The sequence below is a fragment of the Amblyraja radiata genome, chromosome 18 (assembly GCF_010909765.2).
Source record: "Amblyraja radiata isolate CabotCenter1 chromosome 18, sAmbRad1.1.pri, whole genome shotgun sequence".
NCBI lineage: Eukaryota > Metazoa > Chordata > Chondrichthyes > Rajiformes > Rajidae > Amblyraja > Amblyraja radiata.
Genome location: NC_045973.1, coordinates 41,414,438 through 41,480,592, shown reverse-complemented (window position 1 = coordinate 41,480,592; position 66,155 = coordinate 41,414,438). Strand labels below are relative to the sequence as shown.

At 43.0% G+C, this 66,155-nt stretch overlaps 1 protein-coding gene and 2 long non-coding RNA genes across 5 annotated transcripts; 2 read left to right on the top strand and 1 right to left on the bottom strand.

The window, feature by feature from the left end:
• Positions 1-1,115: 1,115 nt before the first annotated feature.
• LOC116983551 lies at positions 1,116-9,615 on the top strand. Its single transcript, XR_004414739.1, has 3 exons — positions 1,116-1,260; positions 6,667-6,671; positions 9,605-9,615. It is a non-coding gene; the product is annotated as an uncharacterized LOC116983551 (long non-coding RNA).
• Positions 9,616-28,981: 19,366 nt separating this feature from the next.
• LOC116983447 lies at positions 28,982-40,993 on the bottom strand. 3 transcript variants are annotated; one of them, XR_004414692.1, is made up of 4 exons: positions 40,935-40,993; positions 35,249-35,338; positions 34,548-34,621; positions 28,982-30,045 (listed from the first exon to the last, which is right to left on the bottom strand). It is a non-coding gene; the product is annotated as an uncharacterized LOC116983447 (long non-coding RNA). The 3 variants fall into 3 exon arrangements; XR_004414693.1 differs by having other exon boundaries at positions 35,249-35,352; positions 40,935-40,987; XR_004414691.1 differs by lacking the exon at positions 28,982-30,045 and having other exon boundaries at positions 34,422-34,621.
• A 335-nt stretch (positions 40,994-41,328) lies between these two features.
• On the top strand, positions 41,329-64,558 carry isy1 (ISY1 splicing factor homolog). Its single transcript, XM_033037225.1, has 11 exons — positions 41,329-41,458; positions 42,997-43,019; positions 43,485-43,536; positions 44,766-44,831; positions 47,621-47,663; positions 47,761-47,873; positions 47,950-48,067; positions 49,695-49,817; positions 58,033-58,148; positions 63,746-63,832; positions 64,153-64,558. The coding sequence occupies exons 1-11, from the start codon at positions 41,456-41,458 to the stop codon at positions 64,258-64,260; spliced, it is 852 nt and encodes a 283-aa protein (XP_032893116.1). The 5' UTR covers positions 41,329-41,455; the 3' UTR covers positions 64,261-64,558.
• The last annotated feature ends 1,597 nt before the right edge of the window (positions 64,559-66,155 follow it).

Here is a 66,155-nt window from a genome sequence, read left to right as displayed (position 1 = left end):
CCTCTGTCTCTGGTGCTGTGAGGTGGCGGCTCTGCCAACTGCTTGAACAATTTCCTGTGAAGGACCTTGTCATGAACATTAACCTAAGGTATGTTACCATTAGTCTAGGTAAGTGTGCACTGGTGTGAGTGATATCGAGTTTCTGATAAAGGACCTGAATAGTCCTCTTACCATGCTGTTGTGTTGGGTATCCATGGCGAATATGAACTTGTTGGAACCAGAAAACTAAACTTCAAGGTGGTGAAGGCCATTGGAGGTTAAAATATGTAAATGGGAATGATTTGGATCATGCGTTCTGTGGAGAAAGAGCAGACTGGTTGGTTAAACCATGACGGTTCCATGGCAAGTAGAAGTGGATTGGGCGCGGGGGGGAGGGGGGAATTGAGGGCCTAGAGGGTATGGCGTGAAGATCTGGTAATGTTCAGTGACTGGAAGAAATGGGCAGTGGTAGGGGTCATGGACAAGAGGTATGAGCAAGTGTTTGCAAACTGACTTTTGGCCGACAGGCAATTCGCAACACTGCTGTCACGATGATGATATGCCAATATCATGACCTTTGTATCAGCTAACCTGTAAGCCTAGGCAGGAAGCCTTGGCTGAGTGAGATAATAAACACGGAGTCCCAGGAATGCAACCTGTAAATATTGTGTCAGTTGTTATTCCACATCTGAGGCCATGATGTAACATTGACTACGAGGATATTTCGGACATTTTGGATTCTGAATCCGTAGCTACGAGCTGGAAAAAGGTTTTTACTTTAAATGGCAGTCGCTGGAGCCGATTTCTTAGCATTTCGTGGAGTTCCACACTTCGATCCGACGGGTGTTGCAAGTACCGTCAGCGTGAAGAGGAATGCTTGGCTGGAGGAATTTGAAGCTTACGCTGACAGCCGAGGGCTCTTCCTTGAGGAGAGTACGCCAGGGTAGAAAGCGCAGCGGAGAGCATTGCTTCTTTTCACCGCGGGGCCAGCAGTTCGAGAAATGTTTAAAACACTCCCTGATACCGGAATGAAGAAAGCCATTGATGCTTTAAACAGTCATTATGTGGTGGTGCCGAATGCTACATTTCAACGCCATTTACGCCGTAAGACAATGCAGGCAGAGGGCGAGACTTGCTCGATTTGTGACGAGACTCCGACTCGTCACAAATTGTGTCTAAGATGCAAATATGTGGCTGCTGATGTGGAAAACCAGATATTGGATCAGATTGTCCAGCATTGCAGGTCAGACAAGCTCAGGAGAAGGCTGCTAGAAAAAGGGGGTGAGTGACCTTAATGATGCTTGGTCGATTGCAGCAGCACTGGAAGCTGTTGAGGGACAATTTCACAGCATGAAATTGAAAGATTTCAAGACTGGGCAAGTTAACCAGCTGTCCTACGGTAGACCAAGAAGTATGCCTGAACGTGAGATCGAGTGTTACAGGTGTGGCAACAAGGGTCACATAGCTAAAGATGCATGTTGTCCAGCAAAAGGTAGAACATGTAGGAAATGTGGAGATAAAGATCATTTTGCAAAGAAACGTAAAAGTAAGGCCAGGGACAAGACAAGTGATTACAACAAGAAAGGGAAGTCCAGTGAATAGAAAGACAGACCGTGGCAGAAAAAGAAGGGTCATGTCCGTCATGGAGAAGGTGATTTCGGAAGTGATGAAGACAGTAATGAAGCTGGTGAGCATGCTGTTAAAAAGAATTATCAGTTTGCATTGAATGATAGCCATCACAAGAAAGTTGCAGTGACCATCGGAGGTGTTACGGTGCCAGTGATTGTAGATTCTGGTAGCGGCAGCAATGTTATTGACAGATCACTTTGGGAATGCTTGAAACAACAGAAAATCAAGTGCACGTCAAGGAGGTGTAGTAGGAAGTTATATCCATACACCGCAACTAAATCATTGCAGACCATTGGATGTTTCGCGGCTAAAGTAGAAGTCGGAGATAGAGAAACTGAAGCAGAATTCATTGTGATAGAGGAGAAGGGAGAACCTCTGCTGAGTAGAAACACAGCTCGGGAGCTGGGAGTGCTTCACATCGGAGTGCATGTCAATTCAGTGCAGTCATATGATGACATGAGGCTGGAATTTCATTCCGTATTCCAAGGGGTTCGAAAATTGAAAGGCCGGCAAATGAAGTTAGCCATTGATAAAAATGTCAAACCGATAGCTCAACTGGTGTGGAGAACACCATTTGGACTTCATGGAAAAGTAGAAGCTAAAATCAAGGAGTTGATTGATCAGTACATTATTGAACCAGTTGAACGTTCGACACCATGGGTGAGTCCAGTTGTGATTGTGCCGAAACCCAATTATGCTATTAGACTGTGCGTTGACATGAGGAGAGCTAATGAGGCAATAATCAGAGAAAGACACCCAATTCCTATGGCTGATGAGGTGCTACAAGAGTTATCAACCAGTAAAGTGTTTTTCAAAATTGATCTCAAGTGGGGATATCATCAGTTGGAATTACATCCAGAGTCAAGAGAGGTGACAACATTCGTCACTCAATGCGGATTGTGCCAGTACAAAAGACTGATGTTTGGAATCAATGCTGCTCCTGAGATCTTTCAGTACGAAATCCAGAGTGATTCAAGGTGTACCTGGAGTAGCAAACATATCAGATGACATCATTGTCCATGCATCAATTTGTGAAGAGCATGACAGGAGGTTGAAGCTAGTGTTGACTAAACTTCAAGAAGCAGGTCTCACTGTGAATGAAGATAAGTGCATGTTTGGCGTCTGAGTTGGATTTCATGGGACACAGACTCACAAGTGAAGGGATGACCCCAGCCAAAGCTAAAGTGAAAGCTGTTGCAGATGTACATGAACCTCAGAATGCAACTGAGATGAGGAGTTTTCTAGGACTGGTCAATTATTGTGCAAAATTCATTCCAAATGTTGCTACACTGGCAGATCCACTGAGAAAGTTGACCAGGAAAGATGTACCGTTCCAGTTTGGTAGTGAACAGAGACAGGCGTTCAAATCACTGAAACAGAGTCTAATGAGTGCAGAAGCCCATGGATATTATGATCCAGCTGCACCAATAAATGTCATAGCAGATGCCAGTCCAGTCGGCTTAGGAGGAGTGCTGGTACAGAGACATGCAGATGGACCCAGAATCATAGCATTTGCCAGTAGATCGTTAACCAGTGTGGAGAGAAGGTATTCTCAAGCAAAGAAAGAAGCACTGGGACTAGTGGGCCTGTGAAAGGTTCCATGCATACTTGTACGGTATTGAATTTGAACTTGTTACCGGTCACAAGCTGCTGGAAATGATCTATTCGATAAGATCTAAGCCATGTGCCAGAATAAAATGTTGGGTGCTGAGACTCCAACAGTACAAGTACAAAGTCCACATTGCTGGGAAAGCAAACATCACGGACCCGCTGTCGAGACTTGAAGGATGAACAGCTGGGAGCAGCATCCACACTAGAAATGGAAGCAGAGAACTGTGCGATTCGGACAGGAAATCAGAACATGATCCTGAACTCAAAGATATCAGAGCATATCCACAGTGGGCAATGGGATCAATTACCTTACAAAGCATATGTTTCCATAAAAGATGAATTTTGTGTAATTGGTCAGTGTGTGCTGAGAGGTAGCAGATTGGTGATTCCGCAGGCACTACGACCAAGGAGTGTGTCATTAGCTCATGAAGGACATTTAGGCATCGTCGGTACTGAACAGAATTAGCGGAGCAAAAGTGTGGTGGCCATGTGAGAAAGATGCCAAAAAATTTGTTAAGACTTGTCACGGATGCCAAATCACAAGCAGGAGCAACCCACCAGAACCAACTAGAAGTACAAAGTTGCCAACAGGACCATGGGTTGACATAGCTGTTGACTTTCTTGGACCACTTCCAACAGGTTTGGTAGTGGTAGGCTACTATAGTAGGTACTATGAGTATGTAGTGATGAAGTCAAATACAGCAAAAAAGACTACAGGCATTAGCAGAGATCTTCACCAGACACGGGTTACCTGTTACATTGTATTCCGACAATGGGCTAGTTTGTTTCTGAGACGTTTCCTAAATACATGGGAATTACAGGTATCCATCATCACCAGGTGGCTCTGAAATGGCCACAAGCTAATGGAGGTAGAGACAAAACCAGTCTATAGAGAAGGTACGAATAGCCCGTGCCGAAGGGAAAAGCTGGAAAGAGGTACTGTTAGCATACGTAGCTGTATATCGGGCGATCACTCACTCAACGACAGGGAAATGTCCAGCAGAAGCTTTGTTTGGAAGGTAAATTCGCACTAAAATACCCAAAGTGAGAGATCATGGAAGACCAGGAGCTGAGAGACTGATGCCGAAAAGAAAGGTGCGGCAAAATGGTATGCCGACTTGAAACGAGGAGCCAGGCACTCTGAAATAAGTTCTCCCAATTTTGTTAGTCCTGCTGTAGTTTGGGAGCAACAGCAGCAGGAGATTAGCAAGAGATACGACTGATTGGGTCTAGCCCAAGTGGGAGGAGAGAAGTGAAAACAGTTAAAGTAGAGGCCAAGGACAGACAGACTTTACTCAGAACTGCTGTAGTTTTGGGAGCAACAGCAGCAGGAGTTAAGCAAGAGATACGACTGATTGGCTCTAGCCCAAGTGGGAGGAGAGAAGTGAAAACAGTTAAAGTGGAGGCCAAGGACAAGCAGACTTTACTCAGAACTGCTGTGGTTTTGGGAGCAACAGCAGCAGGAGGTTTGCAAGAGATACGACTGATTGGCTCTAGCCCAAGTGGGAGGAGAGAAGTGAGTCGGTGCCAGGAAAACAGTTGAAAACTGAGGAATTTGGTTTGTAAATTGGTAAATCAGGCAATTTATCAGTCAATTTAAGCAAGACGGCTCTTAGCGAGCGGCAGTGAGTGAGCGGCCCTGTGAGAAAAGTGAGAGTCTTTGGCTCGAGAGTCTTTGGTGAGGAGGCTGAGGAGACCACGCAATACGCTTGAGAGGTAGAGACGAAAGGAGATGTCAGGCAAGCTGATTCAGTGCGATGCTTGCAGTATGTGGGAGGTCAAGGACACCGCTGGTGCCTCTGGCTGCTACAAATGCGAGAAGTGCATCCAGGTAGAGCTCCTGAAGGGCCGTGTTGGGGAACTTGAGAAGCAAGTGGATGACCTCCGGTTCGTCCGAGAAACTGAGTCGTTCCTCGACAAGTCCTACAGTACGATTGTTACAGCTAAGGTACTGGAAGAGAGAAGGTGGGAGACAGTGAGAACGGGAGGGAAGCATGGAATGCCAACTTCCCCGGGTGTTGTACCTCTTGTGAACAGGTTCACCCACTTAGAAGCTGTCGGGACAGAAGAGGTGTTTACACTGGGCGGCGGACTGGCTTGTGATGCGAATAGGGCTGTTGAGCCAAAACCAAAAAGGCCTAAGGCAGGCAACGCCATTGTAGTGGGAGACTCCATTGTGAGAGGTACGGACAGGGGTTTCTGCGGCAACAGACGGGATGCGAGGATGGTGTGCTACCTTCCTGGTGCCAGGATCCAGGATGTCACGGACAGAGTGCAGAAAATCCTCAAGGGCGAAGGTGAACATCCGGAAGTGGTAGTGCATGTCGGCACAAACGATGTCGGAAAGAAGGGGATGAATATTCTGCAGCGTGACTTTAGAGAGCTCGGAAAAATGCTGAAAAGCAGGACCTCCAGGGTTGTTATCTCCGGTTTGCTTCCAGTTCCTCGTGCTGGCGAGAGCAGGAACAGGGAGATACGGGACCTGAACGTGTGGCTGAGGAACTGGTGCACGGGGCAGGGATTTAGATTCTTAGATCACTGGGATCTGTTTTGGGGTAAGGGGGAACTGTACAAAAGGGACGGATTGCATCTTAACAGGTGTGGGACCAGCATTCTGGTAGGCAGGTTTGCCACTGCTACACGGGTGGTTTTAAACTGAATAAGGGGTGTGGGGTGTCGAATGGGATAGTGGAGGATGGAGTTAAAGGGAAAGGGTTTCTTAAATGTGTGAGCGTAGAGACAGAGGGGTGTAAAATGAGGGTAGAAGCAATAGGTAGCAAGGTGAAAAGTAAAAGTGGCAGGCAGACAAAACCAGGGCAAAAATCAAAAAGGGCCACTTTTCAACATAATTGTATAAGGGGTAAGAGTGTTGTAAAAACAAGCCTGAAGGCTTTGTGTCTCAATGCAAGGAGCATTCGTAATAAGGTGGATGAGTTGAATGTGCAGATAGCTATTAATGACTATGATATAGTTGGGATCACGGAGACATGGCTCCAGGGTGACCAAGGCTGGGAGCTGAACATCCAGGGATATTCAATATTCAGGAGGGATAGAGAGAAAGGAAAAGGAGGTGGGGTAGCGTTGCTGATTAGAGAGGAGATTAACGCAATGGAAAGGAAGGACATTAGTTTGGAGGATGTGGAATTGGTATGGGTAGAGCTGCGAAACACTAAGGGGCAGAAAACGCTGGTGGGTGTTGTGTACAGGCCACCTAACAGTAGTAGTGAAGTTGGAGATGGTATCAAACAGGAAATTAGAAATGCGTGCGACAAAGGCAAAACCGTTATAATGGGTGACTTCAATCTACATATAGATTGGGTGAATCAAATTGGCAGGGGTGCTGAGGAAGAGGATTTCTTGGAATGTATGCGGGATAGTTATCTAAATCAACATGTAGAGGAACCAACGAGAGAGCAGGCTATTTTAGACTGGGTATTGAGTAATGAGGAAGGGTTAGTTAGCAGTCTTGTTGTACGTGCCCCCTTGGGCAAGAGTGACCATAATATGGTTGAGTTCTTCATTAGGATAGAGAGTGACATTGTTAATTCAGAAACAATGGTTCTGAACTTAAAGAAAGGTAACTTTGAGGGTATGAGACGTGAATTGGCCAAGATTGACTGGCAATTAATTCTAAAAGGGTTGACGGTGGATATGCAATGGAAGACATTTAAAGACTGCATGGATGAACTACAAAAATTGTTCATCCCAGTTTGGCAAAAGAATAAATCAGGGAAGGTAATACATCTGTGGATAACAAGGGAAATCAGGGATAGTATCAAAGCGAAGGATGATGCGTACAAATTTGCCAGAAAAAGCAGCATACTGGGAGAAATTCAGAGACCAGCAGAGGAGGACAAAGGGCTTAATTAGGAAAGGAAAAATAGATTATGAAAGAAAACTGGCAGGGAACATAAAAACTGACTGCAAAAGTTTTTATAGATATGTGAAAAGAAAGAGATTAGTTAAAACAAATGTAGGTCCCTTGCAGTCAGAAACAGGTGAGTTGATCATGGGGAACAAGGATATGGCGGACCAATTGAATAACTACTTTGGTTCCGTCTTCACTAAGGAAGACATAAATAATCGGCCGGAAATAGCAGGGGACCGCGGGACAAAGGAGTTGGAGGAATTGAGTGAAATCCAGGTTAGCCGGGAAGTGGTGTTGGGTAAATTGAATGGATTAAAGGCCGATAAATCCCCAGGGCCAGATAGGCTGCATCCCAGAGTACTTAAGGAAGTAGCTCCAGAAATAGTGGATGCATTGGTAATAATCTTTCAAAACTCTTTAGATTCTGGAGTAGTTCCTGAGGATTGGCGGGTAGCAAACATAACCCCACTTTTTAAGAAGGGAGGGAGAGAGAAAACGGGGAATTACAGACCAGTTAGTCTAACATCGGTAGTGGGGAAACTACTAGAGTCAGTTATTAAAGATGGGATAGCAGCACATTTGGAAAGTGGTGAAATCATTGGACAAAGTCAGCATGGATTTACAAAAGGTAAATCATGTCTGACGAATCTTATAGACTTTTTCGAGGATGTAACTAGTAGCGTGGATAGGGGAGAACCAGTGGATGTGGTGTATCTGGACTTCCAGAAGGCTTTCGACAAGGTCCCACATAAGAGATTAGTATACAAACTTAAAGCACACGGCATTGGGGGTTCAGTATTGATGTGGATAGAGAACTGGCTGGCAAACAGGAAGCAAAGAGTAGGAGTAAACGGGTCCTTTTCACAATGGCAGGCAGTGACTAGTGGGGTACCGCAAGGCTCAGTGCTGGGACCCCAGCTATTTACAATATATATTAATGATCTGGATGAGGGAATTGAAGGCAATATCTCCAAGTTTGCGGATGACACTAAGCTGGGGGGCAGTGTTAGCTGTGAGGGGATGCTAGGAGACTGCAAGGTGACTTGGATAGGCTGGGTGAGTGGGCAAATGTTTGGCAGATGCAGTATAATGTGGATAAATGTGAGGTTATCCATTTTGGTGGCAAAAACAGGAAAGCAGATTATTATCTAAATCGTAGCCGACTAGGAAAAGGGGAGATGCAGCGAGACCTGGGTGTCATGGTACACCAGTCATTGAAAGTAGGCATGCAGGTGCAGCAGGCAGTGAAGAAAGCGAATGGTATGTTAGCTTTCATAGCAAAAGGATTTGAGTATAGGAGCAGGGAGGTTCTACTGCAGTTGTACAGGGTCTTGGTGAGACCTCACCTGGAGTATTGTGTACAGTTTTGGTCTCCAAATCTGAGGAAGGACATTATTGCCATAGAGGGAGTGCAGAGAAGGTTCACCAGACTGATTCCTGGGATGTCAGGACTGTCTTATGAAGAAAGACTGGATAGACTTGATTTATACGCTCTAGAATTTAGGAGATTGAGAGGGGATCTTATAGAAACTTATAAAATTCTTAAGGGGTTGGATAGGCTAGATGCAGGAAGGTTGCTCCCGATGTTGGGGAAGTCCAGGACAAGGGGTCACAGCTTAAGGATAAGGGGGAAATCCTTTAAAACCGAGATGAGAAGAACTTTTTTCACACAGAGAGTGGTGAATCTCTGGAACTCTCTGCCACAGAGGGTAGTCGAGGCCAGTTCATTGGCTATATTTAAGAGGGAGTTAGATGTGGCCCTTGTGGCTAAGGGGATCAGAGGGTATGGAGAGAAGGCAGGTACGGGATACTGAGTTGGATGATCAGCCATGATCATATTGAATGGCGGTGCAGGCTCGAAGGGCCGAATGGCCTACTCCTGCACCTAATTTCTATGTTTCTGTCTCCTCCCCTTCCTCAGCCCTCCTGCTGTCTCCTCCCATCCCCCAGCCTTCGGGCTCCTCCTCCTTTTTCCTTTCTTCTCCCCGCCCCCTCGGGGGGATCAGTCTGAAGAAGGGTTTCGGCCCGAAACGGTGCCTTTTTCCTTCACTCCATAGATGCTGCTGCACCCGCTGAGTTTCTCCAGCTTTTTTGTGTACCTTCGATTTTCCAGCATCTGCAGTTCCTTCTTAAACACTCTGAAATAATTCCTGGGGATAATGTGCTTGTGAGGTGAGATGATGGCAGTAAGATAGACACTCCTTACCATTGCCAGCCATACAATGTTGTATCGAGGAGCAGGAGAACGTGACAATCAAGTCTCCAGAAGGTGTTATCGGAACACAAGAGTCTCCAGAAGAATTATTGGAACACAAATGAAAACACAAATATGTTTTGTAAGAGTTTAATTGGAAAGTATATTAGAAAGAACACAATTTTAAAGTTTAATTCGGGAAAAGGAGGGATGTCATGATGATGATATGCTATTATGACATTTGTATCAGCTGACCTGGAGGTCAGATCGCATGTGCATTGTGTAAGCCAAGGCAGGAGACCACGGCTGAGTGAGTTAATAAGCATGAAGCCCAAAGAATGTAACCCCTAAATATTGTGTCAGTATCGTTGTTATTCCACATCTGAGACCAAGATGTGACAACTGCCACCGTTGTTCGTATATTCAATAGTAATGTAGTGGTTGATCCTGAGTGAGCACATCTTGCAGAGAGTGTTAGTAAAGGTGATAGAAAAATTACGGCGGGAATGGTCTGAAGGAATTTACCGGGCTATTCTTGCAATGCGGGTGTTCTGTCAAGAGATGCCAGTCTGCTAATCTTTCGGCCTTTTTTGGAATTCATGCATTTAAGATCCGTTGGGATAGATGCTGAAATTACTTTCTCACTGGTGAAAACAAGAGAAGCAAGGAGAGCCCCGGAAATATTGGGAGGCGAGTCGAGGGGTTAATTTACAACATGCACACTATCGTAGTTCCTCGGCCAATTTCAGCGCGGGAGTCGAGGAAATACTGGACACACTAAAGACACCGGAAGCATTTTCGAGGAACAGCCCATAGAATGCACGGGTATGTTAAGGTCGACTTATCTGCGTCGGGCAATATTAACGGGATCGTAGTGTCAACTGTGAAGTATCTCAACTAACTAAAGATCACGGAGCTTTTTCCAATTCTGGCAATGTGACAATGGAAGAAGTAGCAACAGAAAGAGAGCATTTGAATAAGCTAGAGGATAGTCAAGCTGAAGGCAGCCACCCGGCCAGCAGAGCGCTAGTGTCTTCGGTTTTAACTGCGCACAAAATCAGAGGAAATAACACATAGTCGCAGTTAGAGCGGAATAAAATGGAAACCGACACCATTTGGATGTCTGAATTCAAAATTATAAGTGGAACTAAAACCCGCATCTCAACAACTAATACTTCAAGTGATTCACAACGAAATAAATGGTCGTGGAAACTGCCCCGCAGACGCCAAACGGGACGTTTCATTCAATGTCACATAAGTTGCTGTTGGTATTCATTTCACTAACGGTTTCACATTTAAAGCTCCAATATAAAAACATTCCTATACATGCTGAAATGTTTTAAATGCCTGCATTCGTTATGTGCAAATGGTGAACAACAATTCTTCATCATTGGGAAGAGATTGTCATTTCGTCAAAAACATGTTTAATTTATCCTAGTGACGAAATGAGGAATTTTAAATGTAACTAGAGGAGAAGCAAAATCAAGACGCTGCATTTTCATCTTAAGTGTTTCATTCACTAATTCACTATAGGTTACATCTCAACCACACTCAATGGTACTTTATTGTCGCGTGTACCCAAGTATATTGATTTCATTTGCATACAGTTCAGTGACAATCCTATTATACATTACTCACAACCATACTGTATAGGGGGTTGCACGGAAGGTCACTGGGTCATAGGGCTCAATCCAACTGGAAGACATCCGTCACTTCCGGTATATGTTATCAATGCTAGAAACGCGTACTTTCCTACCTGTTAAAAACCGCCAAAATGTTGATTTTTTTGCTCTGAAAAAAATTGTGGGAGTCGGGGTACGTGTGAGAGACGTGTACCCAACTTCAGAATTCCAAAGGTGAAGCGAAATTGAGGTATAGAGAAGCGAGAACTGAAGGGACTACAGCAGCTAAAGTGCTTGGTAAACATTGAAAATATTGGGAATTATCGCGTTTGCTCACTGCACTTCATCAAGTAAGGCATTATTTGTGTTTTTTCTTGATTCCTTTGGTATCTAAAAATTCTCAGAAGTGATAAATCTGGCTGCACATTTTTCTTCAGGTGCGTTTTCATTTTGTATGTAAAAACTCAAGAGAACCATGGGCGATTAAAAAAAATTACAGCCAGATTTATCACTTCTGAAACTTTTTAGATGCCAAAGGAATCAAGAAAAAACACAAATAATACCTTACTTGATGAAATGCAGTGAGCAAACGGCCAATGTTCGCCAAGCACCCTGGCTGTTGTTGTCCCCTTCAGCTCTCGTTTCTATCTACCGTTATTTATCCTTACTTTTGGTATTCTGAAGTAGGCTAAATGTCTCTCACGCTTATCCCGATTTCCATAATTATTTACAGCGCAAAAATTGACAATTTCAGCGGGTTTTAACGGGCCCGCTACGCTGGAAACGATGGTAAATGCCTACCTGCAGTACATCGCGTGTACTCCATTTGGAGTAGCGTAGCAACAGTACGGGTCATGGGTCGTGACCCGACTGCCGTGAAACCTCCCTATAAGAGTGAAAGATAATGGACCACACCGAGTCGGGAACAGGACTCCCTCTCCTCCGACTGCCTGAAGAATGGTCTCAACCCGAAACGTCATCCATTCCATGTCTCCAGAGATGCTGCCTGTCCTGCTGAGTTACTCCAGATTTTTGTGTCTGGTCTTCGAAGTAAACCAGGATCTGCAGTTCTTTCCTATACACGAGTCGTCATGTTGTAGGTGTCATCTTGTACCTTTCAAATACGAAATTTAAAAGGCATGTTAGTGTTTGAACATTGGCGCACCGGTCATGTTTGCAAGGGCTGTCCTGGCTAGGCGATGTGTCGATGTCCTCCACCGCTGCTCTGCTGTTCTCTGCCGCTGCAGCTCGTGTCCATTCCAGGCGCGGCACCCGAACTAATGGAGCCCCAGGCTCAACCACTCCCCGTGGTCCTCCTCCACATCGGTCTGTGAACGCGCCGTCATTCGCCTTCATTCATAGTAAAATAGGTGCAGGAGTAGGCCATTTGGCCCTTCGAGCCAGCACCGCCATTCAATATGATCATAGCTGATCATACAAAATCAGTACCCTTCCCTGATTTACCCCCATATCCATTGATTCCTTTAGCCCAAAGAGCTAAATCTAACTCTCTTGAAAACATCCAGTGAATTGACCTCCCACTGCCTTCCGTGGCAGAGAATACCACAGATTTTATACCACCCTAACTCTGGATGAAGACGTTTTTCCTCATCTCGGTCCTAAATGGCTTAACACTTATACTTAAACTGTGACCCCTTGTTCTGGACACCCCCAACATCGGGGAACATTTTCCTGCATCTAGCCTCTCCAATCCTTTAAGAATTTTATGTTTCTATCCCCTGGCATCCTTCTAAATTCCAGCGAATACAAGCCCAGTCGACCCATTCTTTCATCATATGACAGTCATGCCATCCCAGGAATTAATCTGGTGAAATTACGCTGCACTCCCTCAACAACAAGAATGTTCTTCCTCAAATTAGGAGACCAAAGCTGCACACAATGTTCCAGGTGTGGTCTCACTAGGGCCCAGTACAACTGCAGTAAGACCCCCTTGCTCCTATACTCAAATCCTCTCGATGAAGGCCAACATGCCATTTGCTTTCTTCACTGCCTGTTGTACCTGCATGCTTACTTTCAGTGACTGATGCACAAGGACACCCAGGTCTCGTTGCACCTCCTCTTTTCCAAATCTGACACCATCGAGATACCGCAGACCGTTTCCTCCGCAACTACCTGGTTAACTCATCCCTTCCCACCCAAACCACGCCCTCCCCAGGTACCTTCCCCTGCAACCGCAGAAGATGCAACACCTGTCCTCCTCCCTTGAATGTCCAGGGACCCCGACAGTCCTTTCAGGTTAGGCAGAGGTTCACATCAGTGACGTGCGGTGAAGTCAATGGCTGGGGAGGCACTGGCTAGTATCAGTGGCACGGCCCTCCCTGTATTGATCACCGCGTCTTCCCGAGAGAGAGGGGTGGAGCCGTAGCTGGGAGGGAGGGAGGGATAGAGAAGAGAAGGGAGGGAGAGAGGAGAGAGAAGGGAGAGAGAAGGGAGGGAGAGAGAGAGAGAGAGAAGGGAGGGAGAGAGAGAGAAGGGAGGGGGAGAGAGAGAGAATGGGGGGAGAGAGAGAGAAGAGAGAGGAACGATGGCACGTTATAACCCGCCGCCGTCCCATTCTGACCGCCGCCGAACCCCCCACCCTTGCACCCTTCTTCACGGCGGCCCAGTGATATCTCGGCTCTGACAATACGAGGGATCTAACAACACTAAGAGCAGCCCCGGGCCACCGCTCTCCCCAACTAGAATCTGAACTTGAAAAATTGAGAAATTGATGACTTTATTATTGTGATAAGTATAGATCTATTTTTATAAAATCGGGTCTATGCCACCGCTGCTGAAGGTAGCTAACGTGGAGAGTGAGGTAGCGTCAATTACGCGGTGATCAATAATTGACGCTCGCTCTTCCTCCACTGGGCTCAAGACACGCCCCCTTGTGAGGCAGTCGTGATCACTGCCTCCCCTGGAGCTTTTCCATATGTGAGACCAGCGAACACAAATTTAATATCTTTATATGTGAAATACATTACCTGGACTATGGAAGGTAAGGACATGTAATGAAGTGGTTTACACACATTACTTTGGTGACATACATAGAGATAGTAACAGGCACACGCTTATTCCCTGCGTTCCGTGCAGTTTCCGAGAGGTTGCGCAATCAGAAGGGAGGCTCAGCTCGCCGCTGCCTCACCTCTCATCTCTCCATGTATTTGCAGCGGAGCTGGGAAGATTTTGGGATTTTTACTATAAAAAATGATTAGATTCATAGAAATGACATTTATAACAGATCAGTGGAAAAATCTTTATATTTATTTTATTTTATTATTATTTTCTTTACTTTTCTTAACAGCTATTTTCATTGGGAGAATGACAGGTGAGGCTCTGCCTCCCCTGACCGCACGTCCCTGGTTCACATGCACTCTTATACATCGACAAGACCAAACGCAGGCTGGGCGCTGGTTTCGCGGTACACCTTCGCTCAGCCCGCGTGAACCAATCTGGTTTCCAGATTGCTGGACACTTTAATTCTCTAACTTCAGGTAGCCCCAGCATTTCCTCTCTCTCTCTGTATCCCTCCCCCACCCAAGTTGCATTAGCTTCTCATTTTCACCCTACAAACAGCTTACAATGGCCTGTGACTTTTTTTGCATATCTTTCATTCATTGTTCTTTATCTCTCCACATCACATCTATGTCTCTCTTTTCCCTTATCCCTAACCAGTCTGAAGAAGAGTCTCGACCTGACACATCACCCATTCCTTCTATCCAGAGATGTTGTCTGACCCGCTGAGTTACTCCAGCTTTTAGTGTCTATCTTCGGTTTGAACCAGCATCTGCAGTTCCTTCTTACACCATTCAGATAATAATCTGCCACCTTATTCTTGCCACAAAAGTGGATAACCTCACATTTATCCACATTATACTGCATCTGCCCACTCACCCAACCTATCCAAGTCACCCTGCAGCCTCATCGCATCCTCCTCGCAGCTCACACTGCCACCCAGCTGTGTCATCCGCAAACTTGGAGATGTTACATTTACAGTGCCCTCCATAATGTCTCTGTACTCCCCAATTTCAGATTTGTGATAGAAAAAATCATATGTGGTTAAAGTGGAATTGTCAGATTGCGGATGACACTAAGCTGGGGGGCAGTGTTAGCTGTGAGGGGGATGCTAGGAGACTGCAAGGTGACTTGGATAGGCTGGGTGAGTGGGCAAATGTTTGGCAGATGCAGTATAATGTGGATAAATGTGAGGTTATCCATTTTGGTGGCAAAAACAGGAAAGCAGACTATTATCTAAATCGTGGCCGACTAGGAAAAGGGGAGATGCAGCGAGACCTGGGTGTCATGGTACACCAGTCATTGAAAGTAGGCATGCAGGTGCAGCAGGCAGTGAAGAAAGCGAATGGTATGTTAGCTTTCATAGCAAAAGGATTTGAGTATAGGAGCAGGGAGGTTCTACTGCAGTTGTACAGGGTCTTGGTGAGACCTCACCTGGAGTATTGCGTACAGTTTTGGTCTCCAAATCTGAGGAAGGACATTATTGCCATAGAGGGAGTGCAGAGAAGGTTCACCAGACTGATTCCTGGGATGTCAGGACTGTCTTATGAAGAAAGACTGGATAGACTTGATTTATACTCTCTAGAATTTAGGAGATTGAGAGGGAATCTATTAGAAACTTACAAAATTCTTAAGGGGTTGGATAGGCTAGATGCAGGAAGGTTGCTCCCGATGTTGGGGAAGTCCAGGACAAGGGGTCACAGCTTAAGGATAAGTGGGAAATCCTTTAAAACCGAGATGAGAAGAACTTTTTTCACACAGAGAGTGGTGAATCTCTGGAATTCTCTGCCACAGAGGGTAGTCGAGGCCAGTTCATTGGCTATATTTAAGAGGGAGTTAGATGTGGCCCTTGTGGCTAAGGGGATCAGAGGGTATGGAGAGAAGGCAGGTACGGGATACTGAGTTGGATGATCAGCCATGATCATATTGAATGGCGGTGCAGGCTCGAAGGGCCGAATGGCCTACTCCTGCACCTAATTTCTATGTTTCTGTCTCCTCCCCTTCCTCAGCCCTCCTGCTGTCTCCTCCCATCCCCCAGCCTTCGGGCTCCTCCTCCTTTTTCCTTTCTTCTCCCCGCCCCCTCGGGGGGATCAGTCTGAAGAAGGGTTTCGGCCCGAAACGGTGCCTTTTTCCTTCACTCCATAGATGCTGCTGCACCCGCTGAGTTTCTCCAGCTTTTTTGTGTACCTTCGATTTTCCAGCATCTGCAGTTCCTTCTTAAACACTCTGAAATAATTCCTGGGGATAATGTGCTTGTGAGGTGAGATGATGGCAGTAAGATAGACACTCCTTACCATTGCCAGCCATACAATGTTGTATCGAGGAGCAGGAGAACGTGACAATCAAGTCTCCAGAAGGTGTTATCGGAACACAAGAGTCTCCAGAAGAATTATTGGAACACAAATGAAAACACAAATATGTTTTGTAAGAGTTTAATTGGAAAGTATATTAGAAAGAACACAATTTTAAAGTTTAATTCGGGAAAAGGAGGGATGTCATGATGATGATATGCTATTATGACATTTGTATCAGCTGACCTGGAGGTCAGATCGCATGTGCATTGTGTAAGCCAAGGCAGGAGACCACGGCTGAGTGAGTTAATAAGCATGAAGCCCAAAGAATGTAACCCCTAAATATTGTGTCAGTATCGTTGTTATTCCACATCTGAGACCAAGATGTGACAACTGCCACCGTTGTTCGTATATTCAATAGTAATGTAGTGGTTGGTCCTGAGTGAGCACATCTTGCAGAGAGTGTTAGTAAAGGTGATAGAAAAATTACGGCGGGAATGGTCTGAAGGAATTTACCGGGCTATTCTTGCAATGCGGGTGTTCTGTCAAGAGATGCCAGTCTGCTAATCTTTCGGCCTTTTTTGGAATTCATGCATTTAAGATCTGTTGGGATAGATGCTGAAATTACTTTCTCACTGGTGAAAACAAGAGAAGCAAGGAGAGCCCCGGAAATATTGGGAGGCGAGTCGAGGGGTTAATTTACAACATGCACACTATCGTAGTTCCTCGGCCAATTTCAGCGCGGGAGTCGAGGAAATACTGGACACACTAAAGACACCGGAAGCATTTTCGAGGAACAGCCCATAGAATGCACGGGTATGTTAAGGTCGACTTATCTGCGTCGGGCAATATTAACGGGATCGTAGTGTCAACTGTGAAGTATCTCAACTAACTAAAGATCACGGAGCTTTTTCCAATTCTGGCAATGTGACAATGGAAGAAGTAGCAACAGAAAGAGAGCATTTGAATAAGCTAGAGGATAGTCAAGCTGAAGGCAGCCACCCGGCCAGCAGAGCGCTAGTGTCTTCGGTTTTAACTGCGCACAAAATCAGAGGAAATAACACATAGTCGCAGTTAGAGCGGAATAAAATGGAAACCGACACCATTTGGATGTCTGAATTCAAAATTATAACTAAAACCCGCAACTCAACAACTAATACTTCAAGTGATTCACAACGAAAGAAATGGTCGTGGAAACTGCCCCGCAGACGCCAAACGGGACGTTTCATTCAATGTCACATAAGTTGCTGTTGGTATTCATTTCACTAACGGTTTCACATTTTAAGCTCCAATATAAAAACATTCCTATACATGCTGAAATGTTTTAAATGCCTGCATTTGTTATGTGCAAATGGTGAACAACAATTCTTCATCATTGGGAAGAGATTGTCATTTCGTCAAAAACATGTTTAATTTATCCTAGTGACGAAATGAGGAATTTAAAATGTAACTAGAGGAGAAGCAAAATCAAGACGCTGCATTTTCATCTTAAGTGTTTCATTCACTAATTCACTATAGGTTACATCTCAACCACACTCAATGGTACTTTATTGTCGCGTGTACCCAAGTATATTGATTTCATTTGCATACAGTTCAGTGACAATCCTATTATACATTACTCACAACCATACTGTATAGGGGGGTTGCACGGAAGGTCACTGGGTCATAGGGCTCGACGCACGGAGCCGCTAAATCCAACTGGAAGACATCCGTCACTTCCGGTATATGTTATCAATGCTAGAAACGCGTACTTTCCTACCTGTTAAAAACCGCCAAAATGTTGATTTTTTTGCTCTGAAAAAAATTGTGGGAGTCGGGGTACGTGTGAGAGACGTGTACCCAACTTCAGAATTCCAAAGGTGAAGCGAAATTGAGGTATAGAGAAGCGAGAACTGAAGGGACTACAGCAGCTAAAGTGCTTGGTAAACATTGAAAATATTGGGAATTATCGCGTTTGCTCACTGCATTTCATCAAGTAAGGCATTATTTGTGTTTTTCTTGATTCCTTTGGTATCTAAAAATTCTCAGAAGTGATAAATCTGGCTGCACATTTTTCTTCAGGTGCGTTTTCATTTTATATGTAAAAACTCACGAGAACCATGGACGATTTAAAAAAATTACAGCCAGATTTATCACTTCTGAAACTTTTTAGATGCCAAAGGAATCAAGAAAAAACACAAATAATACCTTACTTGATGAAATGCAGTGAGCAAACGGCCAATGTTCGCCAAGCACCCTGGCTGTTGTTGTCCCCTTCAGCTCTCGTTTCTATCTACCGTTATTTATCCTTACTTTTGGAATTCTGAAGTAGGCTAAATGTCTCTCACGCTTATCCCGATTTCCATAATTATTTACAGCGCAAAAATTGACAATTTCAGCGGGTTTTAACGGGCCCGCTACGCTGGAAACAATGGTAAATGCCTACCTGCAGTACATCGCGTGTACTCCATTTGGAGTAGCGTAGCAACAGTACGGGTCATGGGTCGTGACCCGACTGCCGTGAAACCTCCCTATAAGAGTGAAAGATAATAGACCACACCGAGTCGGGAACAGGACTCCCTCTCCTCCGACTGCCTGAAGAATGGTCTCAACCCGAAACGTCATCCATTCCATGTCTCCAGAGATGCTGCCTGTCCTGCTGAGTTACTCCAGATTTTTGTGTCTGGTCTTCGATGTAAACCAGGATCTGCAGTTCTTTCCTATACACGAGTCGTCATGTTGTAGGTGTCATCTTGTACCTTTCAAATACGAATTTAAAAGGCATGTTAGTGTTTGAACATTGGCGCACCGGTCATGTTTGCAAGGGCTGTCCTGGCTAGGCGATGTGTCGATGTCCTCCACCGCTGCTCTGCTGTTCTCTGCCGCTGCAGCTCGTGTCCATTCCAGGCGCGGCACCCGAACTAATGGAGCCCCAGGCTGCTTGAGGGCCTCCAGCCTCAACCACTCCCCGTGGTCCTCCTCCACATCGGTCTGTGAACGCGCCGTCATTCGCCTTCATTCATAGTAAAATAGGTGCAGGAGTAGGCCATTTGGCCCTTCGAGCCAGCACCGCCATTCAATATGATCATAGCTGATCATACAAAATCAGTACCCTTCCCTGATTTACCCCCATATCAATTGATTCCTTTAGCCCAAAGAGCTAAATCTAACTCTCTTGAAAACATCCAGTGAATTGACCTCCCACTGCCTTCCGTGGCAGAGAATACCACAGATTTTATACCACCCTAACTCTGGATGAAGACGTTTTTCCTCATCTCGGTCCTAAATGGCTTAACACTTATACTTAAACTGTGACCCCTTGTTCTGGACTCCCCCAACATCGGGGAACATTTTCCTGCATCTAGCCTCTCCAATCCTTTAAGAATTTTATGTTTCTATCCCCTGGCATCCTTCTAAATTCCAGCGAATACAAGCCCAGTCGACCCATTCTTTCATCATATGACAGTCATGCCATCCCAGGAATTAATCTGGTGAAACTACACTGCACTCCCTCAACAACAAGAATGTTCTTCCTCAAATTAGGAGACCAAAGCTGCACACAATGTTCCAGGTGTGGTCTCACTAGGGCCCAGTACAACTGCAGTAAGACCCCCTTGCTCCTATACTCAAATCCTCTCGATGAAGGCCAACATGCCATTTGCTTTCTTCACTGCCTGTTGTACCTGCATGCTTACTTTCAGTGATTGATGCACAAGGACACCCAGGTCTCGTTGCACCTCCTCTTTTCCAAATCTGACACCATCGAGATACCGCAGACCGTTTCCTCCGCAACTACCTGGTTAACTCATCCCTTCCCACCCAAACCACGCCCTCCCCAGGTACCTTCCCCTACAACCGCAGAAGATGCAACACCTGTCCTCCTCCCTTGAATGTCCAGGGACCCCGACAGTCCTTTCAGGTTAGGCAGAGGTTCACATCAGTGACGTGCGGTGAAGTCAATGGCTGGGGAGGCACTGGCTAGTATCAGTGGCACGGCCCTCCCTGTATTGATCACCGCGTCTTCCCGAGAGAGAGGGGTGGAGCCGTAGCTGGGAGGGAGGGAGGGATAGAGAAGAGAAGGGAGGGAGAGAAGGGGAGAGAGAGAAGGAGGGAGAGAGAAGGAGAGAGGGAGAAAAGGAGAGGGAGAGAGAGAGAAGGGAGGGGGAGAGAGAGAGAATGGGGGGAGAGAGAGAGAAGAGAGAGGAACGATGGCACGTTATAACCCGCCGCCGTCCCATTCTGACCGCCGCCGAACCCCCCACCCTTGCACCCTTCTTCACGGCGGCCCAGTGATATCTCGGCTCTGACAATACGAGGGATCTAACAACACTAAGAGCAGCCCCGGGCCGCCGCTCTCCCCAACTAGAATCTGAACTTGAAAAATTGAGAAATTGATGACTTTATTATTGTGATAAGTATAGATCTATTTTTATAAAATCGGGTCTATGCCACCGCTGCTGAAGGTAGCTAACGTGGAGAGTGAGGTAGCGTCAATTACGCGGTGATCAATAATTGACGCTCGCTCTTCCTCCACTGGGCTCAAGACACGCCCCCTTGTGAGGCAGTCGTGATCACTGCCTCCCCTGGAGCTTTTCCATATGTGAGACCAGCGAACACAAATTTAATATCTTTATATGTGAAATACATTACCTGGACTATGGAAGGTAAGGACATGTAATGAAGTGGTTTACACACATTACTTTGGTGACATACATAGAGATAGTAACAGGCACACGCTTATTCCCTGCGTTCCGTGCAGTTTCCGAGAGGTTGCGCAATCAGAAGGGAGGCTCAGCTCGCCGCTGCCTCACCTCTCATCTCTCCATGTATTTGCAGCGGAGCTGGGAAGATTTTGGGATTTTTACTATAAAAAATGATTAGATTCATAGAAATGACATTTATAACAGATCAGTGGAAAAATCTTTATATTTATTTTATTTTATTATTATTTTCTTTACTTTTCTTAACAGCTATTTTCATTGGGAGAATGACAGGTGAGGCTCTGCCTCCCCTGACCGCACGTCCCTGGTTCACATGCACTCTTATACATCGACAAGACCAAACGCAGGCTGGGCGCTGGCTTCGCGGTACACCTTCGCTCAGCCCGCGTGAACCAATCTGGTTTCCAGATTGCTGGACACTTTAATTCTCTAACTTCAGGTAGCCCCAGCATTTCCTCTCTCTCTCTGTATCCCTCCCCCACCCAAGTTGCACTAGCTTCTCATTTTCACCCTACAAACAGCTTACAATGGCCTGTGACTTTTTTTGCATATCTTTCATTCATTGTTCTTTATCTCTCCACATCACATCTATGTCTCTCTTTTCCCTTATCCCTAACCAGTCTGAAGAAGATTCTCGACCTGACACATCACCCATTCCTTCTATCCAGAGATGTTGTCTGACCCGCTGAGTTACTCCAGCTTTTAGTGTCTATCTTCGGTTTGAACCAGCATCTGCAGTTCCTTCTTACACCATTCAGATAATAATCTGCCACCTTATTCTTGCCACTAAAGTGGATAACCTCACATTTATCCACATTATACTGCATCTGCCCACTCACCCAACCTATCCAAGTCACCCTGCAGCCTCATCGCATCCTCCTCGCAGCTCACACTGCCACCCAGCTGTGTCATCCGCAAACTTGGAGATGTTACATTTACAGTGCCCTCCATAATGTCTCTGTACTCCCCAATTTCAGATTTGTGATAGAAAAAATCATATGTGGTTAAAGTGCAATTGTCAGATTGCGGATGACACTAAGCTGGGGGGCAGTGTTAGCTGTGAGGGGGATGCTAGGAGACTGCAAGGTGACTTGGATAGGCTGGGTGAGTGGGCAAATGTTTGGCAGATGCAGTATAATGTGGATAAATGTGAGGTTATCCATTTTGGTGGCAAAAACAGGAAAGCAGACTATTATCTAAATCGTGGCCGACTAGGAAAAGGGGAGATGCAGCGAGACCTGGGTGTCATGGTACATCAGTCATTGAAAGTAGGCATGCAGGTGCAGCAGGCAGTGAAGAAAGCGAATGGTATGTTAGCTTTCATAGCAAAAGGATTTGAGTATAGGAGCAGGGAGGTTCTACTGCAGTTGTACAGGGTCTTGGTGAGACCTCACCTGGAGTATTGCGTACAGTTTTGGTCTCCAAATCTGAGGAAGGACATTATTGCCATAGAGGGAGTGCAGAGAAGGTTCACCAGACTGATTCCTGGGATGTCAGGACTGTCTTATGAAGAAAGACTGGACAGACTTGATTTATACTCTCTAGAATTTAGGAGATTGAGAGGGGATCTTATAGAAACTTATAAAATTCTTAAGGGGTTGGATAGGCTAGATGCAGGAAGGTTGCTCCCGATGTTGGGGAAGTCCAGGACAAGGGGTCACAGCTTAAGGATAAGGGGGAAATCCTTTAAAACCGAGATGAGAAGAACTTTTTTCACACAGAGAGTGGTGAATCTCTGGAACTCTCTGCCACAGAGGGTAGTCGAGGCCAGTTCATTGGCTATATTTAAGAGGGAGTTAGATGTGGCCCTTGTGGCTAAGGGGATCAGAGGGTATGGAGAGAAGGCAGGTACGGGATACTGAGTTGGATGATCAGCCATGATCATATTGAATGGCGGTGCAGGCTCGAAGGGCCGAATGGCCTACTCCTGCACCTAATTTCTATGTTTCTATGTTTCTGTCTCCTCCCCTTCCTCAGCCCTCCTGCTGTCTCCTCCCATCCCCCAGCCTTCGGGCTCCTCCTCCTTTTTCCTTTCTTCTCCCCGCCCCCTCGGGGGGATCAGTCTGAAGAAGGGTTTCGGCCCGAAACGGTGCCTTTTTCCTTCACTCCATAGATGCTGCTGCACCCGCTGAGTTTCTCCAGCTTTTTTGTGTACCTTCGATTTTCCAGCATCTGCAGTTCCTTCTTAAACACTCTGAAATAATTCCTGGGGATAATGTGCTTGTGAGGTGAGATGATGGCAGTAAGATAGACACTCCTTACCATTGCCAGCCATACAATGTTGTATCGAGTAGCAGGAGAACGTGACAATCAAGTCTCCAGAAGGTGTTATCGGAACACAAGAGTCTCCAGAAGAATTATTGGAACACAAATGAAAACACAAATATGTTTTGTAAGAGTTTAATTGGAAAGTATATTAGAAAGAACACAATTTTAAAGTTTAATTCGGGAAAAGGAGGGATGTCATGATGATGATATGCTATTATGACATTTGTATCAGCTGACCTGGAGGTCAGATCGCATGGGCATTGTGTAAGGCAAGGCAGGAGACCACGGCTGAGTGAGTTAATAAGCATGAAGCCCAAAGAATGTAACCCCTAAATATTGTGTCAGTATCGTTGTTATTCCACATCTGAGACAAAGATGTGACAACTGCCACCGTTGTTCGTATATTCGATAGTAATGTAGTGGTTGATCCTGAGTGAGCACATCTTGCAGAGAGTGTTAGTAAAGGTGATAGAAAAATTACGGCGGGAATGGTCTGAAGGAATTTACCGGGCTATTCTTGCAATGCGGGTGTTCTGTCAAGAGATGCCAGTCTGCTAATCTTTCGGCCTTTTTTGGAATTCATGCATTTAAGATCCGTTGGGATAGATGCTGAAATTACTTTCTCACTGGTGAAAACAAGAGAAGCAAGGAGAGCCCCGGAAATATTGGGAGGCGAGTCGAGGGGTTAATTTACAACATGCACACTATCGTAGTTCCTCGGCCAATTTCAGCGCGGGAGTCGAGGAAATACTGGACACACTAAAGACACCGGAAGCATTTTCGAGGAACAGCCCATAGAATGCACGGGTATGTTAAGGTCGACTTATCTGCGTCGGGCAATATTAACGGGATCGTAGTGTCAACTGTGAAGTATCTCAACTAACTAAAGATCACGGAGCTTTTTCCAATTCTGGCAATGTGACAATGGAAGAAGTAGCAACAGAAAGAGAGCATTTGAATAAGCTAGAGGATAGTCAAGCTGAAGGCAGCCACCCGGCCAGCAGACCACTGGTTGCTTCCTGTCTGCCAACCAGTTTTCTATCCATGTCAATACCCTACCCCCAATATCATGTGCTCCTATTTTGCACACTAATCTCTCGATTCCCCTACTCTGGGCATGCGAGTGTGCGTTTCCCCAACCTATTCCTTACATGATTTTATACACCTCTATAAGATCACCCCTCATCCTCCTGTGCTCCAAGGAATAGAGTGCCAGCCTACTCAAACACTTTCTATATTGTTGCTCATACCATTGTCCTGGGCAGCATCCTTGTAAATCTTGGCACCCTTTCCAATTTGACGTTTCCTATAACATGGTGCCCAGAACTGAACACAATACTCGCATTCACAATGGCCTCATCTGCAACATGATCTCCCACCTGATCAATACTCTGACTGGTGGAGGCCAATGTGCCAACAGCCTTTTTGACAATAGTTGACCACCTTCAAGGAACTATGTACCTGCACTCCTAGATCCCTCTGCTCGACAACACTTCCCAGAGCCCTAGCATTCACTGTGTAGGCCCGCCCATGTTAGACTTCCCGAAATGCAACCTCACATTTCTCTGCATTAAATTCCATCAACCATTCCTCAGCTCACCTGGCCAACTGATCCTGCTGCAATTTTTGACAACCACCAATGGGCCCAGCACCGAACCCTGAAGCCCTCCACTAGTCACAGGCCTCCAGTCCGAAATGCAACCTTCCACCAACACCCTCTGCTTCCTTCCATGAAGCCAATTTTCCCACTGTGTCACAAAAATATATCTGATCAGGCCCGGGAGATTTGTCTCCCATCAAACGCGTCAGGACCTTCAACACCTCTTTGACTATAATGTTGACTGCTCTCAAGACACTTTCATTGACTGCCCCCAGGTTCCTCAGTCCTCCTGTCTAACTCCATGATAAAAAAAGAGAAATACTAATTGAGTACATCTCCCACGGCTCCACACGGTTTTCATTCCTGAACATCCCACTCTCTCTGGTTACCCTTTATGTACATAAAATCTCTTGTGATTATACCTGATGCTATTTGATAGAGCTATCTCTTGTCGCATTTTGCCCTTCTGATTTCCCTTTTTTAGTTTGCTCCTTAGTTCCAAAAAAATCCTCCAAGAATACACTTGATCCCAGTTGTCTACAATTGTGCCATTTGTTTGACTATTGGCCAACACCTCAATTTCCCTCATCATCCAAGCTGCCTTACTTTTCCCTGCCTTGCCCTTCACTCTAACAGGGGTGTGCATGTCCTGACCTCTTGTCAGCACAGTTTTAAAAACATCCAATTTTCCTGACGTTCCTTTTCCTTCAAAGGACCTACTCCAATCAAGTATTGCTTGATTAACTGTACGTGAATACAGCTGCTTTTGCACTGAGATCCAACGTGTTATTTTGCTTGCCTCAAGGGTACAAAGCATTCAGTAAATAATATTTTAAGAGATATTGGTCAAAATGTCGAAGCAACATATTCCATCATCTTGCCTTATGATGGAAATTGGAGGCCAATGTGGTAATATATATATACAATTTAAATCCATTTGTTTTTATTTTGTAAGTAAGTTTATTGGCCAAGTATTCACATACAAGTAATTTGCCTTGGTGCTCCGCCCACAGGTAACAACATGACATACAGTGACAGTTACGAATGACTCAGAAAATACAAAACATTAATAATAATAATAAAACATTAATGATAAAACACCATTGATCAAGCATGTGAACCAACAAAATACCAGATCAAAGGGCTACATATTTTTGCTTGTTGAGTAGAGCAACTCTTCGTGGATAAAAACAGTTTTTAAGTCTGGCTGTGGCAGCTTTGACAGTCCGGAGTCGCCTTCCAGAGGGAAGTGATTCAAAGAGTTTGTGGCCAGGGTGAGAAGGGTCTGAGATGATCTTACCCGCTCGCTTCATGACCCTTGCAGTGTACAGTTCATCAATGGAGGGAAGGTTGCAGCCAATCTGTTGATCAGTTGATCAAATATACCAAGGAAACACTTTTTCATCCAGAGAGTTGTGAGACTGTGGAATTCTCTGCCTCAGGGCGGTGGTGGCCGGTTCTCTGGATACTTTCAAGAGAGAGCTAGATAGGGCTCTTAAAGATAGCAGAGTCAGGGGATGTGAGGAGAAGGCAGGAGCGGGGTATTGATTGTGGATGATCAGCCATGATCACATTGAATGGCGGTGCTGGCTCGAAGGGCCAAATAGCCTACTCCTGCACCTATTGTCTATTGTTTAAGGCAATCTTCCACATTGTACAGTAGATGCTTGAGTTACAGCTACGTTGACATATCTTGGACCGGAAGGAAATTAATTATTGGACACGTCATTACAGTTACAACTGAGATAGGACCCATGAAGTTTACTATGTCTAGTATAGTCACCCCTTACTGAGCATAACTTAGAGTGAAATAAACTAGTTAGTTGATGTCAATCTTGAAATGTGGACCGACAAGCAGAGCAGGATTGTTCCCTTGCACCTTTTGGGTTAAGAAACTGGCAAAGATTTTGACTTTGACTTGCTTGACTCATAATTGAAGTTGTTCATGCAGTTTCTTCTAGTTGTCACATTGCCTATGACCATTCTCAACTTAATGTATAGAGCTATATTGCAATGAAAGCAAGGAATTTCTTCTTTGTCTTCACTCCACCAGCACAGATTTAGTTGAGGGATAAGTGCTAGTTATTAAAGATTAAAAATTTGACACTAATTGTTATGGTAGATGGCGAGAAATAGAATTGGGGCAGACCATTCGGCCCTTCCTGGCTGTTCCACTATACAAGGCCAAGGCTGAGCTGTTACCTCAGCATCACTTTCTTGCACTAACCTGATATTTCTTGATTCCTTTGTTACATAAAACCTTTTGATCTGTCCTGGATATACAGAGTATCTACAGCTATTTCATTTCATGTTTCATGTATTTTGTGTTTTATGACTGTTGGCAGATCAATTTCCCTCCTGGGATAAATAAAGTTCTATTGTATATCGTATCTCTTGCATTGAGAATTCCCAAAATCCACTAAACCCAGACTATTTTGAGACTGGTAGCAGTACCTTCTTTGTATGTTTCACAGACATCGTCTAACCATGGCAGTCACCTCCAGGTAGGAAACACTCAGTGCCATCTCAGCCAAATCCATTGGCAAGTGAACGGATGGTTTCAAAAATTGAGTCACATAGAATGCACAATGAGCTGCTAAGTTGGATACGAAATTGGCATGGTCATAGAAGGCAAAAGTAGTGGTAGATCAAAGTTTCTCTCACTGGATGACCACTAGGATCACTACTGGGACCTTTAGGTGTTTGTGACAAATCTGCCTGACAAAAAAATGACCTTGCCTGATTCAACCAATATCTGCTATGCTTTGTCCTGCCTCTCCCCTTTTCGAGATTTCTTCTCCGTCTCTTACAACCTGTCTGAAGAAGGGTCTTGACCTGAAACGTTGCCTATCCATATTCTCCACAGATCAGTCATAGACCTTTTGGTGTTGGTGGTTTGATCAGTAAATTTGCAGACAACGTGAAAATTGGTGTAGATAGGAATACTGAGGAAAGTTTTCAAAGGATATTACAGTATCCTTTCCCATGTATCATACAACACAGAAACAGACCCATCAGCCCAATTTGTCCATGCCGACCAAGATGTTCCATCTTATTTATATCACTTAAAAGCTTGGGCAGAGAAATGTCAGGTGCAGTTTAATCCAGACATGTGTGAGGTATTGCATTTAAGGAGATCACGTGGTGGTAGAAATTATACAGTAAATGGCATGATAGGACCATTGACCTACAGAGTGTACTTGGAGTTAGTCTACAGGTCTATGAGCAGCAGAGGCTGAGGTAAGAACTTACAGAAGTATGTACAATTTTAAGAGGCATAGACAGGGCAGATAATTAATTTCCCTGAGTGAAAATGTCAAATACTAAACAAAAATTCCTTCCTCTTACCTTAAACCTATGCTCTCTTGTTTTGATACCCTAAGGAACTAGCACAGTAGAAGACAACTGTTTAGTAGGAGTAAAATACAGATAAGGTGTGACAGATCTTAAAAACAAAATCAACATTTGATATCATGGTTCCTGCAGCTTGTGGTTACAGAGGCTCTGCATGCCACAGAAACATCAGGTCATTTCACTCACCAACCACAGCCTATCTTGTGTGAAATAATCCAATGCCACCTCAGAGTCCACAATACTGTAGTGGGGGTAAGTTATTCTCATCTCCAAGAGTTTGTCTCAGAAGGAAGTGTATGGATTTCTTAATAATTACTTTTCAAAGGCATGTAGAAATGACCTATTCCCACTTGGCTGAAGATGCCTGCACCTCCGTAGCAGCTGGCAAATATACCCCACCCATCCTGCTGGCTTCAAATCCATTTGTTCAAATGAACAGGATGTAGGGTAGAAACCCTCCCTTTTTCCTTCCTTCTCCCCCCCACCCCCCATCAGTCTGAAGAAGGGTTTTGGCCCGAAACGTCGCCTATTTCCTTCGCTCCATAGATGCTGCTGCACCCGCTGAGTTTCTCCAGCACTTTTGTGTACCTAGGATGTAGGGTATTGTGACTTAGGAGGGACCAGCAAATCTACCTTTCATTCCTCCAAATGCCTTCTTTTGCCACATATTGCTGCTTGCTTGTATTCATTCCTGAATTTCCCACAAGTTATGTCCCCAAGTAGAGCTTCTACATTTCATTAGAAATGTTCCCTTTTATGAACACAAGAAATATTGCAAGTTAGTTGTACTGAATAATGTCTTCTCAATTAACCAAGAAATAATCTGATAGAATGCCATGTCAGCTAATCCAGAAATAATAACTTTGTTTATTGAAGTGACAGCTTAAAAATTAAATTTGTGATCACCTGTGCCAGGAAGCAAACTACCCATTAACTTACTTTTTTTAAATAAATCTGACCAAAACCTTTCATTTTTAAGGTCTGAACTTGATTTAGAGTAAGCCTCCCGGGATGCCACACAGCCGGATGAGGACCTGGTGGGCTGCAGGGACCAGCAGCATGTAGGGGGATGCTGCTGAGCCCATACAGCCATGTGCGACGGCACGCATAGCTTGTCACTGCGAAGAAAGATCCGGTGGGCCGCAGCCGCTGCGGAGCTCGGATGGTGCTGAGCTCAGCCCTAAAGGCTGGAGATTCGAGGAGGAGGGAGATGTTAGCAACGACGGACATGAGGAGTGGGCCGGTAGGAGAGGGACCATGGTATTGCCACCAGTGCCCCCAGGACACAAAGACGATCGGGTGAAGAGAGGGACATTGGTTCAGACAGTCAAGGGCGTTGGCGGAGGCTCTGCGGCAGCCTGAAGGTTAACTCGATCAGGAGCTGCTCCAGTAATTCAAGCATGTGGACCCGCCTTTGGACATTTAGTAAATGGCTCCAAAATATAGCGACTCGTGCATATGAGATCTATGCAAAAGGAATTTCCCAGTTGTTTCCTATTTAATTCTACTTCCCATTCTCATATCGACCCGTCTGTCCTCCCCAGCCGGAATGGGGCCACACATAAGCTAGAAGAACAGCGCCTCATATTTCACTTAGGTAGCCTAAACCCAATGTTCATTTCACCTCCAAAGATGCTGCCTGACCTGCTGAGTTCCTCTAGTGGTTAGTTTTTTATTCAAAGGATCCAGCATCTAAAGTAAAAGTCAACATATCACATTGTCCACATAAATCTTTATGAAAAGATCATGCGTTTATGGTTATTTATACAACAGCTGCCAAATTAATATCGGCATTTTACAGAACTGTCTCAAATTTTCACATTGTGAAATATCTAATTTACAAAAAACACAATGAAGGTGCCATTTTGTCTTGTCTTGTTTGATAACTGATTACATTTTTGAAGTGGCAATCTGAAAAATAATTGCATTAATTACTGTCACACTACAGCAATGAAAATATCAATAATTGACATAAATTAACAATATAAATAGTTAATTACAAACTTTTTTTTCTTCTGATACAAAGCACAAAAGGTGTAGGATATTTCCCTTCCTTCAGACAAACTTATTTCAACAATTCTACAAAATTCAGAAATTATTGCAATCATTACTCAAGCAGCAACTTTGAATTCTACTGTCAGTTTCTATATTAGACAAAATAAAATTGAAAGTATACGCGAGTTAGTGTGCTATTAAGGATTATTATGTGGTATGATACATTGTTGTACAAATACGGCTCCTTGTTGAGAGTTGGCCTTGAATTTTTTACCGCTATGCTTGTTATTTGCCCAAATGAGCAGCAGCAACAATAAGCCGAGAGATGCCGCATATCTTATTTAACACCTGACTTTCGCTTTGCCTGTATTCTGATTTGTATTCCTAATCTACGTTTGCTCTCATCTTCAGTAATCATTGGACATATACTGGTTCCTCTGTCCCACGATATGCCCCAAGCCCATTCCATTCAACATGCTGCGCCTAGCCTTTTTAGTGCTCGCAAAATATTTGACATGAAAATACCTCTAAAACATTTGACATGAAACAGTCTTGTAAGAGTGGTCGGTTTTATTGTTCACACCACGATTAATACAAGTTTGTATATCAGTAGTATAATAATAGATTTTGTTTTTCTACATAAAGACCATGTACAATAATTAGTTATTAAAATTAATTCAAAAGGATTAAGCTACTGCCATTTTGGTTACACCCTTCAGTCTCATAGCTTGTCGTTGGGAATGAAGATCATTCACGTTTATGCATGTTGTTATGCAGCTATTGGAGCATGATTAGTTTTCTGACTGGTTCTATTATCAATTATTTCATAATAAGTTTAATATGTATGAACAGGCATTATCTCTATTCAGCTATTTTTGCTCTAGCTCTAGTTATCAGAATGTCATCATGTCATTGAGTTTTCTTTCTTTCATAGAGATATTGCTCAAATAGGAATGGTCATCTGTTGATCTTCAAAATAATTTAAAAAAAAATTTTTAGCCCTCTCATCACGCTCTTATTTAGTATCTTAGGCATGCTCTCTATATCCATAAATAATTTTCATTTCGGTTTCTAATTAACTCCACCATTCTAACATATCCATTTGTAGTTTTTGTAAAAGATTTTGGATTCCCTTTTATGTTACCATCCAGTTTACTGTCAATTGATTTCTTCCTTCATATGTTATCTTTCATTTCTCTGAGCTTTCTATATTCAGCTGGCTCTCACATATTATCAACCCGACAACTATAAACAAACTCTTTTTGTTGCTTTATTTCTCACTGTCTCTTTTCATTGTGTACATAAAACTGGCTTTTGTCTCCCAACCTTTCCCCTTGGTGGGAATGCACCTGGATTCCCATTGTTTCGTTACAGATTTGCCTGCCCATCCAATTCTATTTCATTTGGCTCAGGTTCTCAACTAAGTAAAAATGTTTTTCCAAATATATTTAGTCTAGAGCGGTTCTGTATTTTTTGATAACTATTCTAAATGTTATAATATATAATCTGTTCCTTTTATACTCATCACTGAAACTCACTCCACGAGCCAACCTCTTTCCTCGTTAATGCAAAAATATATCGAAAAAAAATACTCTGCCCTTTATACCACTTCTTCCATTCTATAAAAGTATAAAAAGTATATGACCACGGACAACAAAAACTCATATGTCAGGCTGTTATTCATCGATTACAGCTCGGCATTTAACACAATCGTCCCCTCCAAGATGGTTACCAAACTCGCAGAACTGGGTATCTGCGCATCCCTCTGCAATTGGATCCTCGACTTCCTCATTCACAGACCACAGTCTGTTCGTATTGGTGGAAATGTGTCAGCCTCGATAACAATCAGCACGGGAGCACCTCAAGGCTGCGTGCTCAGCCCCCTGCTGTACTCCCTCTATACTCATGACTGCGTAGCCGGTCACAGTGCGAACTCCATCATCAAGTTTGCTAACGACACCAGTGTTGTGGGACGTATCACTGATGGGGATGAGTCAGAGTATCGAAGAGAGATCGAGCAACTGTCCATATGGTGCCAGCGCAATAACCTGGTCCTCAACACCAGCAAAACCAAGGAACTGATTGTGGACTTTGGAAGGAGTAGGATGGGGACCCACAGCCCCGTTTATATCAACGGGTCGATGGTTGAAAGGGTCAAGAGCTTCAAATTCCTGGACGTGCACATCTCTGAAGATCTTTCCTGGTCCGAGAACACTAATGCAATCATCAAGAAAGCACATCAGCGCCTCTACTTCCTGAGAAGATTACGGAGAGTCGGTTTGTCAAGGAGGACTCTCTCTAACTTCTACAGGTGCACAGTAGAGAGCATGCTGACCGGTTGCATCGTGGCTTGGTATGGCAACTTAAGCGCCCTGGAGAGGAAAAGACTACAAAAAGTATTAACACTGCCCAGTCCATCATCGGCTCTGACCTTCCTTCCATCGAGGGGATTTATCGCAGTCGCTGTCTCAAAAAGGCTGGCAGTATCATCAAAGACCCACACCATCCTGGCCACACACTCATCTCCCTGCTACATTCAGGTAGAAGGTACAGGAGCCTGAAGACTGCAACAACCAGGTTCAGGAATAGCTACTTCCCCACAGCCATCAGGCTATTAAACCTGGCTCGGACAAAACTCTGATTATTAATAACCAATTATCTGTTATTTGCATTTATCATTTTATTTATTCATGTGTGTATATATTTATATTATAGTATATGGACACATTGATCTGTTTTGTAGTAAATGCCTACTATGTTCTGTGTGCTGAAGCAAAGCAAGAATTTCATTGTCCTATACAGGGACACATGACAATAAGCTCACTTGACTTGACTGAATCTATCAAGAAGGATGCAGGCTTTAAGAGCACATGGATTAAAACTGTCACCATCTTCTGCTCATTTCTAGTGTGTGGCGGTCAGAAACTGATAAGTGTCTGGAACCAATTTGATCTAGCCTGGGACAGGGAGGAGTGGGTGCACAGGGTGGTCAGAGTGAATGGTTATGTTCTCTGGCAATTGGCCGGACGATCCATAGTTCATGTCACTATCAGATCCAATTATCTGGACTTGTTGGGAATACGATTCAGAGGAGACTGGGTAAATACAGAGGACTGATGGGGAACAGGACCAATGTGAAGCAGAAATAGGAATAATGGGAGCTTTGATATAGTTTAGTTTATTGTCACGTGTACCGAGGTACAGTGTTGCTTTTGTTGCCTGCTATCCGGTCAGCGGAAAGGCAATACGTTATTACCATCGAGTCATGAGTTTTGTTCAGGGACACATGACAATAAACTCACTTGAACTTGAACTTAAAAATGATATCTCTTTCCTCACCACCCTCTGTTTTTTTGCATTTTTCTGTAATTTCTGATAATGGTGTAGCCTTCTCATTTGGCACTGCCTATAAGATAAACCCGGTAGTGCAACAGCAACTTGACTGTTTTTTACACTGACCAAACAGATTTTGTCCTTGTTTCTCCAGGAATCCTCTTTTCAACTCTGCAATTCACTCCCCTAGCAAGAAAATGCTGCCACCTTCAATGTGTAGGAAGGAACTGCAGATGCTGGTTTAAATCAAAGATAGACACAAAAAGCTGGAGTAACTCAGCAGGTCAGACAGTATCTCTGGATAGAAGGAATGGGTGACGTTTTGGGTCAAGACCCTTCTTCAGACTAGTTAGGGAAAAGGGAATTGAGATATATGTAGAGAAATAAAGAACAATGAATTAATGATATGCAAAAAAGTAAACGATGACAACCCAGTAACCCAGCTAACAATGGCCTGTTTCCTTTATCATCGTTTTTTTTAACATATCTTTCATTCATTGTTCTTTATCTCACTACATCATTGTCTATCTCTCTCGTTTCCCTTTTCCCTAACTAGTCTGAAGAAGGGTCGCGACCCGAAACGTCACCCATTCCTTCTCTCTAGAGATGCTGCCTGTCCCGCTGAGTTACTCCAGCTTTTTGTGTCTATCTGTCACTTTCAATGTTCCGCTTCAAATTCCTTTGTCTGCTTTAGAATCTTTGGTGAACGCCTCATTTCTAAGAATGTTCATAAATCTACACATAATAATCCATGTTAAAACTAAATGGACTCTTCATGTTTAATTCTCTTATAATTTACATCATAAATAAAAATTCTGTGACAATATCTGAAAATAAGTTTTCAGATAAAAATGAAGAAACCCACTGTGATTTGAAATACTTAATGTTTTTGCAATCCTGATCACTTATGAAAGATTTTCATTGGTATAATAGGTTTCATTAGACATGCTTCCCCAAAGTTTTCAGTCATCAGATTTTATTAGAATCCAAATATACTTAATTTGTTTTCGCATGTATAGAATTTCAGTGCAATATTTTTTCCAACTTTTCATAAACTGGTGTTCATGAAGATGGTTCACCATCACCTTCTCAAGTGCAATGAGAGTCACGCAGTAAATGTCAGCTTTACCATCATCAGTTTCATCAGGCAAATGAATAACTAAAGAGTGTTAAAAATCAAAGTTGAAAAAGATTACCATCTATAAAGCATATACACTATAAAGTGTTTGAAATTAAACACAAGTACTGCCGTTCCAAGACTCACAAACGACAGCTGCGCAGACTTCATTCTTACTTTAGCATTCCTGCTGCTAGCCTGTGTCATCTCCAGGAATCAGGCTCATTAAGAAGGAATGCATTTCAACACTTTTTTACAAATTTCACAGTAACTTATGGCAAACTAAAACCTATACATCTTGTCCCACATGCATCTTTAGGAGCCTAATTGTAAATAGCTATTCATCTTACAGCAATCTCTGGTTACCTTGGAGATTTATATTAAATAAGAGAAGGCAGCTATGCTGAATCTTTGAAAGAACTATGTAACTAGTCAAGTGAAATGCTTTTCTTAACAACGCCCCTCATACATTTATTCACTTCCCTTTAGAGAATTATAATTGACTTTGCTCCCAATACTCTTCAGTCAAGGAATTGAAGATGAAAACCTTCAGCATAACGTTTTACACCACCACCACCCCGCCCCCCACTCATAATATCAGGTCTGTTAAATATGAAGTCTGCTTACCATAGTCAGTTTTAGCCATACAAAGTAAATATTAATATTTACCATATCAATAATCATGCAGTTAATCCAGGTTTTTGTGTCTCCAGAGATCTTGCCTCACCCTCCAGCATTTTGTGTCTATCTTCTGGCTCTCTGCTTAAAGACAACTGTCAGGGAAAAAGGTTTATCACTATCGATTCCTACCTATACTCTTTACAAATTTGTATAACTTCATCAGGTTTTATTCAGCCTTTTCTGTTACAAAGACGAGCAAACTCAGTTTATCCAGCTGCATTTCTCTATACCTATCAATTCCCATCATATCATATCTTCTATCTGTACATAACTAAAACTCTGATATTGTGCTCTTCCGGTTTGCGTGGTTTTTCTATTTGCGCAAAAACAGTTTGCGATAGAGCTACGATTTTTCAATCAGCTCACTCATCGTTCTCCTGTGCTGCAAGTGCAACAAGTTGCGTTCCGATCGGTAGTATATTATAAAGGTTTAAAAATCATGAAAACCGCGAGTGCGCAGATTGATCTCCTCTCCTGCCAGTCAGTGGCGCGCAGATTGGTCTGTTCTGTCACTCCCCGGGATGGTCTGCCCTTTCCCGCGCCATCGCGTCTTTACTGGAGCTGAGGGACGCTGTAAGTGGCCGGCAGAGGTCTCCACCAGACACAATTTTTGGAGGGACCGGAAGCGGCGCGGCAGATGTCGCCAAACGGAAAGTGGTGAATCTGATCCCGGCGGAGGAGAATGTCCAGCGCCCGCTGCGAGTCCCAAACGCACCGCCATCGCAACTCCCCGCAGCTCCAGCCCCTTCCCCTCTGGTACCCCTCGCTGGCTCTTGCCCCTCTCCCCCATGGCTCTTCCCCCGTCTTTTCTCCAAGCTTTCCCCCACGCCGGATGCTTCTCCGGGGCATGCAAGGAGAGGAGCGACAACCTCGAGATCCTGGGGAGGTGAGGAGGGGGAGTAGTGGAGGAGAGGGAATAGAGGGAGAGGAGGGTAGTAGGGAAGGGAGAGATGGAGGGAGTGACTGAGGGTAGGGAAAATGAGAGGTGAGGGAGGGATTCGTGGAGGGTAGGAGGAGAGGGAAAAGAAGAGGGAGGAGGTGAGGAGGGAGAGTGGGGGAAGAGGGGGAATAGAGGGAGAGGAGGGGGGAGGTAGGGAGTGGGGAATAGAGGGAGTGGAGGAGGTGAGGATGGATAGTGGGGGGGGGGGGCTAGGGGGAGATGAGGAGTGAGGGATAGGAGGGGGTAGGGAGGAGAGTTATGGAGCCAACGGGTCCCACTTCGTCTAGTCCTTTCTATAATGCAGAGACGATAACACAGCATTCCTGATGTAGCCTAACATTTTATATAGTAGACATAAAATGCTGGAGTAACTCAGCACTTCAGACAGAATCCCTGCAGAAAAGGAATAGGTGATGTTTTGGGTCGAGACCCTTCCTACTGTACTACCTTACTCTTTTATTCTACATTCTAGCTAATGAGGTATTCCATATACACCTTCTGGGGTGCCACAAGGCTCAGTGCTGGGACCTCAGTTATTTACAATATATATTAACGATTTAGACAAGGGGATTAAATGTAACATCTCCAAGGTTGCGGATGCCACAAAGCTGGGTGGCAGTGTGAGCTGCGAGGAGGATGCTATGAGGCTGCAGGGTGACCTGAATAGGTTGGGTGAGTGGGCAGATGCAGTATAATGTGGATATATTTGAGGCTATCCACTTTGGTGGCAAGAACAGGAAGGCAGATTATTATCTGAAAGGTAGATAAGACACAAAAAGCTGGAGTAACTCAGCGGGACAGGTAGCATCTCTGGAGAGAAGGAATGGGTGACATTTCGGGTCGAGACCTTTCTTCAGACTCAATGAATGGTGTCTGAATGGTATCAGATTAGGAAAAGGGGAGGTGCAACAAGACATGGGTGTCCTTGTACATCAGTCACTGAAAGTAAGCATGCGGGTACAGCACGCAGTGAAGAAAGCTAATGGCATGTTGGCCTTCATTGTGAGAGGATTTGAGTTCAGGAGCAAGGAGGTCCCACTGCAGTTGTACAGGGCCCTGGTAAGACCGTGCTCAGAATATCGTGTGCAGTTTGGTCTCCTAATTTGAGGAAGGACATTCTTGCTAATGAGGGAGTGCAGCGTAAGTTCACCAGGTTAATTCCCGGGACTGACACTTGATGAAAGAATGGGTCGACTGGGCTTGTATTCACTGGAGTTTAGACGGATGAGAGGATATCTTATGCAGTGCCCTCCATAATGTTTGGGACAAAGACCCGTCATTTATTAATTTGCCTCTGTACTCCTCAATTTGAGATTTGTAATAGAAAAAAATGACGTGTGGTTAAAGTGCACGTTGTCAGAATTTATTAAAGGGTATTTTTATACATTTTGGTTTCACCATGTAGAAGCTGTGTTTATACATAGTGCCCCCCCATTTCAGGGCACCATAATGTTTGGGACACATGGCTTCACAGGCGTTTGTAATTGCTCAGGTGTGTTTAATAGCCTCCTTCATGCTGTTTTTCAACATGAGGACCAAAGTTGTGCCAATGAAAGTCAAAGAAGCCATTATGAGACTGAGAAATAAGAATAAAACTGTTAGAGACATCAGCCAAACGTTAGGCTTACCAAAATCAACTGTTTGGAACATCATTAAGAAGAAAGAGAGCACTGGTGAGCTTACTAATTCCCCGATGTTGGGGAAGTCCAGAACAAGGGGTCACAGTTTAAGGATAAGGGGGAAATCTTATTTCTCAGAAATGAGAAAAACATTTTTCACACAGAGAGTGGTGAATCTCTGGAATTCTCTGCCACAGAAGGTAGTTGAGGCCAGTTCATTGACTATATTTAAGAGGGAGTTAGATGTGGCTAAAGGGATCAGGGGGTATGGAGAGAAGGCAGGTACAGTAACTGAGTTGGATGATCAGCCATGATCATATTGAATGGCGGTGCAGGCTCGAAGGGCCGAATGGCCTACTCCTGCACCTAATTTCTATGTCTATGTTTCTAAAGGGTCTGGCAGGCCAAGGAAGACTTCCACAGCTGATGACAGAATTCCCTCTATGAGGAAAAAACCCCAAACACCTGTCCGACAGGTCAGCAACACGCTTCGGGAGTCAGGTGTGGATTTGTCAATGACCACTGTCTGCAGAAGACTTCATGAACAGAAATACAGAGGCTACACTGCAAGATGCAAACCACTGGTTAGCCACATAAATAGGATGGCCAGGTTACAGTTTGCCAAGAAGTACTTAAAACAGCAACCACAGTTCTGGAAAAAGGTCTTGTGGACAGATGAGACGAAGATTAATATATCAGAGTGATTGCAAGAGCAAAGTATGGAGGAGAGAAGGAACGGCCCAAGATACAAAGCATACCACCTCATCTGTGAAACACGCTGGTGGGGTACTGGCTCACCTATCTTCATTGATGATACAACTGCTGATGGTAGTAGCATAATGAATTCTGAAGTGTATAGACACATCCTATCTTCAAACAAATGCCTCACAGCACATTGGCCGGCGGTACATTCTACAGCATGACAATGATCCCAAACATACTGCTAAAGCAACAAAGGAGTTTTTCAAAGCTAAAAAATGGTCAATTCTTGAGTGGCCAAGTCAATCACCCGATCTGAACCCAATTGAGCATGCCTTTTATATGCTGAAGAGAATACTGAAGGGGACTAGCCCCCAAAACAAGCATAAGCTAAAGATGGCTGCAATACAGTCCTGGCAGAGCATCACCAGAGAAGACACCCAGCAACTGGTGGTGCATGAATCGCAGACTTCAAGCAGTCATTGCATGCAAAGGATATGCAGCAAAATACTAAACATGACTACTTTCATTTACATGACATTGCTGTCATGTGTCCCAAACATTATGGTGCCAGGAAATGGGGGGGGGGAGGAGACACTATGTATAAACACTGCTGTAATTTCTACATGGTGAAATCAAAATGTATAAAAATGGCCCTTATTAAAATCCAACAATGTGCACGTTAACCACTTGTGATTTTTTTTCTATTACACATCTCAAATTGTGGAGTACAGAGGCAAATAAATAAATGGGTCTTTGTCCCAAACATTATGAAGGGCACTGTAGAAACATACAACATTCCTAAGGGGATGGACAGGCTAGATGCAGGAAAAATGTTCCCGATGTTGGGGGAGTCCAGAACCAGGAGTCACAGTTTAAGAATCAGGGGTAGGCCATTTAGGACTGAGATGAGGAAAAACCTTTTCACCCAGAGAGTTGTGAATCTGTGGAATTCTCTGCCACACAAACCAGTGGAGGTCAATTCACTGGACATTTTCAAGAGAGAGTTAGATTTAGCTCTTAGGGTTAACGGAATAAAGGGATATGGGGAAAAAGCACGAACATGGTACTGATTTTGGATGATCAGCCATGATCAGACTGAATGACAGTGCTGGCTCGGAGGGCTGAATGGCCTACTCCTGCACCTATTTTCTATGTTATGTACCTAATCTACCTCTGCTGCAGCCTTCAATGAACCTTGGACATGTACAACAGATCCTGTCTTCCACAATACATTCTTGGGTCCTATTCATTATGCATACCGTAGTCTAAAGCACACATTTTTTCCTGATTAAATTCCTGAATTTCCCACAAGTAATGTCTCCACGTAGAGCTTCTACTATCGTCCTGCTAAGTTTCAATGTCTGTACAACTCGTTTTCACCTTTCCCACAGCCAACAATGAACCGTTTCCGTGATCTTCCTTACTGTTTTGCATATCTTTCATTCATTTGTTCTATATCTCTCATTTCCCTCGCCCCTAACTCAGCCTGAAGAAGGGTCTCAACGCGAAACATCACCCATTCCTTCTCTGCAGAGATGCTGCCAGTCCCGGTTACTCCAGCATTTTGTGTCTATGGACGGTTCATGTGCAGCAGCAGGACCTGGGGGTAGTGAGATCAGCCTGGAACACGATCGCACATATTATTATTATCTATCTATCTATATATTACTAAAACTCTCATCATGTTTGTTTGTATGCGTACGTGTGCGTGAGATCCCAAAACCCCGCCAAAACGGTACATGATAGCGCTACAATTTTTGGCCCAACTTACTCACCATTGTTCTGTAATGTAAATTAAACGTTTCGTTCAGATTTATGGTATATTTTACAAGTTATTGACATTTTAAACTTTACAAAAATCACGTTTCCACTTGCCTTGCCCGTCAGCCCCGTTCAACGTCACAATGACAATACAATGGGATTCTGAATCTCAGTTACAAAAAAATCCCGATTAAATTAAAAGCCTGTTTTAATCAAATTCGTCCGTTTTCATTAACAGCGAACATTGTGTTTAGGTTATTTTAAAGAAAAAAATGCGATTTCCATAGTGGGGGTGGTGGGATAGGGGGGGGGGGGGTGAGGAGTGGGGGAGCAGGGAAATAGATGGAGAGGAGGGGGGTTATGGAGGGAGTGACTGAGGGTAGGGGAAAGGTGAGGTGAGGGAGGGAGTGGGGGAGGAGGAGAGGTGAGGGAGGGAGTGGGGGAGGAGGAGAGGTGAGGGAGGGAGTGGGGGAGGAGAGGAGGGGAGGAGGAGGGGAGGAGAAGAGGGGAAAGAGGAGTGCTGGGGATGAGGGGGGGATGGAGGAGGATAGGACGAAAGATGGCGAGTCGCAGCTGGGGGCTATGGGTCAGTGGTGGAATATTGCCTTGAGGAACCGCACCTGGTCTAGTTATATATTATTATTCTACATACTGTTGGTGACGCGCGCTCCCGCCCCGCACAGGGACCGTTGGCCGCGCGCGCGCTCACGCTCACCCGAGACCGTTGGCCGCGCGCTCCCGCCCCGCACAGGGACTGTTGGCCGCGCGCGCTCCCGCCCCGCACAGGGACTGTTGGCCGCGCGCGCTCCCGCCCCGCACAGGGACCGTTGGCCGCGCGCGCTCCCGCCCCGCACAGGGACCGTTGGCCGCGCGCGCTCCCGCCCCGCACAGGGACTGTTGGCCGCGCGCGCTCCCGCCCCGCACAGGGACCGTTGGCCGCGCGCGCTCCCGCCCCGCACAGGGACTGTTGGCCGCGCGCGCCAACAGGTACATCACGTGTCCCCGTGCCTCCGTCCAATCAGCGCCGTCTTCGTGGCCCCTCCCCCCCGAACTCTGACCTTCGACGCCGCGGCTCCGCTTCCTGCTCCTCTACTGCTGCTGTTGCTGTTGCTGTTGGTGTCGCGGCTGCACTGAGGCGTGTGCTGGTGTGTGGGAGAGTGACCCAGCTTCACCATGGTACGTGATGGTCCACCCTGTAATTAATAGGAAAGAAACTGCAGATGCTGGTTTAAACCGAAGATAGACACAAAGTGCTGGAGTAACTCAGCGGGACAGGCAGCATCTCTGGAGAGAAGTAATGGGTGACGTTTTGGGTCGAGACCCTTCTCTCCAGAGATGCAGCCTGTCCCGCTGAGTTACTCCAGCATTTTGTGTCTATCTTGGGTGTAAACTAGTATCTGCATTTCCTTCCTACACATTATGATTTCAAACATGTGGCTTTGGATAATCCCTGTTATGCTTCATTTTTCAATTTCTATTTTGGCTATAGATAATATATTTCCAAAGGTTTTATGTCAAAGTAGACAGAGTTGATAAAGTTTAAATTAATGAAGTAACATTTCAATAATGTGGGAAAAGGAAAATATTACAGATGCCGGAAATTTTAAGTAACAATAAAAATGCTTGAAATGCTCAGCAAGTAAGGCGATATCCAATCTATAGAAAGTATAACGGGTGCATTTTAGTGCAAGGTCATGTCTATTTCTTGCATTGTCTTTTATTTCAGGGATACTTGTATCTATTTTGATTCATTTGACACCTTTCTTAGGCATATTGATGTTATGAAACAACATTGCAAAAACAATATTTAATCAGTATTTCATTTTAAGAAATAAATGCCTATGTTATCCATTTATTCTTTTTCAGAAATGAAATTCATTCTCCAATCACCACTCCTCTCCGCTGTCCAATTACTTCCTATACTACACCTACCTTGCTGCAGTCTAATTCTATTTTTGGATTTATCAGTGTCCTTCATGTTGGATACAATTGGAGTATTCAATAGACAATAGGTGCAGGAGTAGGCTATTTGGCCCTTCGAGCCAGCACCGCCATTCAATGTGATCATGGCTGATCATCCCTAATCAGTACCCCGTTCTTGCCTTCTCCCCATATCCCCTGACTTTGCTATCTTTAATTCTGTGAATTAACCCCAAAGCTTGTCAGCATAAAGTTGCTAGATTGATATTTTGGAGGGAATATTTTTTGCACATTATTACTCGAGGAGATAAACCTATATTTTAGGGTTTGTGGTACATTTTGATAATAATATAACTAGTTTCAGAATTTTAAACTTTTGAAATTCGTTTGATTCAATACTGCTTCCCAGTAATCTAGTAGAATATGTTCAAGAAGGAACTGCAGATGCTGGAGAATCGAAGGTAGACAAAATTGCTGGAGAAACTCAGCGGGTGCGACATCATCTATGGAGCGAAGGAAATAGGCAACGTTTCGGGCCAAAACCCTTCTTCAGAATGCTCGTAGAATATTCTGGGTTTATTAAGGACAGTGAAACACAAAATGTTATTGGTGCATCTTCTAGTGAATTAGAAGATTGGGAAGTGGGTTCATATATTTTTGTGGGAATTTCTTTTCAATAATCACCATTTCGCTGCACATTTTAGACTTCTGTCAGCAAATTTGAGTAGAATGAAATACTCATATAACATTTTTCTGAATTATAACTTTTGTATGTTTTTTTCCCGTGTTTACAGGCTCGAAATGCAGAGAAGGCAATGTAAGTAAATTAACAATATAATTTGGTAAATCAAAATGGAATATAGCTCCTCACAAAGTTTTGCTGATTTTGTAATATTAGAATTGTTGTTTCTGTTTCTTCATCTACCTGGACTTAATCATTCCATTCATATTTACTTGCTTTTACATACAAGCTCTCGCTTGAGATCTCTCACTTGAATAAAGTTGATTTAAAATCTGTTGAAGAGCAAAAGTATATTAATTTTTAGATTGACATGAATTTTTAAGATTTAGAAACTAGTATCCGCATCATCGCAAGTTTAATAGTGAATATAAATTCTTACAGTTAGCCTCTTATTATTTGAAAATATTAGTGTTTTTTCTGCATGTTCATTTTAACTTGTAATCAAGCTCTACTTTTAAAGCCCTTAAAATTCTGCTGCAATGGCAGATCCTTATTAATTTTTGAGTGGTGAATTAGTAATTCATTATAATTATTTTTTAGGACTGCTTTGGCGAGATTTCGCCAAGCGCAGCTGGAAGACGGAAAAGTTAAGGTCAGTGAATTGTTATTTTCAGTTTTTGTAGAGATGCAGTAAAGATAACCATTTGTATAAAATTCAATACACCTATAAATTGAAATAATATATTTAAAATACATAGAGCAAGCAAAATACATGGCTTGTTGGTCAGGTTATTCAGTACGTTACGTGGTTTAATTATGCTCTTGTGATGAAGTGTGGAGTAATGCCAGGCTAACAGAGAATTCTTCCAGCAAAATAATAGTTTGAATTCTACATACTTACTACATACACCAATGACTGCACCTCCACTGTCTCCTCTGTCAAGCTTCTCCAGTTTGCGGATGACGCAACCCTGATTGGACTGATCCAGGATGGGGAGGAATCTGCCTACAGACAGGAAGTGACACAGCTGGCGTCCTGGTGCCATCGCAACAACCTGGAGCTCAATGCTCTTAAGGCAGTGGAATTGATAGTAGACTTTTAGAGAGCTCACCCCTCTCACCATCAACAACACCACAGTCACATCTGTGGAGTCTTTTAATTTCCTGGGAACCATCATCTCCAAGGACCTTAAGTGGGAGGCTACCATCAACTCCACAGTCAAAAAGGCACAACAGAGGATGTACTTCCTGCAGCAGCTGAGGAAGCACAATCTGCCACAGGCAATGATGGTCCAATTCTATACGGCCATCGTAGAGTCTGTCCTCACCTACATCATGGTCTGGCTCAGCCACCAAGCACGACATCCGGAGGCTGCAGGGAATCGTCCAATCAGCTGAGAAGGTTATTGGCGAACTGTACAAGTGCCAGGAAGCGAGCGGGTCAGATCATCTCTGACCCCTCTCACCCTGGCCACAAACTCTTCGAATCACTTCCCTCTGGACTGTCAAAGCTGCCAAAGCCAGACATAAAAACAGCTTTTTTCCACGAGTAATAGCTCTACTCAATGACCACAAATCTGTAGCCTCCTTTTGCTCTGGTATTTTATTTAATTCACATGCTTAATCAATAATGTTTTATTATTAATGTTTTATGTATCATTCCTAACTGTCACTGTATGTCATGTTGTCACTTGCGGGTGGAGTACCAAGACAAATTCCTTGTATGTGAATACTTGGCCAATAAACTTATTCATTCATTCATACATACATAGCTTCAGGATTAGCTGTTGAGGAATAATGTGGCTTTAATGTTATCAGTAAGCTTTAGTGTTTCTTTTGGTGTAGTCTAAATATTGATTACTGTCTCCGTCTCTTCAGTAGGAGAGGAGACCATTCCTCGCATCAGAGTGCAGTGAATTGCATAAAGCAGAGAAATGGAGGCGACAAGTAAGTAAAATCTTGTGTTTAAACCAAGATTCTGGAAGACTTCTCAGCCCCAACAATCTGCTGTGATGTTTTTGTAACAACATGTTAAACATAGAAAACTTAGAAAATAGGTGCAGGAGGAGGCCATTTGGCACTTCGAGCCAGCACCGCCATTCATTGTGATCATTGCTAATCATCCACAATCAGTAACCTGTGCCTGGCTTCTCCCCATTTCCCTTGATTCCGCTAGCCCCTAGAGCTCTATCTAACTTTGTTTAATTCATCCAGTGAATTGGCCTCTACTGCCTTCTGTGGCAGAGAATTCCACAAATTCACAACTCTCTGGGTGAAAACGTTTTTTCTCATCTCTGTTTTAAATGGCCTCCCCTTTATTCTTAGACTGTGGCCCTGGTTCTGGACTCCCCAAACATTGGGAATTTTTTTCCTGCATCTAGCTTGTCCAGTTCTTTTATAATTTTATACGTTTCTATAAGATTCTCTCTCATCCTAAATTCCAGTGAATTTAGTCTTTCCAATCTTTCCTCTTATGACAGTCCCGCCATCCCGGGGATAAACCTTTTGAACCTACACTGCACGGCCTCAATAGCAAGGATGTCCTTCCTAAAATTAGGAGACTTAAACAGACAATAGGTGCAGGAGTAGGCCATTCGGCCCTTCGAGCCAGCACCGCCATTCAATGTGATCATGGCTGATCATCCCCAATCAGTACCCCGTTCCTGCCTTCTCCCCATATCCCCTGACTCTGCTATTTTTAAGAGCCCTATCTAGCTCTCTCTTGAAAGCATCCAGAGAACCTGCCTCCACTGTCCTCTGAAGCAGAGAATTCCACAGACTCACCACTCTCTGAGAAAAAGTGTTTCCTCGTCTCCGTTCTAAATGGCTTACTCCTTATTCTTAAACTGTGGCCCCTGGTTCTGGACTCCCCCAACATCAGGAACATGTTTCCTGCCTCTAGCGTGTCCAAGCCCTTAACAATCTTATATGTTTCAATGAGAACCCTCTCATCCTTCTAAACTCCAGAGTGTACAAGCCCAGCTGCTCCATTCTCTCAGCATATGGCAGTCCCGCCATCCGGGGAATTAACCATGTAAACCTACGCTGCACTCCCTCAATAGCAAGAATGTCCTTCCTCAAATTAGGGGACCAAAACTGCACATAATATTCCAGGTGTGGTCCCACTAGTGCTCTGTACAACTGCAGAAGGACCTCTTTGTTCTGCCTTATGCAGAGAATTTCACAGACTCACAACTCTCTGTGTGAAAAAGTTTTCCCTCATCTCTGTTCTAAATGGCTTACCCCTTATTCTTAAACTGTGCCCCCTGGTTCTGGACTCGCCCAACATCGGGAACATGTTTCCTGCCTCTAGCGTGTCCAAACCCTTAATAATCTTTTTGTTTCATTAAGATCGCCTCTCACCCTTCTAAATAAGGACATCAATGAAAAAAAATCATATTGAACCAATGATACATGGCTTTTGTCATTGTGGATAAGGGATACAATCATATTCAAATGTTAGTCCACTATTCTGTGTTTTGCATTGTTTCATTGGATTTTCCTTTCTAATTCATTCATTGTTCTGTGGCATCAATGAACATAATGTGAATCTGCAAATAATCAGTTTTCTCCATATCTTTACATGTGGATCAACATTAATGTAACCAAAGATGCCTGGGAATCTCTTATTGCATAATACTTAAAACTAAGTTAATACTTGATCTTAGCATTAGTTTTAAGTGGTATTCAATTAAAGCGATCAAGCGTCTGAGTACCCCTGCATTTTTTTTTTAAGAAACGTGTTTTAGAACAGCAGTGATTGTAACTTAAGTTTTTATTTTTCTAGTCATACATGGACAACAGCAGTGAAGTAAAATAAATGACATAATTAATAAATCTTTTTAATGACAAATCTTTTATGCAATCTGGTGTAAAGCAAATACAGAACAGCATTTGTTTCAATATTACCAACAGTATTAGCTACTAATAAACAGTGTAGTGTTGAGAGATAGTTCTACCTTTAGTCAAATTGGGCAGAATATTGCTGAGTTTTGTTGGCTATTCTGGTCGCTGGAGTCCAGCAGTGGGGTGCAACTTTGCTGGGATTCCCCATGGTTATGTGGGAATTCCACTTTCACAACCTTTGGTTAGATTTGGCACCATGTCTGAGCCTGTGTTCATTTCAGTGGGGATGCTGGATGTGCAGATTAGGAGACAAAAGAAAAGACAGGTTGCTCTCTAAATGTATTTCAAATTGTATTTGTGTGTTAATGGATTCTGTCTTTTTATTATTGAGCTCCATTTTAAGTTAATAATAAATGTGAATGGGTGTTAGATATTTAAACATGGTTTCATAACTAGCAAAGAATGCCAGGGTTTGGACTTTCTGTACTCCATCGTCCAATGTCCAATCTCCATCCAAACTAGCACATGATCCAACCCATTATTTTTCAGTAATGTTTAATTGAAGATTGTGGTCATAAATAGTTTGTCAAAAGTTTTCTTCAGTAATACAATAGTGTCTGAAGCACTTCTCACCAACTGTGGTTTTGTGTTAGAATTGGACAAGCAGTTTTAAGCATGAATCAATACATTAATGCAATTCTACCTGCTATCTGTGAAAATTCTAATGGTATTTTAATGCTTCATATATGCTTTATGAGCATTATTTCTTTATGATGGTTGCCATAATATAGTTTCTAGGATAAATCAGGACGACATTTTTAAGCATACGTTTATATATGTAAATAATATTAATTTATCATCTATTTAATAACTAAATCTTTGTTTTGTAGATCATAAGCGAAATTTCCAAAAAAGTGGCACAGATACAAAATGGTAAGTTTCGAAAATGCTTCCAATTTTAGGTATTCCCATTTAAAAAAAAAAACAAAAAACAAATGCATGCGATGGAGTTACATATTCTCTTTTACAGCTGGTTTGGGAGAATTTCGGATACGAGATCTTAACGATGAAATCAATAAGTTGCTACGAGAGAAAGGCCACTGGGAAGTCAGAATAAAGGAGTTGGGAGGTCCTGATTATGGAGTAAGCAACAGAATTTTGTGTAAAATATTCCTGAAATGGTTCTGAACACTTTATAAGCCTTTATTTTTTAATTTAGAAAATTGGACCGAAGATGTTGGATCATGAGGGGAAAGAAGTTCCAGGCAATAGAGGATACAAATATTTTGGAGCAGCAAAAGATTTGCCAGGAGTCAGAGAACTGTTTGAAAGAGAGCGTATGTAAAAAATAAGTTTCATTTTCTTCACATCGTGCTTTGAAAACATTGATCTGTTGAAAATTTCTATGGATGTTGATCATTCCTGGTAGCATGTAGATTTTAATTTTTAATTTGTTAGCCTACATATGTTGTCACTCTGCTTAATCATTCACAGGATTCGCGCTATTAAACCCAATTCTTATTTCACTTTATATCCTTGCGCCATTTTGCATCAGATATTCACTTGTTCGAACACAACAAGGTATCTGCTCTGGGTAAAATGTATTAATTCAACACAGTGTATAATCTGTCCAGATTATCCATTTTAATATTGGGATTCTTCACAAGTAAACATTTAGTAAAATCTTTTAACAAAATCATAAAAATTATTCATTAAGAGACCATGTAAGAAAACGTGTTTTTCCCAAAGAACTGGTCTTTAATTTGTTGCTATCCAGGATTCAAATGCCTCGTGATCAGGATTTTAAGAACATCGCTGCGAGTACTGTGAGAAGATTACGGAGAGTCGGTTTGTCAAGGAGGACTCTCTCTAACTTCTACAGGTGCACAGTAGAGAGCATGCTGACCGGTTGCATCGTGGCTTGGCACGGCAACTTGAGCGCCCCGGAGAGGAAAAGACTACAAAAAGTAGTAAACACTGCCCAGTCCATCATCGGCTCTGACCTTCCTTCCATCGAGGGGATTTATCGCAGTCGCTGCCTCAAAAAGGCTGGCAGTATCATCAAAGACCCACACCATCCTGGCCACACACTCATCTCCCTGCTACCTTCAGGTAGAAGGTACAGGAACCTGAAGACTGCAGGTTCAGGAATAGCTACTTCCCCACAACCATCAGGCTATTAAACCTGGCTCGGACAAAACTCTTTGCACTTTATCATTTTATTTATTCATGTGTGTATATATTTATATTATAGTATATGGACACATTGATCTGTTTTGTAATAAATGCCTACTATGTTCTGTGTGCTGAAGCAAAGCAAGAATTTCATTGTCCTATCAGGGACACATGACAATAAACTCGCTTGAGTACTCTGAAATCTCATTTGACGGCAACTGTGGGTTGACTTATTTTAGGAATCTATTACGGAACTGCATTATGTTTCTATTCCACTGCAATACACCAGCTTGTTGAGGCACATTGCTTTACCGTCAATGGCAAAGCAACAGTGATTGCTGCTGAACTCAAAATAAAGCTATCCACAAGTTGTCTACTTTGGCTTTCTATGGCACTTTGTGCATTTATCAAGTATTGGTTCCAGTTATAACAAGGAGACTCACCAGCTAATCTCTCCGATAGAAAATTAACAAGTTACAAGCACTCATTTTAAAACTAAATTCTTAAACATATTTCAGTGCAATATAAAGATTTGGATGTACTTGTGGTATTAAGGCAAAAGCCGAAAATTATATATATATATTTTAAACTAATTTTAAAGTATGGAGTTTTTAAATAATTGAGTGTGATCGTTCAGGTATGCTCAATTTTGAGCATAGGAAAATAAGTTAATGATAAACATTTTTAAAATTATATTTGTATGTGTAATATAATTTGCATAAGAAATACAGAAAATTGTCTATTTTTGTTTTACCTAATGATTCCATGCCCTTCTTTGTTTGTTTGAAGCACCTGCCCCACCACGGAAAACTCGTGCGGAGCTCATGAAAGACATTGATGCAGATTATTATGGTTACAGAGATGAAGATGATGGTGTCCTTCTACCCTTGGAACAAGAGCTTGAGAAAAAAGGTAATCAAAACTAAAGAACCTTGTAGGTACACAAAAATGCTGGAGAAACTCAGCGGGTGCAGCAGCATCTATGGAGCGAAGGAAATAGGCGACGTTTCGGGCCAAAACCCTTCTTTAGACTGATAGGGGGTGGGGGGGAGGGAGAAGGAAGGAAAAAGGGAGGAGGAGGAGCCCGAGGGCGGGGGGATGGGAGGAGACAGCTCGAGGGTTAAGGAAGGGGAGCAAGGGCTAGCAAAACTGGGAGAATTCAACGTTCATGCCATCGGGACGCAAACAACCCAGGCGGAATATGAGGTGCTGTTCCTCCAATTTCCGGTGTTGCTCACTCTGGCAATGGAGGAGACCCAGGACAGAGAGGTCGGATTGGGAATGGGAGGGGGAGTTGAAGTGCTGAGCCACCGGGAGTTCAGGTAGGTTATTGCGGACTGAGCGGAGGTGTTCGGCGAAACGATCGCCCAACCTCCGCTTAGTCTCCCCGATGTAAATCAGCTGACATCTAGAGCAGCGGATGCAGTAGATGAGGTTGGAGGAGATGCAGGTGAACCTTTGTCGCACCTGGAACGACTGCTTGGGTCCTTGAATGGAGTCGAGGGGGGAGGTGAAGAACGAGGCCATTTCCGATGCCCTGGTGTGGAACGTCTCGTCCTGGGAGCAGATGCGGCGTAGGCGGAGGAATTGGGAGTAGGGGATGGGTGGGAAGACGTGTAGTCCAGGGGGCAGGGTGGGAAGACGTGTAGTCCAGATAACCATGTGAGTCAGTTGGTTTGTAGTGTATGTCGGTCAGAAGTCTGTCCCCTGCGATGGAGATGGTGAGGTCAAGGAATGGTAGGGAAGTGTCGGAAATGGTTCAGGTGTATTGGAGTGCCGGATGGAAGTTGGTGGTGAAGTGGATGAAGTCAGTCAGTTGTGTGTGGGTGCAGGAGGTGGCCCCAAAGCAGTCGTCAAAGAACCTTGTATATGTGGGAGGCTGCATCATATTGATAAAATTAGTCAGTCCTTAACGTTCACTTTGGATATATTGTAAATGGAGCTAATAGATGTAATTGGCTATCATCCCAACATGATTTCTGGAATTAAATATTTTCATGCCGGCGTTTTTAGTGCCATGGATTTAATGTATTATTATAATTAATTTCACATTATACACAAGCCTTTAAATGCCGGTTTAGTTTTTAGTCTCTTTTTTTTTCATGCAGTTATTTTCCCACAAAATAAAATTGACAACATCGTGATAGAGGCAAACTAATTTTGTCGAAAGTCGATCAGTTGAACAAATAAGAACCCTGTTTAGAAATGAAGCCTACAATATGGTACATACTGATAGGATATGCATCAGGGGTATAGCTAGGACATTTGTTAGAAGATGCATTTTGATTATGATGGCTTTGTTATGTGTTCAGTTAATCTCTCTGTAATCACGTGCCAGATTATCAGCATGGAACTCCATGTATTGACCATGACAAATTCAAATGGGGGAATGGAAATGTTTTGCAGTGTACTAGATTAGCAGCTCTTGTTTTTCACAAGCGAATCATAATGAAACATTTTGGAGTGCGCATCGAAACGGTTGCTGTGACTTGGAAACATGTGTTTGTATGCATGGGGGGAGGGGGGGTGTTGGTGGATTAAATTTATCTCATGTTCTGTATTTGGGTCTTGAATGGCAAAGATATTAAGGAGATCTTCTAAATGCCACAATGATATATTCCATGTGTGAAAATATTTGTTAGATCAGTCATTGAATGATGTGCTCAACGGGTGCCAACATTGTACAGGTATCTGCAAAATCTCTAAACAGCGTAAAATGAAGACAGCAAAGCTTGGGTAACGTTTGATCTGCATTATAGCAGACAATGAAAATCTAATAGTAGTAACTTTTGACTCTTGTAACCTCTTATCCTGAATCGCCTTGACTGCTATTACAGTGTCCAGAAGAAACTGTCATGGTATATGGACACATTTATCTGTTTTGTAGTAAATGCCTACTATTTTCTGTGTGCTTAAGCAAAGCAAGAATTTCATTGTCCTATACAGGGACACATGACAATAACTAACTTGAACTTGAACTTGAAACTCTTAATTCCAATGCTGATTTGGGGATGGAATGACAGCCAACATGGAATCTTTATTTACTAAATTCAGAAGCTGTGCGAAGAATAAAGCATGGCTTGGCTTCTGTACTCCACAATTTGAGATTTGTAATAGAAAAAATCATATGTGGTTAAAGTGCACATTGTCAGATTTTAATAAAGGCCATGTTTATACATTTTGGTTTCAGCATGTAGAAATTACAGCAGTGTTTATACATAGTCCCCCCTGTTTCAGAGGCACCATAATGTTTGGGACCCAGCAATGTCGTGTAAATGAAAGCAGTCATGTTTAGTATTTTGTTGCATATCCTTTGCATGCAATGACTGTTGGAAGTCTTTGATTCATGGACATCATCAGTTGCTGGGTGCCTTCTCAGGTGATGCTCTGCCAGGCCTGTTTCGCAGCCATCTTTCGCGTATGCTTGTTTTGGGGGCTAGACTCTTCAGTTTTCCCTTCGGCACATAAAAGACATGCTCAATTGGGTTCAGATTGGGTGATTGGCTTGGCCACTCGAAATTGACCATTTTTGGTCAGCATTGACCAGCTTTGAAAAACTCCTTTGTTGCTTTAGCAGTGTGTTTGGGATTATTGCCTTGCTGTAGAATGAACCGCCGGCCAATGAGTTTTGAGGCATTTGTTTGAACTTGAGCAGATAGAATGTGTGTATACACTTCAGAAATCATTATGCTACTCCATCAGCAGTTGTATCATAAATGAAAATAAGTGAGCCAGTACCTTCAGCAGCCATACATGCCCAGGCCATAACACCCCCACCACCATGTTTCACAGATGAGGTGATATTCTCTGATATGTTAATCTTCATCTCATCTGTCCACAAGACCTTTTTCCAGAATGGTGGTTGCTGTTTTAAGCACTTCTTGGCAAACTGTAACCTGGCCATCCTATTTTTGCTGCTAACCAGTAGTTTGCATCTTGCAGTATAGCCTCTGCATTTCTGTTCTTGAAGTCTTCAGCGGACAGTGGTCAGTGACAAATCCACACCTGACTCCTGAAGAGTGTTTCTGATCTGCCGGACAGGTGTTTGGGGATTTTTCTTTATTATTATAAAGATATTAGAAAGATTCTTCTGTAATCAGCTGTGGAGGTCTTCCTTGGCCTGCCAGTTCCTTTGTGATTAGTAAGCTCACCAGTGCTCTCTTTCTTCTTAATGATGTTCCAAACAGTTGATTTTGGTAAGCCTAATATTTGGCTGATGGCTCCAACAGTTTTATTCTTGTTTCTCAGTCTCATAATGGCTTCTTTGACTTTCATTGGCACAACTTTGGTCCTCATGTTGATAAACATCAATAAAAGTTTCCAACGGTGATGGAAAGACTGGAGGAAAGACTAGGTGCTGAGAACTCGCTTATACCTGCATTAAGGAGGCAATTGAACACACCTAAACAATTACATGTGAAGCCATGGGTCCCAAACATTATGGTGCCCTGAAATGGGGGGGGGCTATGTGTAAACACAGCTGTAATCTCTACATGGTGAAACCAAAATGTGTAAAAATGGCCTTAAATAAAATCTGACAATGTGCACTTTAACCACGTGATTTTTTTCTATTACAAATCTCAAATTGTGGAGTACAGAGGCAAATAAATAAATGATGGGTCTTTGTCCCAAATATTATCGAGGGCACTGTAGTTTCAAACAAAACTATAATTTATCAATATCGTATAGTGACACTGGTTTGTAGAGTTGCAGTAAAACATGTTATGAAGCACATGCTGGACTTGACAGTTGTTTACCAAGAATGCCAACCTCTCCCTTCTGAAATGCGGGTGACCAAAAATGCTGGATGGCAAAATTAGGATAACAACGTTTTTACTGTAACCTTATTGATGGCATTAATTACTACTATTGATGAAATGTGACTTGACTTGAACTGCTCAAGAGCTGTAATTGCTGCCAGTGGAGCTTAGCTAGTCGTCCTGACTATATGTTCTGCGGTCCAGTTGGGTGTTTAGTCTGATTACATATTTTTCATCGTTGGCTCAGTATTTTATAAATACACTTTAGCAATAGCAAACCTTTTAAACTGCTAATCTGAATGCCTCCAAAAATGACTTTTCTTCTATATTAGTTACCTGCATGTTTCTACTTGTAGTGATGGCAGAGACTGAAAAATGTGGGTGGTCCAGGGTGGCTGCGGTCTGGATTTCATTTTAAACCCAAGTGAATCACTGATTCTAATGGACAAAGTGGTATAGTGAGAAGCCACTTATCTGCCCAAACAATGTCCATTTTGTGAGCTGCTAGCGTAACTCATTCTGTGGGAAATGGCCAGTGATCATGGGTATATGATTAAATTGATGAAGGATAGTCATGTGTTTGTGATTTGAACAGTGAGGAAATCTTTTGCGATGCTCTCCATCTTTATCAAGTTGCAAACATCATTAGTTTCTGCAATATTGATAAATGATAGTTTTGTTTGAAACTAGATAGCTTGCTTCTGTCAACCACTACCATCTACCGCCTTGGCATTTATTTTAGTCTTTCTTCATGGACTAATTATTTCTGAATACAAAATGTCATTTTAAAATAAATGATTTGCTTTCATCAGGTTAATTTAAGTTAATGTTATTTTTTTTAATTGTATTGGGCCAGCATAACGTCCTGAATCGTGGTAATTTTGTGGCATGACTGATTTTATTTTGACCTTTTTTGTGCGGCTGATTGATTCCAATATGTGATTGCACATGAAGCACGTGTCATACCAGCTACCCTGTTGGGAGTTTGTAACTGCTGGAAGTGCGCTGTGTTGGCAGACAATGACAGCATGTTATGCTGATAATTTGGAGTTTAACATTTTGACAATGTCATGTGTATAACGTACTAAGAATTCGGTGTTTCTGGACTTTAAAGTTGCTGTCTGGAGACAGTGTTGCTGAAGTTCTGAAAGAATCTGGATGCAGCTGTAAGCATCTCTTTAAAGGGCTTTCTCACGGTGCGACCTGACCCAAGACCTAACAAGAGTTTGACATCTGGGAACCTCCTGCGATAACAGTACGGCATTCGTGGACCACCGAGGACCTCCGTGGCGCTATCGTGTAACTTTGTAAGGTCGGGAGAAAATTCAAACATTTTTGAATTTCTCCAAGAGTGACTTGAGCACTTTTTGGTGAGCGTTGCAACATTGTATGAAGCAGATGCCAGTGCGATACCCGTGCGATATCCGTAATGACTCTTGCGGGTACCGTGGGAACTCCTACGAACGGTAAACCCGGAAGCTTGACAGAGGGGACATAAGGTGAGTAATAGGTATTAAAGGGGGCTTGGGGTGTGGAGGAAGGGAAGGGTGGGGGTGGGGTGCTCGGGGTGATTACAATGCTCTCTGGGGTGCGGGAAGAAGGGTATCGAAAAGCAACTCGCCGCTTTGCTCTTAAGACAATTTGCTTGGATTTGAATCTCCCCGCAGTACAAGGAAGTAGAGGCAAGGTTGCGCCGTGTGTTGGAAGGAACTGTAGATGCTGCTTTAACCCGAAGATAGACACAAAAAAACTGGAGCACTTCATCGTGTCAAGCAGCATCTCTGGAGAGAATGAATAGGTGACGTTTCGGGTTGGGAGACCCTTCTTCAGACCCGAAACTCTCGAGCCGAAACGTCACCTATACATTTTCTCCAGAGATGCTGCTTGACCCGATGAAGTGCTCCAGTTTTTTTGTGTCTATCTTCGGGTTAAAGCAGCATCTGCAGTTCCTTCCAACACACGGCGCAACCTTGCCTCTACTTCCTTGTACTGCGGGGAGATTCAAATCCAAGCAAATTGTCTTAAGAGCAAAGCGGCGAGTTGCTTTTCGAGACCCTTCTTCCCGCACCCCAGAGAGCATTGTAATCACCCTGAGCACCCCACCCCCACCCTTCCCTTCCTCCACACCCCAAGCCCCCTTTAATACCTATTACTCACCTTATGTCCCCTCTGTCAAGCTTCCGGGTTTACCGTTCGCAGGAGTTCCCACGGTCCCCGCAAGAGTCATTACGGATATCGCACGGGTATCGCACTGGCATCTGCTTCATACAATGTTGCAACGCTCACCAAAAAGTGCTCAAGTCACTCTTGGAGAAATTCAAAAATGTTTGAATTTTCTCCCGACCTTACAAAGTTACACGATAGCGCCACGGAGGTCCTCTGTGGTCCACGAATGCCGTACTGTTATCGCAGGAGGTTCCCAGATGTTAAACTCTTGTTAAGTCTTGGGTCAGGTCGCACCGTGAGAACGGGCCATTAGGGTTCAGCCGAGAGCAGAAGGGAAGTGCTGGGGAAATGCTCTAGACGTGGCCATGTTCACTACTGTTTTGCTTGGAACAATTCTCCTATCTGTGGTTCAGAAAAAAACATGCAATAATGCATAATAGTGTGAAAGACCACACCAGCTAGTAAGTGCCAAGGTCATTCTGTGTATGACATTTTATACAGGTACATGGACATCTGGACAGGTACGTGGATAGGAAAGGTTTAGAGAGATATGGGCGCGAGGCAAGCTTGTGGGATTAGTGTAGATGGGGCAGCTTGTGCATGGGCAAATTGGGCCAAAGGGCCTGTCCCTGCTGTATATGAGATATTGTAGTTCACCACACACCAATGCTGGATGTTTCAAGCAGATGTCGGGTCATATTTGCAACAAGGCACCATGATATGACGTGCTACTTGTGCATTCAGATATCTGAACCAATTTAACATCAAAATTAGCAAATAGAAATGGTCAAAAGAAAATCAGTCATGCAACAGGAAGGGTCACTGTCATACTCCATGACCAGAGAGTTAACTGTTTCTCTTTTACCAGAGTGTAGCAGATAGAGTAAGCATGTGGCTTCACGACAGTAATAAGCTTCTTCACAGGATATTGAGTGAAAATTGGCTATTTTGTAAGCATCACATTTTATCTTCATGTTACTACAACCGTAAGCTCCATTATTGCCTGCTCTGCTGGGAGCAAACAATGTCTATTCTGTGACAGTCATTTGCATTTCAGCCAAATCTACGCATCAATGGGGGGGTTTAGGTGCCAACGTTATACACTGATTACAATGCTCTGATTTTATTGTCACCCTTGGATTTGTCATGTGGGGTGAAGAGTTGGATTTGATGAGAATTATTAGATGATCCCATAATAGATGATTCCATTCTGTCTCTAGCCACAGACTTTAGTAACCATTTGCTCACTTCAGATGTGCCTTTGCCTGTAACATGGGCCACTTTTGTCTGCAATGGAAAGGTGAAATGTGTCACTGAATATCATTAAGTATCTTTGATCAGGGTTGACTATTATGTGAATGTGAGGCTGCCAGCGGTGCTATGCAATGAACATAGAACAGTACAGCACAAGAACAGGCCCTTCGGCCCACAATGTTTATGACGCGCATGTTGCCAAATGAAACATATCCCTTTTGCCTGTACATGATCAGCATCCCTCCATCCCAAACATATTCATGTGCCAATCTAAAGGCCTCTATCATATCTATATCCACCCAGGCACCTACCACTGTGACAAAACAAAATTACATTGCAAATCTACTTTGAATTTTGCTCCCCTCACGTTAAATCTTCTCTCGTATTTGACTTTCCTTCCCTGGGAAAAGGGTTGTGATTGTCTACCCTACCATGCCTCTCATAATTTTATACATTCCTGTCATGTCCCCTCATCCTCCAAAGAAAACAATCCAAGTTTGAAGTGGTATTGTACATTGTGAATGTATGAAGCTGGTGATACAGTTGATGTGATGTGGCATTTTGAAGACCTTGACTGTACAACTAAGGTATTGAATTTCTTGTGGTACTGTTTGACCCCTGTCATTGACTGCCATTGCCAACTACCCTCTCAACTCCACCTCGTTAGTGTGTGTCTGGAGGTCTTTATAGCCTCCTATGGAAATGGTAAATCTGTCCTCAAGCCACTTGCACGCAAGTCTCCAATAAAGCCACATTTTCTCATGGTATCCATGAGTCTTTTGGCTAGTTGTAGTCATTTCCATATTGCACAAGTACGTGGCATAAATGCAAGCATCTCAAGCTGAGAATTTGTACCTTGCACTAAGGCAAACAACTTGGAAACAATTTGCATTTCTTTGAATATCTGGGATGTGTTAGGAATATTTCATATTTTTCCCCCATTTTAGTTATAGCAGACGCAGTGAAAAAGTGGAAGGAAGATAAAGAGGCCCGGCTTGCAAATGAAAGTTTTAAAGAGGAGGAAGAGGAAGAAGTAAATATCTACGCAGTGAAAGATGATGAGGTAAATGCCCTTCAAAAATTTGTATCGGAATAGTATACATTCACATTTTCTGGGATTTTGAACTAGCTGCCCAGTTAACTGCAGTACATGTAACAAGCACTTTATGTATAGGAGGGAACTGTAGATGCTGGTTTAAACTGAAGATAGACACAAAAAGTTGGAGTAACTTATCAGATCAGACAGCATCTCGGGACGAAAGGAATAGATGACATTTGGGGTCGAGACCCTTCAACATTACTTCTTCAGTTGTAATGTACAAGAATCCAGACCAAAAGTTAAAAAGTTGGATAAGGTTAACTAACCTTTTTCCGAACAAAGGTCTGAATTAGGGAACTTTTGTGCTGTAATTATCCATAATTTGGTGTTAAGTGCTTGACCGAAACTATAAAATAAAATGAGACATGGTCATCTATTTAATTCAAATTTGAAATGTATTGATTCCTATTTGATCATCAAGGACCATGAGGCGATGGCATGAACATTATGTGAGGAAGATCAACCATAATCTTGTTAGTTATGAAGCTGCTTGGCCTGTTCTACCATTTATTTTCTTAACAGAAGCAGAAGTTGGCCATTCAACAAGGGCATGGCTGATCTTTTGCCACATTTTTGTACTGACCCTTTTCCCTCAGTTCTCGTTAATCCAGAAATCTATCTACAAAATCTCTTCTCAAGATTCAGTACTCTGGATGTATGTTTTTTCTTATCTCAGTTTTGATTGGCCAGTGTTATTTCTGGACACTCAGCACGGTGAAACAATATCGCCCTTGCATAAACACTGAAGCCCTTACAAAATGTTGCATGTTTTATGAGATGATTCCTTGCTCTTCTAGACTCTGCTGAGAGTATAGGCACAATCCTATCCATGGATAGACAATTCACCGCCAAATAAATCAACCAGGGGCACCTCCATTGCACTTTTATTACAAATATATATTTCCTAAGGTAGAGAGACTAGATCTGTACACAATTTTGCAGATACCATTTAATTTTGATCCAGTGTAATGGCTGTCAGATATTTTTGTTCATACTCAAATATTCGTACGATAAGTCCAGTGTAGCATTTGCTTTTTTAATTATATCCTGTACAAGCATGTTGTCTTTCAATAATTTATGTAAAAGAACACCCAGGACCTCTGGACACAAACATCTTTCAATCTCTCATCATTTAATAGATCTCTGCTTTCCTCTGTTTTATTTCTACCAATGCAGATGATTTCATAGACTGGGAGGCAGGAGCTATTCAGTGGATGAGACTGCAATTATCCGATGGGCATCCAAAATTTCCACAAATCTCCTACCTCCTAGGCCACTGGAAGCACAGCAAATATATAATTTTTGAATGCCATTCAAAATAAATTGTCGATATAATTAAGATTTACCTGACATTCTACAACAAACTATATTTGCTACAGTGCTGTATATAGGTTGAGGTGGCGACATAGATACATAGAAAATAGGTGCAGGAGTAGGCCATTCGGCCCTTCGAGCCTGCACCGCCATTCAATATGATCATGGCTGATCACCCAACTCAGTATCCCGTACCTGCCTTCTCTCCATACCCCCTGATCCCTTTAGCCACAAGGGCCACATCTAACTCTCTCTTAAATATAGCCAATGAACTGGCCTCAACTACCCTCTGTGGCAGAGAGTTCCAGAGATTCACTACTCTCTGTGTGAAAAATGTTTTTCTCATCTCGGTCTTAAAGGATTTACCCCTTATCCTTAAGCTGTGACCCCTTGTCCTGGACTTCCCCAACATCGGGAACAATCTTCCTGCATCTAGCCTGTCCAACCCCTTAAGAATTTTGTAAGTTTCTAAAAGATTCCCCCTCAATCTCCTAAATTCTAGCAAGTACAAGCCGAGTCTATCCAGTCTTTCTTCATATGAAAGTCCTGACATCCCAGGAATCAGTCTGGTGAACCTTCTCTGCACTCCCTCTATGGCAATAATGTCCTTCCTCAGATTTGGAGACCAAAACTGTACGCAATACTCCAGGTGTGGTCTCACCAAGACCCTGTACAACTGCAGTAGAACCTCCCTGCTCCTATACTCAAATCCTTTTGCTATGAATGCTAACATACCATTCGCTTTCTTCACTGCCTGCTGCACCTGCATGCCTACTTTCAATGACTGGTGTACCATGACACCCAGGTCTCGTTGCATCTCCCCTTTTCCTAATCGGCCACCATTTAGATAATAGTCTGCTTTCCTGTTTTTGCCACCAAAGTGGATAACCTCACATTTATCCACATTATACTGCATCTGCCATACATTTGCCCACTCACCCAGTCTATCCAAGTCACCTTGCAGCCTCCTAGCATTCTCCTCACAGCTAACACTGCCCCCCAGCTTAGTGTCATCCGCAAACTTGGAGATGTTGCATTCAATTCCCTCGTCCAAATCATTAATATATATTGTAAATAGCTGGGGTCCCAGCACTGAGTCTTGCGGTACCCCACTAGTCACTGCCTGCCATTGTGAAAAGGACCCGTTTACTCCTACTCTTTGCTTCCTGTTTGCCAGCCAGTTCTCTATCCACATCAGTACTGAACCCCCAATACCATGTGCTTTAAGTTTGTATACTAATCTCTTATGTGGGACCTTGTCGAAAGCCTTCTGAAAGTCCAGATACAACACATCCAATGGTTCTCCCCTATCCACTCTACTAGTTACATCCTCGAAAAATTCTATAAGATTCGTCAGACATGATTTACCTTTCGTAAATCCATGCTGACTTTGTCCAATGATTTCACCACTTTCCAAATGTGCTGCTATCCCATCTTTAATAACTGACTCTAGCAGTTTCCCCACTACCGATGTTAGACTAACTGGTCTGTTATTCCCCGTTTTCTCTCTCCCTCCCTTTTTAAAAAGCAGGGTTATACTAGCTACCCTCCAATCCTCAGGAACTACTCCAGAATCTAAACAGTTTTGAAAAATTATCACTAATGCATCCACTATTTCTGGAGCTACTTCCTTAAGTACTCTGGGATGCAGCCTATCTGGCCCTGGGGATTCATCGGCATTAATCCATTCAATTTACCCAACACCACTTCCCGACTAACCTGGATTTCACTCAGTTCCTCCATCTCCTTTGACTATTTGTCCCCTGCTATTTCCGGCAGATTATTTATGTCTTCGTTAGTGAAGACGGAACCAAAGTAGTTATTCAATTGGTCCGCCATATCCTTGTTCCCCATGATCAATTCACCTGTTTCTGACTGCAAGGGACCTACATTTGTTTTAACTAATCTCTTTCTCTTCACATATCTATAAAAGCTTTTGCAGTCAGTTTTTATGTTCCCTGCCAGTTTTCTTTCATAATCTATTTTCCCTTTCCTAATTAAGCCCTTTGTCCTCCTCTGCTGGTCTCTGAATTTCTCCCAGTCCTCTGGTAGGCTGCTTTTTCTGGCTAATTTGTACGCTTCATCTTTTGCTTTGATACTATCCCTGATTTCCCTTGTTATCCACGGATGCACTACCTTCCCTGATTTATTCTTTTGCCAAACTGGGATGAACAATTTTTGTAGTTCATCCATGCAGTCTTTAAATGCCTTCCATTGCATATCCAACGTCAACCCTTTAAGAATTAATTGCCAGTCAATCTTGGCCAATTCACGTCTCATACCCTCAAAGTTACCTTTCTTTAAGTTCAGAACCATTGTTTCTGAATTAACAATGTCACTCTCCATCCTAATGAAGAACTCAACCATATTATGGTCACTCTTGATCAAGGGGGCACGCACAACAAGACTGCTAACTAACCCTTCCTCATTACTCAATACCCAGTCTAGAATAGCCTACTCTCTCGTTGGTTCCTCTACATGTTGGTCTAGAAAACTATCCCGCATACATTCCAAGAAATCCTCTTCCGCAGCACCCCTGCCAATTTGATTCACCCAATCTATATGTAGATTGAAGTCACCCATTATAACTGTTTTACCTTTGTTGCGCGCATTTCTAATTTCCTGTTTGATGCCATCCCCAACTTCACTACTTCTGTTAGGTGGCCTGTACACAACACCCACTAGCGTTTTCTGCTCCTTAGTGTTTCGCAGCTCTACCCATACCGTTTCCACATCCTCCAAGCTAATGTCCTTCCTTTCCATTACGTTAATCTCCTCTCTAACCAGCAACGCTACCTCACCTCCTTTTCCTTTCTGTCTATCCCTCCTGAGTATTGAATATCCCTGGATGTTCAGCTCCCAGCCTTGGTCACCCTGGAGCTATGTCTCCGTGATCCCAACTATATCATAATCATTAATAGCTATCTGCTCATTCAACTCATCCACCTTATTAGGAATGCTCCTTTGCATTGAGACACAAAGCCTTCAGGCTTGTTTTTACAACGCTCTTACCCCTTATACAATTATGTTGATGTGGCCCTTTTTGATTTTTGCCCTAGATTTGTCTGCCTGCCACTTTTACTTTTCACCTTGCTACCTATTGCTTCTACCCTCATTTTACACCCCTCTGTCTCTCTGCTCACCCATTTAAGAAACCCACCACCTCTTATTCTCTGTTTATTATTGTTTTCTTCTTTCCCCCCTACATGTTACTTTCCCCCCCTACATACGACGAATGTCATATCCTGAAGCTGTCTGAGAAAAAAGTAATTTGAATAAGGGGTGATACACATGTGCCAATATTTGTCTGATTCAATTTCTGGCTGTGCATAATTGATAGAATTAGTCATTACTGGTCCATTTTTATTGCTATAAAGTCATAATTATGTTGCAGTTGTATAAGTTTCAATTTAGAAACCTAGAAAATGGGTGCAGGAGGTGGCCATTTGGCCCTTCGAGCCTGTACCGCCATTCATTGTGATCATGGCTGATCATCCACAATCAGTTACCCGTGCCTGCTTTCTCCCCATAACCCTTGATTCTACTAGCCCCTAGACCTCTATCTAACTCTCTTTTAAATTCATCCAGTGAATTGGCCTTTACTGCCTTCTGTGGCAGAGAATTCCACAAATTCACAACACTGGGTGAAAAGGTTTTACCGCTTCTCAGTTTTAAATGGCCTTCCCTTTATTCTTAGACTGTGGCCCCTGGTTCTGGACTCCCCCAACATTGGGAACATTTTTCCTGCATCTAGCTTGTCCAGTGCTTTTATAATTTTATATGTTTCTATAAGATCCCCTCTCATTCTTCTAAATTCCAGTCAATACAAGCCCAGTCTTTCCAATCTTTCCTCATATGACAGTCTGGCCATCCCGGGGACTATGATTCGCCATCCCGGGGAATTTGGAGTATTGCGTTCAGTTTTGGCCACCCAGCTACAGGAAAAGTGCAGAAAAGATTTGCAAGGATTTTGCCATGCTCGAGGGAGTGTGTTACAGGGAGTGATTAGGCACGTTGGGACTTTTACATCAGCTGAAATAGTGAGATGGTTATCTCAATACTTTAAGATCTGTTTTTTAAATATATAAATTATATTATGCATGGAAGACTGATCAGAGTCATTGACAGCTATTTCTCATTTATGTTATTCTATATTTGGACTATGTCATTTGTAAGTTATTAATGATATTAATTTTATATATTATATTTTTTCCCCCCTCACATCAATATATATACTTTGTTCTTAGTCTGATGAAGACGATGAGGAACAGATGGAAGGAGACGAAGACCAGCAAAAATTTATAGCTCATGTTCCTGTACCATCACAGAAAGAGGTAAGGGGATTGTGAAGAAATTCTAAACACTGAAGAAGTCCTTTATCACTTTTGTATATTTCTTATTTTAAATTATTCCGAATTTGGAAAGATTTGCTGCTCTAAAAATGACAGTCAGATGCTGGGCTGTCGTCCAAAGGACATTCTTGAGTGAATATAAATCACGAGTGCTTCATGTGTAACTTTGCTTGAGCTCTTTCAACAGTGGCAAATTGTTCTGCTTTACAGCATTTCGTTTTAAGCACTTGATGTAATTTTCAGTTTGGATTATATTTGGGTATTGGATAATTTGATGACTTTTTTTATTTTTATCATTGCAGGTTGAAGAGGCGCTTGTACGAAGGAAGAAAATGGAACTGTTGCAGAAATATGCTAGTGAAGCTCTAATGGCTCAAAGTGAAGATGCTAAAAGACTTCTGGGACTGTAACAAATTACTTGCTTGCAAAGACTTGTTTTATAAAATACCACAATGTAAATTTCACAAGAGAGATTGCAGACTACTTTCAACCCTATTTGTAACAATACCAAACTTCTGTAGAGACATCAAAATAACTAGATTTTTGATTTGATGTATAGATTTTTGATGTATGGTTTGTTGGTTTCAAGAAAGTGTCATCAACATTTCCTGTATATAGCGACCTTTATTTCTGAATGAATGGGAATTGACCAATTTTTGTTTCTAGATTTTATAGATTGTGTTATTAAAATTGTATTCTTTCATACAACGTTGTAGATCTGAATTTTTTGGGGGTTTTATGCTTGCACAAGAGTACGCCATTCAGTTTTGTATAGTATCTATACATCTTGTATTTAAGGGATTATATTTAAGGTTTTTTTAAATACCTGAACACCAATAAAATTGTTTAAATTTTCACGAACAAATTTGGGGTTTAAAATTTGTTTAGCTGTAGATGGGTTGTAAGTTAAGGCACTGTCCCACTTTCCCGAGTTACAAACTCTCCCGAGTTTTCCCCTTGATTCGAACTCGGAGAATTACGGTAATAGCCGTTTGTAGGTACTCGGGGCTATTTTTTTAAACTAGTGGACATTTTTCAACATGTTGAAAAAACGTCCCGACTTACCTGATGCCTCGAATTCCTACGGCTGGCATTACGAGCCGCTATGAAACATCTACAGACTCATACGGACTCGCTACCGACATTCCCCGAGTTCGAGTCAAGGGGAAAACTCGGGAGAGTTTGTGAGTAACTCTGGAAAGTGGGACAGGGCCTTTAGAATAACAATCATTTTCAGTGTTGCTTGTAGAGAGGCAATGAATGCATTTTCACTCATTCCAATATTTTTGAGTTTCCATTCTTATCCTCAAAAATTAATATCATTAATAACTTACAAATGACATAATAGTCCAAATATAGAATAACATAAATGAGAAATAGCTGTCAATGTTGGAGCTTTTTTAACACTTTCTTTGTATACAGATGGAGAGGCTGAATAGTTTAAGATTTTTAATTATTTCTCTGATATAAATATCTGTTTGTATCAATTCAACAGCAAAAATAAGAATCATCTACAAAAAGCATCACACTTTATGATTGGAATGCTAAGGTTTATTTGCAATTTTGAATGGATTTTACTTTTTAAATCTTACATAGCTTCAAATTGCTAGTACAATTTTTATTTGTACTTAATTCTGTTTTGGCATATTTTTGACTATTTACATCTGTTGTTTCGAGATGGTGGGGGAGAGTCACGTTTTGTGTGAATCCTCTCCAAAAACAGTTGAAGCAGCCTCTTATAATAATTTCCATTTATTGTCTATCTGTTCCGGTGCTGAGAAAGTCATCAGTTCCAACGCTAATAGGCTCCTGTTAATTTTTGCTATTTCAAATGAACTAGGATCAGCTGATCTTCATTAGACCCAATACTACCTGCATAACTGAGTACCAACAAAACAAGGACGTGTGGCAGTCAGCAGGGCAGCTTCAGGTTAGCTGAAACAACGGCCCACCCTTAGCTTATCTCTAGATAATTTTCAATCTATAGAGAATAAGTTTTAACAGCTTGGAGCATGGCTGCTATTTCAAAGGGAGATCAGGGACTGCTATGTTCTTTATTTCACGAGAACATGATTCACCCTTGACTCACCTTGCCCGCTGTACAATGCGAGGGTTTTGCCATTTTTATTCTGTGGACCTTTCAGAATCCTGGGGCGGGGCGGGGGGGGGACAACTGCATTGTGTACAATGCTTCATGGTGTACTGATTTGACAGTCTTGACTAAATTCTGCTCCCCTGTCTGAGAGTACCTGTTAGCGAAATGCTGTCCCTTTTATCTAGTGAAGAAATTGTTGACAGTCTACTT

What these genes read in the sequence shown, in the direction of transcription:
- isy1 (XM_033037225.1), top strand. An exon ending in CGAAATGCAGAGAAGGCAAT is followed by an intron (nt 43,020 to 43,484) that starts GTAAGTAAATTA and finishes ATTATTTTTTAG; the next exon opens with GACTGCTTTGGCGAGATTTC. An exon ending in CTGTACCATCACAGAAAGAG is followed by an intron (nt 63,833 to 64,152) that starts GTAAGGGGATTG and finishes TTATCATTGCAG; the next exon opens with GTTGAAGAGGCGCTTGTACG.